Consider the following 60,948-nt stretch of genomic DNA (forward strand, 5'->3'; position numbering starts at 1 on the left):
CATAGCTGACACAAATGCACCAAGAGGATCCTGGATGCTGGCTAGAGTCCTGGAAGTAATGCCAGACTCAAGAGGACTTGTGAGAAGTGTGCGTCTTCAGACAAGAACCAGCGTACTTGAAAGGCCGATCAGCAAGATTTGCCTGCTGGTGCCGAAGTCAATCTAAAGTACTGAAGATAGACGGGCTTCTACACCATGCCTGTCCCCACCTCACAAGTTTTTATTTAGATTTTTTTTGAACACTTTTGTATGGCTCCAGTTTTTGTTTTGATTTTGTATTGTTATTAGAGCATGCCCATAACAATAGGGGCCGGTTATGTTGGAGCCATTCTCAGTTCAGTTGTTTTTTTTGTGACTAAATGTCGCCCCCTCTCGGTAGCCTTAAGCAATGGCACCATAGGTCCCTTTAATTAGTCCACAGCTGCGTGAAGGAAGACGCCAGTAGTAGAGAAACAGATTTTCAACCGCTCGGTGGACGCTGTGCTCTCCACGCATGCACACAACACAAAGCGCGTATTTTGAACGAAAGACTTTGAACTTTGTATCGAATCATTTTGAGATTATTAGAAACTTTGTTTAAGCGCTTGTTTGTTTGAAACCCTTTTAGTTTAGTTTAGTCTGTCTGGAGCCTGTTTTGTTTCACTCGTTTGCCCCCCGTTTTGGTTTGAAACTTTCACTCATTTGCAATAACAATACAACTCTTGCCATAAACTAACCTGCATGAATTCACCGTCAAGATTCACCACTCAACAAACACCAAACAGTGAGTACAAGGACAGCCCAAGTCAACTTTATATGAGCGTGTTGAAACTATTAGTCTACTGGCCTAGACGGGGAAATTGGCCCTACAATATTAATATAGTGTGTACCAATTTGTGAATAACAGTCAAATATCTTAATTCTTTGATTGTGCTGTTTGCCACCCTGTGTTCCAAAACAAACCCTGTTGTTTTAACTTTGTTGTTCCTACAGCCTTGACACTGTACAAGGGCCTGATACAGTATGTAACTGGCGAACCATCTTTAATCAACAATTCTGTTGTGTTCTGACCACTGATAAAGGTCAGGTCAGCCGATGAGGTGACCACGGTCACCTATTACATCATACTGTTAAAGTAACTATATAAAGCCATGTCAACTGTCTATTAGAGGAAGAACCAACGATGGGTGTACTGTACTTGCTACAATTTGGACTCTGAACTATATTTTCAATACAACTAACAAAAAACGGAAGTACGCTGGTGTGGACTAATTTCTTGTGTGCAAGTACTTTATTATGGTCGGGGAAAACTGTTTATCCATATGGAATATAATAATCCTTCCATCAACAGTGAATCAACAGGTGGTTGGATGGATGAGAGAGTCGTATGTGATGTTCCAGAGGGAGGGTTGGTTGTTTGTGTCGTCTTCAAGTCTCCTGGGAAGTCAATGAATGTCTTTGTTATGTTCCGGACAGTCACCTGACATCTGACCTTCATCAGGTTGTTGTTGATGGTCAGAGTGGTGGAACATCCAGGCGTATTGTTTTTTATCAGTGTTCCATCCTTCTCCAGCCAGCTCAGCTTGGCACAGCTTACACCATGTTCAAACAGAGAACATGTTAACGTCCGTTCTGTCCCACTGTTTCCTCTGGTGACGTTCAGTACAGACAGATACAACCGTTTATCAAATCTTCCATTCTCAAATCGTCGATAGGTATAACGACCAGCATCTTCAGCTACGATGTCTTTAACAGTCAGAGAGCAGTTAGACTCCAAACTCATTCTTTTTGCTTTAGATTTGCTTAATTTACTGATTTGAACAGGAACGGAGGAATCTTTTTCTTCATAAAGCCACGTAGTTGATTTACAGCCAGGATAATCAGGTACATTGTTACATCTCAGATTGACAGCATCTCCAGATCTTCTGTAGAAGTCAACAGGATCCAGTAGGTAAGTGTTGTCGACTCCAAGCAAAAGAATGAAAAACAACTGAATCCATTTGATCCCGGACATTCTCTCTGATCTGTCGGTCTGTCTGTGTTTGGACCAGATACAGGTCTTCTTCCTAAGAAGAGAAGTGTGGCGTCTTTCTTAAAAAGTCTTCTGCACCGTGGTCAGCACCTCAGCTAGTTCCTCATTCATTATCTGCACAGTTTCCTGACGACACACGGCAGCTTTGACTACCCTGGCTCGACGTACAAACAGCGTGAGAGCATAAACTCCATTACGGTTAAAAGTCGAACTGACCCAGATAAAAAATTCAAAACAAGGACCTCTATGCCACTATCTCTCAGCCCAAGAGGATGTGTTGTACGTGCGAGCACAAGTGTGTGTCTGAGTTTGTGTGCGTCCTATCTCCAAAACTCAGCTGACAGCATAGTGGCTTCAAATCTGTGTTGGGCCCTGGCTGTGTGAGCGTACACCGTTTCCAGAACTGCGAAAGCAACTCTCACTCCACAACGAAGCAAAATCCAAAACTAACCATGGAACTTGTAACCTGGACATTAAAGGGGCACTCCACCACTTTTCAACCTATGTTCATATAATTGGTCCTCACTCAAAAATAGCTTTTTCTTTTTTTTTCTCAGAGGGGGGCTGTGGGCAGGTCAGAAACCCATCGTCTTGTGACATCATCGATTGCCAATCCAGCTTATAGAAACTGCAGGCTTTCTATTCCTGAAAAGTTGCAATTTTAAAGTGGAGGCCATTGTTCTCGCGATAATAAAAATCTTTTTTTTCCCCCAAAATATTGATTAAAACATTTTTTTTGAAAATGATGATGTCACAAGACGATGGATTCTGAACTTCCCACAGCTCTCCTAGGAGACTTGGACTGAGTAGAAAAGAATTGTGATATTTTATCATGAACATTAGTGAGGACCTATTATATGAAGACAGGTTGAAAAGTGGTGAACTACTCCTTTAAGTGCAATCGACTATCTATTCTCAACAAGGCAACCAGGACCGGCCACCAGCTGCAGGAACCAAGGCCGTCAACAACGCTATCTCTAGATAAAGAAACGAGTCAACCTGACCAAGAAACAAGCTCACAGCACAGGGGTGTCAATTGGGTATGGCAAGGGTATGCAGCTGCCATACCCTGGGTCCAGGGGGAAAATAAAAGTTACTTTTAAATATAAATCCACAAATGTCTCTTTGTCTATCTGTTCTGGTTATTATGTTATTAAATTATAGTAAAATAAATACTCATGCAAAATTCTCCCCAACTTGACAAGATGGTATATTCCCAGGTTCCGCAGGTCAGCTGCACAGGTGCAATGCATTATTGTTAATTGTGGTACGTTTACTAACATGCCAAGTTTAGCTGCCTGCACTTGAACAACCATTCCAGGCTGCCATATCCAGCCCAAGAAACCGTAGAAACGGAAGGGAAAAATAGAATGTACTTCTTAAAATAAATGTATCACGCCTGTTGCTAAGGTATGGCAACATGACTGGTGTCTTGCACGCGTGCAAGACACCAGTCATGTTGCCATACCTTAGCCTTTTCTGAACTGATGCCACTGTCACATCACATGGATTATCGTAACTGTGCACGCACACGCACCCTCCCCTGCTGCTTTCCTTTTTTCTCTCTTTTTCTTTTTATGATGGAAAAAAAAAATCTGAACACTCTTAAAACTAATCAATGTCTTAATTCATGAATACGTAGGATAGGCATTCGCAAGCTTTCAGCTTCTGTCTATTCCTTTTGATCACCTGTAACAATGATTATATTAATGTATGACCTGTATAAAAGTATGAGATGATCAAATAAACTAAACTAAACTAGTAAGGGTCCATTTTGGTTACTAAAAATATCAACTCTCCAGCATTTAGCTGGGGACCACCAGGAACTCCCTCAAAGAGCACAAGTGGTCACTGAACCATTGGTTGAAACCCACTGCTTAATGCCTCATTCACACTGTAAGCAGCAAAGCGAATGGTTTGCTTGGTAATTCAATGTAATCTCAATGGAAACCAGCTTTAAGATGCTGGAGATGCTGAGAACAAAGCTTGGAAAGCTTTAAAGCTGGTTTCCATTGAGATTACATTGAATTACCAAGCAAACCATTAGCTTTGCTGCTACAGTGTGAATGAGGCATAAGACTATTACAACAAAGTTCACACGCAAAGAAAAAGCATGGCAGGGTGGCCAAAAACACAAGCACTGTTCACGCACACATCATTGCACGGCGCGCAAAGAAGCACAGGAGACAGCTGCTCAAATAGACCTAGTCCTAGACCATACATGGGCAAAAGGCGGCCCGGGGGCCACATGCGGCCCCCACCCTCACTTAATGCGGCCTGCAGGTTAACATCAGAATACTGATATATTATTGATTTCAGCTGTTACCATTCCAAACACGCAAACATGACCCGTTTGAATTCCTTCAGTCTATCTTAGTAGCTTAATGACTAGATTAAAACTAGACTCAAATGTTGGTCTTTTTTAACCCACTGAGCACGCCGTCTAAAAGTGGTCTAATAGACATATAGATTTGAAAGTTTTTTAGTTGTCTAAACTTAGACTAGACGACTAATAGACTTCTAATAGTCGTCTAAATATAGACCGTCTACATTTAGACGACTATTAGAAGTCTATTAGTCGTCTAGTCTAAGTTTAGACAACTAAAAAAAACGTTCAAATCTATACGTCTATTAGACCTCTTTTAGACGGCGTGCTCAGTGGGAAATATCCAACATATTTGTATTTAAGTTCATAAAGTTAACATGAGTATGCATTTGAAATTAAATACAATTTGTACATTTCAGGATTCCAATTTAAAAATAACACATTATTCAGGATTCCAATTCAAAAGAAGCAAACATAGCAGATCTACAAGCTCAAAACGCGTCTTTTACTTATGTGGATCTTCTATTTTAGCTTTTGAATGAGATACTAGATTGACAAAGTAGGATGTAGCAATACTGTATGCATTGTGGCCCTCGGGAGTGAAGGTGGAAATATTGTGGCCCTCTCCATCATCAAAGTTGCCCACCCCTCTCCTAGACAGTCCTAGCCCCTGTGTCCTGATGAGTCACATTTCTTGTGCTTTATTACCTACTTTTCCAAAGCTGCTTGAGTTGGCTCCATCATCCACCTCCTCGGCAAGAATGACCCATACAAGAGGATATACACGTGTGTTATGCTTTTTTATTTTTTTTTCTGTCTTAAAATATTTGATTTTGCAAAATCTTTTGAAATAATTGTATGCAATTGTAGGAACCTCTAAAAGAAAAGTAATATTTACAACCCCATTGTTTGGAGGAACCACTCATCTATGACATGATTTATTACTCCAAATGTGGGCAATACTTCCATCCAATCAGTGACTGACTTATATTCTAAAAAAAAGAAAATACACCTGGTATCAAACAAGACACGCGCATATCTTCTTGTAAGGGCCATACACACAAAGTCAGATGTAGGAGCGATTGGCACCGCTCAAAAACACCCTCTCCAAGTGCTTTGCTGAATTGGCCCTGGTCAAACAAACCCACTAGAACAGGGGTCTTCGACGTTTTCAGTCCAAGGACCCCTTGGTTTAGAGATGAAGCAGGGCGCCCCACAACCTGTGCATAGATTCCATTTAGTTTCATTGTTTGACAGCACAATCATCAGTGTATTTTGGATTGATGTCAATTTGTTTTCAGATATTTAACCACTTGAACTGTCAGTACTTGACCTTTCACTCCGTACTTACTGTAGTCTGCTCTTTTTCCCCTCTACACTAAAGCTCTTTGCCAAAAATAGCCGATCTACAAGCTCACAACACCTCGCACTGCGAGGTGTTGTGAGCTTGTAGATCTGCTATTTTTGGGAAAACTTCTCAGAGTATGGACTCTATAGGGTTCGAGTGGTTAATATAAAAAAGGAGAAAAGAGTTTCTATCACTCAAAGATTTGGAGGACCCCTGTAGTAGTTCTGGGGACCCCCCATTGAAGACCCCTGCACTAGAACCACGCCGTAATGACAAAGGACACTGTTCTTCATCAGTCTGTCAAACTTTCAGCCTTAAAGTATTTCGTCGTATTAATTCACCTGAAATTAGACATTTTCTGTTTTTTTGTCAAAAGCAGAAAAATGTAGCCTACATCCACCCAGCATGAAGGTCCTCGATGCACGTCCCACTGGGAGGAGACCCCGTGGCAGACCTAAGACCAGGTGGAAGGATTACATCTCCAAACTGGCTTGGGAACGCCTCGGTATACTCCCTGAGGGAGTGGAGGAAGTTGCTTGGGAAAAGGAAATCTGGAAGTCTCAGTTGGAACTGTCAACCCCACGACCCGATTCCGGATAAGCGGCTGAAGATGGATGGATGGATGAAGGGATGTTTCACTATGAATAAAAGCACCAATGTGAATGAACAAGGCATCAGCTATACTGGTTTTGATGCTAAATATATTCTGCAGTGTTACAAGTTTATTTTATTTCATAATGCTTCCTAATATGCAAATCTGCCTTCTGTACCGTTTTGAAACCATTAACTCCCCCCCATTAACTACAAAATAATTAAAAAAAAAGTAGATCTTTATTATATTTCCAAAATGTTATCTTGCAACCATATACAAATCTCAGAAAAAAACTAAACAAACACATATATACACACAAAATAGTCCCAAGACACTTTACAAACGTAGAAGGCTTTACAAAAAATATAAATAATGGTGAAAAGTAGTTTTGGGCCAAGGCATCCATAGCAGGAATAAAATACACAAACCCGTTTTGTTGCAGTCAAAACATTAAATAAAAGTACAGTTGATTGAAAGAAGAGGAAGACTATCTGCTACTTTGGTGGAAGCTAATGGGGATCAGAACAAATAATAATAGAAAAAAATTAATCAGTGCAATATTTTAATTCCCTTTAAAAAGAGAACGACAATATGTACATGCATCTAAGGACACTTAAATCCCATGCCCCTGATACCTCTTCCGAGTTCAGAAAGAGGCCAGAATGAGTCCGTAAGAAAAATAAATAAAACTAGTGAAGGCCGCACCAGATCTTCTTGAGCTTTCAGCCGGTCAGGGAGAAAGATTCAAGTCTAAATGTGATTCTATAATGAGGCAGGTAGATCAAGTAGGTGCCAGCTTAGATCCTGCAGGTGTGTGTGTGTGCATTCAAGTTCTTTGCAGAGCAACAGTGTGTGTATGAACAAAGCTAATCATTACCTCACATACACACTCTTCATCTCGCCGCTGTACCTTTTTTTCTTCCGACAGATTGATGACAGGCCAGTAGAGTACACAGTAAAACCAAGTGTTCGTTTAAACTCAAGAGTGCACAAGTGGAACCAAAAGGACCCATAGGGTCCAATTTGTGCACGCTTTGTAGGTAAATGAACACAGAGGATTTTGGCGTGTAGATCAGTGGTTCTCAAAGTGGATTCCAGGGATTCCGTGGGTTCATTTAGGATGTAGTCTAGATGGACAGGGGGGTCCGCGCGCATAGGGTGGATTTCTTTTGCCACCTGTTTTTTCTTAATCCTTGAAGGGTATATTTTAAGATTCTGCCAGGTACCAAGCTGAAATATGTTCTCATGGGTTTCATTTTTAATGATTTCTTGCACCTGCCCATTCACTTACTATACAGGAAAATAATATCCCCCCAAAAAATCTTCTTTAACTAGCATGTGAGGGGTCTAACTAGGGGTTTTCATGATTCTGAATCCATTGCAAGCATTTGTTTTGCACGAAAAACATTCCATGGGCTAAAAACTGCCCCACAAAACTATGGTTTTTGTGATGAAAAGTGATGAGTCATCACTTTTCACAGTTTTGCGAGGTCCATTTTTCGCCCAAGGAATGTTTTTCGTGCAAAACAAATGCTTGCAATGGATTCAGAATCATGAAAACCCCTAGTTAGACCCCTCACATGCTACTTAAAGAAGATTTCTTTGGGGGGATATTTTTTTCCTGTATAGTAAGTGAATGGGCAGATTCAAGAAATCATTAAAAATGAACCCCATGAGAACATATTTCAGCTTGGTACCTGGCAGAATCTTAAAATATACCCTTCAAGGATTAAGGAAAAACAGGTGGCGAAAACAAATCCACCCTATGCGCGCGGACCCCCCTGTCCCCCTAGACTAATGGAACCATACAAGTATGTAACTCTGACAGTTGTCAGAGTATGTAACTCAGACTGGTTGTAGATCGTAGTGTGACGTGTGCTCAGTTGCTGCTGGGCTTGCCGTGCACCCGGAAACGGTACATGCACGTGTACTCCGGGTGGCCCCAGTTGGACAGCACCTGGACCTCCATGATCTGGAAGCTTCGCTCGTTCTGCTCCTGGTGAGATGCATGAGGATGAAGCAGGGCAGGGGCGTCACAAGGGGGGGACGGGGAACGGGACTGAGTTACTAGGGCCCAAAGTGGAAGGGCCTTAATCATTTTATACTTTAGCTATTGAAAAATAGCAGATATACAAGCTCATGCTGCGAGCTCGTAGATCTGCTATTTTTTTTAAAGTTACGAAAATGTGTGCACGTCTTTTTGAATATATGTATTTTTTAAGTTGTAACTCAGATTCTGCTTCCGGGGGGGTCCCTGGAACTAAATTATAATATAACAAAACTAAATATATAGCATATACTGTATGGATGGATTATTGCCACTATTATCACTATTGTTATCATAATTACTATTGTTGTCTACTTTTTATTTCATTGTGACAAAAAAGAAAAAAGAAAAAGAAGTGTCATAAAAAAATAAACAAATGTAAAAACATTACCAGGGGTAGGGCCCGACAAGCCTTGTGGCTTCTCTCTACCCCTTTTTCAGGGACTTGGACAAATACTGTGAAATGTATGTACAGACATTTTCGTATGCATATTTATACTGTTGATTATATTTTTCTATTTTTTTCAATAATAACTTGTATAATGCCCAAAGAACTGAAAATAAACTGAACTGAACTGAACTGAAATATTTTGAGATGGGGGTCGATTACTGTGACAAAGGAAATCGCGATTTATGATATTATCGCAATAATCAAAAGCCATTATCCTGGGGCGGAACATTTGCCAAAACATAGCAGATCTACAAGCTCACAACGCGTCGCATCGAGCTTGTAGATCGGCTATTTTTTGGCAAAGACATTTGATAGAGTGAAAAAAAGACTATCGAGTACTTACATTTTAAGTACCTTTGACCAATTATAGAGTGCATGACGGAGGACGATATAACGATAAATGAAATCTCCACGATACGATTATCGTGAGTGTTTTTTATCCCGGTAAACGATAATATCACATATTGTCCCATCAGTGCATCAGATACCCAATGTGCTAATTGTTTGTGCTCATCTTACAATAAATCTTACAATAAATGCGAGAAATCTCTGTGAGTATGTATGTATGTATATGTATGTGCCCCGCGTATCTCGAGAACCGTTCATCCCACCGGCTTCAGATTTGGCACGCGCGTTCCCCGCCGTGGCGCGGAGTGCAGTGCCGGGCCTCGGCCCGACCCGATGCGTGGTTTTCCCGAACCCGCGCGAAAAGTTCAGAATCTCCGTATGCGGAGATGATTGTTGACATCAGGCTGTTTCTGAGGAAACCGGCACAAGCGCTGACTCATTGTGACATCACATCATAAAAGGCTCTGACATCACGTATGCCACATGAGTCTACAAAACATGCCATGGTTACGTACGGCTCTTATGACAACATGTATAATGGGGTTTGCATTAAAGGGTAGGGATTCACAGAGATCTCCATATATGGGCATAAAATTGATGCCCGGTATGTTGAGCTGATGTCTGACATCAGAGTTTTCCGGAACCGGTACTGTGTCTGCAGAGATCTCCATTATTATATGGGCATAAGTGGACAAGAAACAGATGGTCAAAACGGGTCCTATGACAACAGGTATAATGGGGTTTTCATTAAAGGGTGGGGCATTCATTCCCTATTTCAAATTCGGCGCGCAGGTTCCCCGCCGCAGCAGGTAGTGCAGTGCCCGGCCTCGACCCGACCAGATACGCGAATTTCTGGAACCAGCACGAAAGGTTCGGATTCTGATGTCTGACATCAGGGTTTTCCAGAACCGGCACTGTGTCTGCATAGATCTCCATATATGGGCATAAAATGGATGCAGACAGACAATACAGATATCTCCATATATGGGCATAAATTGACACACGCAAACAGATGGTCAAGACCTATCTTATGACAACAGGTATAATGGGGTTTGCATTAAAGGGCGGGGCATTCATTCCCTATTTATATTGTTCCCGAGTTGGCCAGGTCGCCGACTAGACGCTCGGCCGCCCAAAGGGCGGCTGAGCTTCTAGTTTGATGTAATGGGCAGTTAATCCATTCAAATTAATGTAATTGATTGTGTGCCTTACTTATTAGCTACCTGGCATGAAAGCATCACTTGCTGCTGGTCATTCCAAATGAATGTTAAAACAAAACAAAAATGAATAGTTTTGCTTATAGTGGCTCATAGGAATAGACTATGTGACAACCAGGAATAGTTTGGTGACCACCGGAGACTCGGTTGACGGCCGGAATTTAGACGGCACCCGGGAGCAGGTTGGGTTAGCGCCCCAGCCTGTGTCTTCCGTGAGGAAGAAGCCCAACAAATCCACGGTGAGGCCTTTAGGAGGGCCATTCAATTGCAGCAGCTGAATGGAATGTTTGGATTGGGGTCTGGTGCAACGCACAGGTTCTGAACCTGGTGAGAGCAGGAGAGGACCTGGTAAGACGTAGGAGGAGCCCGGCCAGGAGTCAACCCATAGAGCCTAGTTCTTCCACGCGCCAGAATGGCTCCCCAATCCTGGCAGAGTAGTTCCGGTGCTGCACATTGAGTGACCCTGTCTTTCCCTAATAGGACTGATCGTGGATAGCTACTGGGACGTAAGTCGGGACTTGATCAACCCCGGCTGGGTCACCTGGGCGAGGGTGTATGATGTTGCGAGACCCGAAACACCCGTCGACCCCAGGCTACATCACTGATGATACGTCCCAGCTGCATCCTTGTGATGTTTTTTACACTATTAGTTCTATTTATAGTGGCTCATAGGAATAGACTATGTGACAACCAGGAATAGTTTGGTGACCACCGGAGACTCGGTTGACGGCCGGAATTTAGACGGCACCCGGGAGCAGGTTGGGTTAGCGCCCCAGCCTGTGTCTTCCGTGAGGAAGAAGCCCAACAAATCCACGGTGAGGCCTTTAGGAGGGCCATTCAATTGCAGCAGCTGAATGGAATGTTTGGATTGGGGTCTGGTGCAACGCACAGGTTCTGAACCTGGTGAGAGCAGGAGAGGACCTGGTAAGACGTAGGAGGAGCCCGGCCAGGAGTCAACCCATAGAGCCTAGTTCTTCCACGCGCCAGAATGGCTCCCCAATCCTGGCAGAGTAGTTCCGGTGCTGCACATTGAGTGACCCTGTCTTTCCCTAATAGGACTGATCGTGGATAGCTACTGGGACGTAAGTCGGGACTTGATCAACCCCGGCTGGGTCACCTGGGCGAGGGTGTATGATGTTGCGAGACCCGAAACACCCGTCGACCCCAGGCTACATCACTGATGATACGTCCCAGCTGCATCCTTGTGATGTTTTTTACACTGCTTGGAAGGCCCTCTAGTGGACAGAATTAACCACAAGCTATAGCCTGTAGTTATGTCAATAAGCATTGGTATAAGGTACATTATGGGCAAACTATAAGCATTACAAAAACATAAATTTAAAGAAATAAAGAAATGAATGGGATTATATAGGAACATAATTTGATATGATCAAATATCTGCCCAAGCTTAGTCGCTCCATTATGTGAGAATATATCGCTAGGCATTGTGAGCTTGTAGATTGGCTATTTTCAAATGTATTTTAAATGTATATATAGGGCTGAAGTGATTAGTGATTAATGTATCTTTTGTAATACTGTAATATTAAAAATCTACAAGGTAACTACAATTTCCAAATAACTGTAGTTGAGTAAAATACAATACCTAGTCCATGGGCCGTACGAGATGTCGCTCTCCGAAAGGTGGCAAAGGTTAGTATTCTTTTTTGAAAAGCTCTATATCCGTAGATTATATTTTGGTATGATAACCCTTTCTGAGACACAGCTAAATTGGTGTTATCAGCCGCTAAAGTCAGTATCCCATTAACTTAACTATACAGGGGGGGAAAAAATGCAACAAATGAGGGGTCAAACTAGGGGTTTTTCATGATTCTGAATCCATTGCAAGCATGTGTTTTGCACGAAAAACATTCCTTGGGCTAAAAACGTCTCCACAAAACTATGGTTTAGTGATGAAAAGTGATGAGAGCCCCACGATGTTAATGGGACACCAACTTAAGCAGCTGATAACACCAATTTAGCTGTGTCTCAGAAAGGGTTATCATACCAGAATATAATCTACAGATATAGCGCTTTTCAAAAATGCATAGTAACCTTTGCCACCTTTCGGAAAGCGACATCTCGTATGGCCCATGGACTAACTTGCCTCTGAGATGTAGTGGAGTAGAAGTGTACAGAAGATTCGTCAATGGAAATACTCCAGTAAAGTAAAACATAACCAGAAAGTGTACTTAAGCCCGGGGACCACCTCCAGGGACCCCCCGGGGCCACCAGGCCCACCGCTGGGCCCCGAGTACCCACCTTTAACACCTTGACGTCCGAAATAGAATGGTGGTTGGTAGATTAGCCATGACATTTCTATTATTGTATTGTGATCTGAGACATAATATTATGTTTATAAACATGACCCCGCAGCCCCTCCATCTTGAACAGCGCCGCTGTTTTTTCTTTCTTTTTTTTTCCCAGGCCAGTAACTCACCATGATTTTCTCGATTTCCGTTGGGATAGAATGGGGGTTTTGGCCGATCGTCGATGTCCCCGTGCGTTCCGCGTGCGCGATCCTTTCACGTAAATGTCCCCGCAAATAGTCCATGTGTGACTGAAGAACAGAACTGAAAAGTTTCGCTAGCATAGCCCCAAGCATGGCTGCTGTAGGAGCTCGAGTGTGCAGACAGCAAACGGATGGCTGGGAGTAGCCTTGGAGAAGGAGAGGCGCTGACGTCACCTCTGCTTCATGCACGGTCTGCATGAGCTATCAGTGCACGAGTGGTGACTAGGGAAGGTTAGACGATCGCCGATTTTCGGATCAAAAGCTTTTATTCCGGTTTTAAAGACAAAGTCCGGGAATGTACGACGTGGCTGAGAGTCCCTGGGGGGATGTGCGATATAGTACGGTTTTAACATTAAGGGGCTCCCCGTGGCTTAGAAGGTGTTAAGTACAGTACTTGAGTACATGACATGTACTTAGTTACTTGTGTAGGTCTGCACCCAGAGAGAACTTACAGTGACAGTGTAGGTCTGCAGGGCCTCTCCGTCCTCTTCATAAGTGTACCTGCCCAGGAACGTCCCGTTGGCCTGCTTCTCATCGTCCAGACCCTACCGGCACAACACACACACGTTCAACCATGAGGTCAAAACACACAGAGCCGCGTGAAAGACATAAAGATGCAGCCCCCTTGCTGTAATGTGTCGGTTCTCAACATTTTCAGGCCGCAACCCTCAAAACAATCATATATTAATGGGACCCCCCCCCCTATTATTCTATTTATTTATTCACAAAATGACTTCATTGAATTATTGAAATCATTGAATTCATTTTTTGATTCCTGAAAAAAATATATTTTTTGGGAATGTTTATGGAAAAGGTTTTGAAATAAATAATTAAAAAAAAAAAACATTTAGAAAATAAAAATAAATAAAGGGACCCATAAAAATGTGTCCGCGACCCAGTGTTTGGGAACCAGATATAAGTATACAGTGGTTAACTTGATCATAGTACATGAAGCCACCCCGCAGAGGACAGTCTGTGTGTGTGCGTGCGGGCGTGTGTGTGTCTTACATAGACAGCGAAGTCCTTGGGCGCGCTGTGCAGCCTCCCATTGGGAGCCAGGGCTTTGGGCATGTGTTCCAAGGAGAAGGCTGTGGGAAGGACCCTCGTGGACAGACGGATCACCAGGTAACCCTGGGAACCTTTGAACGCCCAGCAGTTCCCTGGCTGGATGTCAGGCTGGAGGGGGGAGAACATGCAACAAAGAATCTAGATCAGGGGTCTTATTTTTTTTTCTTATTTTTTTTCTTTTTTTTCAACGTTTTCAGAGAGAGATGAAGCAGGGACCCCACAACCTTTTCATAGATTCCATATAGTTTCATCGTTTGACAGCACGATCATCAGTGTATTTTGGATTCATGTCAATTTGTGTTTTCAGATATTTAACCACTTGAACTGACAATACTTAATAAACTTGAACTTTCACTCTGTACTTGGTCTGCTCTTTTTCCCCCTCTACACCAAACCTCTTTGCCGAGAATAGCCGATCTACAAGCTCACAACCCTGCTATTTTTGGCTAAAGTTCTCAGAATATGGTTATTAAGTGGTTAATATAAAAAAGGAGAAAATAACTTTCTATCACTCAAAGATTTGGAGGACCCCATGTAGTAACTCTGAGGACCCCCTGTTGAAGACCCATGATCTAGAGTTGTAAATGGTATATGGTGCATTTAAATAGCACATTTTAGCTAAAGAGTTTTACGTAGATTGTGCATTGCATTCACCCATTGACAAGCATTCATACACCGATGGGCGAAGGCAGAGGAAACAAAGCAAGGCACCATTAGGGGTACAGAGTCTTGCTCAAGGACACACCAAAAGAACCTTGGTTCAAGAACCAGTGCTGCTCCGACCCCAAGTTTGAGAACCACTGGTATAAAGGGTTTAAATGCTCTAATCCAGAGTGACATCAACTTCAGTTAGACACATAACTGAAAGAAGAGAGCTACGACACTCTTTGATCGTGCCACCACGCAGGGGTGTGGCACCAAATTCTGGGCCCTGGGTACAAGGATTCACAGCGATGTTCTTCATAGGGGGAGGGGCTTTAACCCATTTAGACTGGGAACACATTATTTTGTGCTTTAACTCTTGAAAAATAGCAGATATGCAAGCTCACAGCGAGCGTGTGGATCTGTTATTTTTGAAAAATCATGAAAATTTGGTCAAGTCTTTGAATATTTCAATGTCAGTGGTGCTCAAACCTTTTCATGTGAAGGACCCCCAAAATTATATGTATTTGGCCACAGACCCCCATCTCAAAATATGTTGTTCCAGGGACCCCCCAGAAGCAACATTTGAGTTTCAAATGTTCGCATTAAAAAATACATATATTCAAAGATTTGCACACATTTTCACGACTTCAAAAATAGCAGATCTACAAGCTCGCAGCGCGGCACTCGGTGCCGCGCTGTGAGCTTGTTGCGACCGTTAGGGAGCAGTTTACTACCAAAACCTCCACCGGCCGTCCGTCCGTCGGTCACACCTTTGTTTGTGTACGGTGTGATGTCATATATCTTCAGTATGACATCACACCACATGTGTACACAAACCTTTGTGTACGTTGCTGTGGCAACAGTCTGTTGTTGCTGGTCTGTTAGTGTACGTTAGCAACCACCTTAGCAACCATGGTTTTACCCTAGCAACCAACTGTTTACCCTAGCAACCAACTGTTTACCATAGCAACCATGTTTTTTTACCCTAGCAACCAACTGGGCATAAAAGGGATTCTGTTAGGGATCTCCATATATGGGCATAAAAGGGATTCTGTTAGGGATCTCCATATATGGGCATAAAAGGGATTCTGTTAGCTGTTAGTGATCTCCATATATGGGCATAAAAGGGATGCTGTTAGGGATCTCCATATATGGGCATAAAAGGGATTCTGTTAGGGATCTCCATATATGGGCATGAAAGGGATTCTGTTAGGGATCTCCTTATATGGGCATAAAAGGGATTGTATCCCAGATGATGCCCTGTTAGGAGATCCACACTAACAGAATCCATATATGGTCCTACCGACAGCTGCTATAAGCCAACCCTGGCGATAAGGTCTGAGTCGAAGAAATGCTTCTTTCCTGGCAAGAATTGCCCCTTTATACTGTAGGGCTCGTTTGTGTATTGTATGACATCACGCCACATCATCGGCTGAGGACTGTGTGATGTCATCATATCTCCATATATGGAGACATAAGTTGCTCATGCCCAAATATGGGCTGGTGAGGTCAGACTTAGTGTGATGCGAAGGTTATCTCCATATATGGAGATTCAACTTCAATGAGTAACCATGGCAAACTGTCAACTGCCCGTATGTCTTGATAATTGGTAAAACAAACTTTTGGCCTATTTGTGGAGATAAGCGACCAACGGTCGCTTATCTCCCGATTAGGGAGTCTTACTGGTATATCTGCTATTTCTCAATAGCTAAAGTATAAAATAATTAAGGCCCCTCCACCTTGGGCCCTAGTAACGTAGTCCCACTCCCCCCCCCCCCCCCTGTGACACCCCTGCCACCACCTAATCACAAGTGACAGGCTGTGAGGAGATGTGTGTTACCTGGATGACAACGCGAGGAGACTGTGTGAAGTACCACAGAGGAACACCAAACAGACTCAGCAGAGCCGTCTTTGTCTCATACGTCTCAGAGCACCGTGTGCTGAGGATGCTGCCCCCTGCAGGGAGACAGACACACACACACACACACACACACACACACACACACACACACACACACACACACACACACACACACACACACACACACACACACACACACACACACACACACACACACACACACACACACACACACACACACACACACACAAAACTACTGTCATAGGAAGCATTATCAACTTAATATGGGGATATAAAATATTAGATGCAAAAAGCACAGTGTAGTAATTAAAATGTGCAACCAATAATTGTTATTTTGATGATCAATGTTTGTTATATCCATGAGTTGAATACCAAGGACTTCCGACATAAAAGACCATAAACGGACTTATTTGGGATGTTCTTTTTAGGCAGGGTGTACTGTACTACATTCTTTTAATGTATTGACTATACTGGTTCTGTTCTTGACTTTTGTCTAATACAATAATCAGTGTTGATTTCGTCGACTAAAACTATGACGAAAAATGTTTGTCGACTAAGTTTTTTTTCACTGACGAAAACTAAATAAAAACTAAATAAAAACTAAGCTATGGTGACTAAAACTAAGACTAAATATATTGACAATTTCGTCAACAAAATAAAAACTAGACTAAAACGTTAGGGAGGGACTAGTGGAGAAGAGAGTCATTTTATGTTTGTTTGATCTCTGGTGTTGCGTGCTGAAAATAGCCGATCTACAAGCTCACAAGCGCGACGCGTTGTGAGCTTGTAGATCGGCTATTTTCAGCACGCAACCAAGTGTAAAATCATTGCGATGCCATCAAGGCCTGCCAAAATACATCTTATGATATTTAGTCGACTAAAGTTTTACCAAAACTAAAACCTTTCAGGAGACTAAATTATGACAAAAGACTATGACCAAAACTAAATCAAAATTTGCTCACACAGCCATATTTTGACAGCGTCATGACATCTCAACCATGAGCCACCAGAATGATCCTGATGACTGGGTTTTGATCCAGAGGAATAATTTGCATAGTTCTGACGAAGTCGGGATAGAGAACAATTGTGATGACGGGGTTTTTGATTAAGTCAGGTACAGCCTAGGCCATTCACGAACAGTGATTTTTAGTATTCTAATTAATCTACCTCAAAGATTTCGAATAGTCGAATATTCGACAGGACTGTCCAAACTGTCAAATATTAAGTAAGCAAGAGGCGAACATTGTGAAAATAGCCGATCTACATGCTCACAACGCCTCGCGTTGCGAGGTGTTGTGAGCATGTAGATCTGCTATTTTCACAATATTTATCTGCAGAACCGAGTCACATTAAACGTAATACCTACAATTGCTTGTCAGGGTTCTTAGGACTTCATATCTAGCCAAGCTTTATAAACCATGAAGAAATATATATATATACAGTATTTTTAAAGACAAAACAATAACAAAAATAAAAAATACGCGAATATTCGGTGAACAACGTCGAATAGTGACTTTTATATTCGAACATTCGAATATTTGGTGAACATCAGTCTCACCTCCAGACTCCAGGGCAAAGTCTGGCATGCTGGTCCTGTCCTCAGAGTACAGTCTGAGAGCATCCTTCACTATGAGCTTCACCTCCTGTGGGAGGACAGCAGAGAGGAGAGGAGAGTCATTTAATGTCTGAAAGACTGCACAATTTTTGAACATCTGCACTACCACTGATATGTAGCGACATTTTTAGAATCTGCCTCAGGTCTTAATGGGTTAAATAAAATTCAAGGGACCTTTTTTCTATAAATTACTCATCCCATGGAGACTTGAATTCATGGATATTTTACAGTTTTTGTCACATTCCTAAGCTAATAATTTAAGAGATAATGTCTCAAAAGCAGGCTCTTTGTGTCTCCATAAGGAACCACTGCTGGCCATCAAATTATTGGCTTAGGAATGTAACAACAAAAAAGCGTTATCCCTTGTGGCTCACAATTTATAGAAACGAAAAAACAAGGACGTTTAAACCTCGAGGACATTTTTATTTATTTCTTCTCTCAGCCAGCTTTGATGATGTCTTCCGTCCGTCTTACCTCCTCTGTCATGGAGGTGCAGAGTTCAGATTCTCTTCCCTGAGACTCCGGCCCTGCTTCTCTGCCCCGTGTCTCCATCTGAAGGTTCATCATATTCTCCTTGTCCTTTGTCTGAGGATGGGGCCATATGAAAATCACAGTTATTGTGACCAAAAACATAATAGCAATTTACGACATTATCACAATAATCAAAACATCCCCAACATCCATTATCCTGGGGCGGAACATTTGTCAAAAATAGCAGATCTACAAGCTCACAATGCGTTGCAATGTGAGATTTGGTAGAGAGTAAAAAAAAAAAAAAAAGACTGGATCAAGTACGTTATTTCCACGTCCGTTTTACCAGTTATAGAGGTTTTAGGTGGTACCGGATATGCAGCTCAGCAAATTAAAGGTGAATTGATACCAGTGCATGACGGAGGATAATTTCACGATAAATGCAGATCTCCTCGATACTATTATTGGGATTTTTTAATCACGATAAACCAGGGGTCTTCAACGTTTTCAGGCCAAACACCCCTTTAGCTGATAAAGTAGGGACCCCCACTACATATTGTATAAAATTGTGTAGCAGATTTTCACAGATTTCATAGATGGATTCACTTGTTACACAGCAATGTCATCAGTCTATGTTGGATTTGTGTTAATGTGTTTTTTTCAGACATTTAACCACTTAACTTTTACACCAAACCTATTTGCCGACAATAGCCGATCAACAAGCTCTCAACGCCTTGCGCTCGCACTGCGAGCTTATAGATCTGCTATTTTTGGCTAAAGTTCTCCTCAAAATAGGGATGCGAGGTTTCAAGTAGTTCATTTAAAATAATTATCCTATCACACAAAGATTTTGGCGGCCCCCCTGTAGTAACTCTGAACCAGTGAAACAAAGCAGATATACAAGTTCACAGCGCGGCACCGAGTGCCGCGATGTGAGCTTGTAGATCTGCTATTTTTGAAAAAAGTCGTGAAAATGTTTGCAAATCTTTGAATATATGTATTTTCAAAGCGAACGCTTCTAACTCAAATTTTGCTTCTGGGGGGTCCCTGGAACTAAATATTTTGAGATGTGGGTCCGTGGCCAAATACATATCATTTTGGGGGTCCTTCACATAAAAAGGTTTGAGCACCATTGACATAGTAGTCTCTCAAGAACAGACTAACTGAGCTCCAGTTAATTGAAAAGGACCTTTTCTTTGACGATGGCTGGCCAGATTGCTGACATAGAAACATAGGCTTGTCCAAAAAACCTTAGAAGGATTCAAAAGACACTTGTAGAATCGGTTCAAATTTTGTTCTAATTTTCGCGATTTTTCAAAAACAGCAGATCTACAAGCTCGCAGCGCGGCACTCGTGCCGCGCTGTGAGCTTGTATATCTGCTATTTTTCACTGGTTAAAGCATTCAATAATTCTAGGCCTAAATGGGATAAGGATCATGGTCCCATCCCTACCTGCGTCTCCGTCATCTTCAGGCTGATCTCCTCCAGGATGCTGAGCTCCAGGCGGTGCAGGTCGGCCTGCAGGTCCTCCCTGCTGACGTAGCGCTCCGTCAGCCACTGGAGGAGGGCCTGGCGGGGCAGCTGGGACTGGGCCGCGTCCCCCGTAGACGATGATGCCTCCCGTCCCGTGCTCAGCTGGTTGCCATAGAACAAGACGCGCAGCTCCTCGCGAACCTGCGCCTTGACCCGGGCTGAAATCTGTCACATAAAATAAATGTTTTTTTTTGTTTGTTATTTTTCAAATTAACTCTTTTACTGCTTCGAACGTTAACGCTCGTACCAATTCTGACGGGGGCGCAAAGCCAAAACGAACGCTTGTTCACTGTAAGCTGATGAGCGGTCGCGCGGGTGTGTACAGTAACAACATCTCCCGTAACGCTGCTCTCAAATTTCCACCACACGTAAACATCAGTGGAGTCCCAAATCACTTCCTGGCTGTATTCTGTGGACCTGATCTAGAACATGCATTTCTACGCTCTGAACAACGGAGAGAGGGGAGGGCCATTTCACATTCATTCCTTGCATAAGGCTTCCCCCTGCCGTCAGTTTGGCTACAGTACACATATATGTCTCCATTGAAAACGATTATGTTTGGAAATAATCCATAGATAACTTTCTATAACATCGCAAAGGTAAGCTACTTTTTGATGACACCAGCACAAATAAATACATAATAAATATGGCAGTAGAACTGTTAAATTTGTACCATGTAACTTTTTTTATAAAACAAATCTTAAAATTGTCCTAACTGTTAAATCGCTAAAGTTTTAGAACACCCACTCCGTTATTTTCAGCTTCTGAAGCCTTCTCTTTATATGTTTTCTATGATCCTGGCCGTGGACCGGATTTCGCGCCAAAATGACGTAATCTGCATCATCTGTATACGTTGTGTATACGTTGCCCAATCACATCGCCGATCATGGTACACTACCGGCCAATCACAGCGCATCTTGAAGTGGGGTCGCCATATTTGTAGTCGCCCGTGTGTCTCTTTACTCAAAAGGTAATCTCGCCTACCAGGCAGGGTGAAGTAGTCCGTTTCTCCGGAATGCCTGAACGCACAGGAACCAGGGACCCCTCTAAAGATAGCTCTCGGCGTTGTGGAGGCAGACGCGGGGGTGTGAAGGTACGAAAAACGGGCGAAAGACGCGAACGCGACCGCGGTTTGCTATAGGGCTACTGACCACTAGTTGAGCATCTTACACAGTATAGCTTTAATGTTTTTTTTTTTTTTTGTGGCAGGTACCTGCTCTATTTTTGTCTCATCTTTATTTCTCAAGTACCTTTAAAGGGCAATTCCAGGCTAAAACATATGCCCCTTTTATCAAGATTCTTCCTACCAGGTTTGGTTGGATTTCTGTTATTGTCGCCCCTCTTCAGAGATCAGAGCATTAGCTACAGTACGTAGCTACGTTACGTGGCTGCTAATGCTCATTCAACAGCACGAGACTGAATGTCAAGAAACCACGCTGAAACCAGTGACCTGTAGAATTATGTGACCATAGGTGTCTCACTCTTCCTCTCTCAAAGTAAACGCAGCCTGTTTCTCATCCGGGTCAATGTGGATGGATTAAATGCACTTCGGCTGGTCTCAGGGAACAATTCGTGAAGAAAAGAGTAGCTTTGAGACGGCCAAAATTAGCACTTTTGTCTGTGTATATTTCGACACATTTTCGCTGTGCAGAAATCCACCAAACCAGGTAGGAAGAATCATGCTAAAAGGCAAATTGCGTCAAACAGCTACACCAAGACACACACTACTAACAGAAGAAAGGCACACAGTTACACCAAGACACACACAGCACCAACTAGTAACACACACAGTCCAAGGGGTGGAGTGCACAGATATAAAAAGCTAGATACCGCATCCACCGCTGCAGTTCATTGGCGCGACTGGTAAAACAGGACTGGCGGAAGTGTGGAACTGTGGAAGGCACTCTGCCCCCTACAGTGGGAAAGAGGGAGTCCTGCATCTGGTTGGCCTACCGAGCATCCCATTCTGTGACGCACAAGGAAGCGTCCTTCAGAATTCCGGAAACTTACCAGAACTCTTTTACCAACGCCCCAGAGCCGGCGTCTACCTTTCTATAGGTGCCTCCACACCGAAAATACTACAGGAGACTTGTTCAAACTGTTCACAGACTGCAAAGAACTGCAAAAAACTAAGCACATTGAATTTTCCAGCCGACTGTATGCCGACTGTAATTACTGTACAGTTTTGCGCATGCGCACTGTGTTGCCATATTGGCTCGTTACAAGCGACTTTGATCCTGTTTTCCTATAATGTTGCTAGTTGTGGGTTACTTTTGTTTGGGCATGTTTCTGAATTGTAGTTGCTTATTTGGCCTTGCTTTCAACATTCTTTTAGAAAATAGCTAATGTAATAGAGCTCAATAGGTGAAACTGGACGCTCCTTTAGGCTTTGTTTTCATAGACCTGGTCGCTTGTTTAACTCACAGAATCTGGCAACCGAGGAGCAGAAGCGGAGATTCTTCCTGTCCGGTGATTTCTTCTCCTCACACCAAAACAACACACATCACTATTACTAGCGTTGCCTTGGAGTTGATTACTATAGGAAATTGAGAGTTGAGATTGTGAATATGCTATTTAGTTAAAATATGCAACGGGAAAATGTCTCTGGCTTATTTAGGCTTGGTTTTGCTGCAGCAGTAGCAAACTAATGGTCCATTACAACTCGCTACAATTCACCGACGTCCAGGGGCGACTCTACAAAACTGAGCAAGTCCAGTCTTCCAGTTTTCCGTCGATAACGTTCCCGACCCGCTGCCGAAAACCTACCGATGAGCTCCCGTTCGGCAACAGACGCTTTCCGCCGCCTTCCGCCGCCGATTCGGCCACGAATCTGTTTGGTTAAAAGTGGCCTTATGTCTATGGTGGAGTGTCTCTCACCGTCTCCTGTATGTCGTCCTGTTGTTCACAGCGCTCCTGGTATCCCATGAGCCCTTGCAGGTCCTGCCTGACGCCCTCTAGCGTCGACTTCAGCCCGTCGACTTCTACCAGCAAAGCATCGTGGGAATCGCGGTCCACACCCACCCTGAGAAAAAAAGAGAGAAACTAATTCAATCATGGGCTCTGTCTGGTAGACACCTCATATGCCCCAAATTATTACTTTTCAGGATTCAAATTCAAAATATAGCAAAAACGTAGAAGATCTACAAGCTTGAAAAAACATACCGCTTTGCGGCAAATTGTGACGCTGTAGTATGATTAGGCTTAGGATTATTGAATGCTTTAACTATTGAAAAATAGCAGATATACAAGCTCACAGTGCGGCACCGAGTGTCGCACTGCAAGCTTGTAGATCTGCTATTTTTTTTAAAGTTGTGAAAATGTGTGCAAATCTTTGAATATATGTAAAGCGAACGTTTATAACTCAAATTTTGCTTCTGGGTGGTCCCTGGAACTAAATATTTTGAGATGGGGGGTCCGTGGCCAAATACATATCATTTTGGGGGTCCTTCACATGAAAAGGTTTGAGAACCACCGACATAGAAACACAGCAGTACAAAAAACCTTAGAAGGATTCAAAAGACACTTATAAAAAGACAAATAATAATACGCAATAATGCGTACCCTGTCTAAATGGGTTAAGTAGGGCGTTCATTTACGAAAAAACTAAAACATTACATTCGTAGGCGAGAGGTTTCTGCTCGACAGCAACGATACGTGTATTTTATGAGAGACGGGCATCCGTGTTACTCAGTAAAATCATCAGTGCTAGACGATCTATTTGTCCCACCTGACTGGGACTGGGAGCGTTGAGGGAGACGCTGCCACCGTTGTAGGGATGGCCTCTTGTCTCCTCTGAAACTCCTGCAGACGGACCAACACAATGCGGGTTAAACTCCTTGACAATGAAGCAGGGTTCGTACACATTCTATATGATTAGAACAAATGAGTACCTGAGACGAATAACAGTCCAAGTCCATTTTTAAACCACAAACTAGTCATTTTTAATCTGTTAAATTGTTAATGCACTCGCCCCTCATTTTGTTAAATTGTCTGTTTTAATGTTATCTGCTCCCTTTGTCTGCTGAATATTGCTTGTACAGACTTATACCGTTGTTCCACAGACTGTTGGAGATACTGTTTTTCCACGTTCCATAAGTATTATGTCTTATAATTCCTAATATACATGAGTTAAACAGTAACTGTAAAAGTAAAAAAAATAAAAAATCAACAAAATGCGGGGGGAGTGCATAAATAATTTAACAGCTTAAAAACGTCTAGTTTGTGGTTTACAGTCTGGTAAATCAAAAAAATACATTCAACATTTTTTAATATGGACTTTTTCGTCTCAGGTACTCAAATGTACAGACGCAAAAAAGTAAAGTTGCAGCGATAATATCTTATAAAACAAATGAATGAATGAATGCATGAATGGCTAAATAGTGTGTACCTCTGTCTTCACTGCCAGGGACATTATAAGGACTTCCAGCTCAGCCAGATGAGAAGCCTGTTTCTCCTGTTGCAACACATACTGCTGCTGGCTCTACAGAAAGACACACAGACGCAGTTTCATGAAAGATGTTGACTCCCTACCCAAACAAAGACATTTTCGTGCCATAGTCGGAGAGCTCCGTCTATCCATCTTTAGATTAATCGCTGTTATGTACAGTCCGAGTGATCCACGGTTGCTATGAGACACAGCATACAGAAATAACCCAGAAAACAAAACAAGACTCCTCCGTCCGGTTCAATTCTTCATCTGCCGAAAACAACAAGCGTAACTCCTGTTCTAGCTCTCCACTAGGGATGGGACGATATGAAAATGTCATAACCCGGTTATTGTGACAAAAGAAATCGCGATTTACGATATCGCGATAATGAAAAGCCATTATCCTGAGGCGGAACATTTTTCAAAAAATAGCAGATCTACAAGCTCACAACGCGTCGCGTAGTTAGCTTACACTACACCCACGGTGTGCATCAGAACAAAGGAGGGTGCAAAGTTTAGGAAGTAGTGAAAATAGCAGATCTACAAGCTCACGACGCGGCGCCAAGCAAAGCATCGTGAGTTTGTAGGATCGGCAGACAGCTCAAGCTCAAACGTTTTGGGAAGGCACCGTCCTAACTAGGCCTGTGACGATTCACTTTTTCCCGATTCGATTCGATTTCGATTCATAGGGTGACGATTCGATTATATCACGATTATTGCGTTTTCCTGCGATTTGCGATTCGAATTACGATTATTGCGATTTTTCCCCAGAAATTATAGCTTTTTTATATTGAAACATTTTAAAACAATTCTAAACAATATAAAACATTAAAAGTTGAATCATATACTTCAAATCAATGCAGCCAAATAAAGTCAGTCAATCTTTCTGATATTTATTTCAGACAAAGTGCCACAACATTACAACAACATGTTCCTGGTCAAGATGCCAGAAAACATAGAAGTCATAAAGCCATAACATGACATCCTCATGACCTAAAACTGTTCCTTTAGGACCTGTACTTACTTGACTGAAAGTGGTTATTTCACCTTCAGGTTAATTTCGCCTTTAAAAAAAAAAAAAAAAAGGGGTTTCTTTTTTTTTATAAAAAAATAAAATCGGGAAAATCGTTTCTGAACTTTGAAAATCGATTAATTGAATCGCCAGCATTAACATCACGATAATATAGTAAATCGATTTTTTTGCACAGGCCTAGTCCTAACAGTACCTGCACCCTGCTCTGCCCCTCCTCTTCCAGCTGCCTGCGGAGTCCGTCCAGCCTGTCCTCCAGCAGGCCAGAGACCCAGGGCTCCAGGGCCTGTCTGCTGTGGGCCTGGACCTGCTGCTGGAGGTCCCTGAACAGCTGCACCACGTCCCCGTGCCTGTGCTCCACCTGCCGCCCGCCCGCCTCCACCTGCTGCCACAGCCGCGAGACGCTCCGCTCCAACCGCAGCAGGCGCTCCGGGGCGCCCGGCGTCGACGACAACCACGCCGCCTCGCCGGCGTCTTCTCCTTCCTGTGAAGGGGGATAGAGCAGTGGTTTTCGTGCCATGGACCCCATTTAACCCGTTTAGGCATAGACTCTTATTCGTCTCAGGTACTCAAATATTTCTAAGTCCATATAATGTTTTTTTTAATATAGATATTTTTTTGATTTACCAGACTGTAAACCACAAACTAGTCATTTTTAATCAGTTAAATTGTTAATGCACTCCCCCCTCATTTTGTTCAATTGTCTGTTTTATTGTTATCTGCTCCCTTTGTCTGCTGAATATTGCTTGTACGGACTGTTGTTCCACAAACTGTTGAATATATACCGTTTTTCCACTTTCCATTAGAATTATGTCTTATAATTCCTAATATATATAAGTTAAGTAAAAAAAATAATAATAATTCAACAAAATGAGGGGGGAGTGCATTAAGAATTTAACAGATTAAAAACTAATAGTTTGAGGTTTACAGTCTGGTAAATCAAAAAAAGACTAGACAGTTTTTCGTCTCAGGTACTCATTAAATGCTTTAACTATTGAAAAATTGCAGATCTACAAGCTTGTAGATCTGCTATTTTTGCAAAAAATATTTTTAAAAGCGAACATTTGTAACCCAAATATTTGCTTCTGGGGGGTCCCTGGAACAACATATTTTGAGATGGGCGTCTGCGGCCAAATACATGTAATTTTGGGGGTCCTTGACATGAAAAAGTTTGAGAACCACTGTTTTAGAAGAAGGATTTGGAAGACATTTATACTGTAGAATCATGTAAAAAATATTAAAAGACTTCACAAATGTTCACAAAGTAGGTCGGGAGTGGCTTATTGTCGGTATCAGCCGGTAACACGCGGGAGTCTGTCCCCGTTACAATGCGCTAGACCCCTGGGAGATGGACTGCTGAGGTGGAGCGCCACACCTACCATCAGCTCCCAGTACTTGCCGCACGACTTGCCAAGCCATGCTACTCATACGCTGAGTTCATGATTTTTCAAAAATAGCAGATCTACAAGCTTGCAGCGCGGCACCGCGCCGTGAGCTTGTAGATCTCCTATTTTTTAATAGTTAAAGCATAAAATAATGGTTAAAGCTGTTGAAATCTAAAGCAACAGAGATTTGCGTTAAGGCCTAAATGTGATCAGTGGTTTTCAACCCATTTTGTATCAAGGCCCAGTATTTATTCAGCATTTGAGCTACGGACCGCCATTTGATGAAATGTAGGCATTTAGCCTCTCAGACCTAAAACTGACCATAGGAGAGATAACAGGCAAACGTTGATCAAATGAACAATTCTTCTACATTCTCTAATTGTGTCGACTTCTGGTAAATTAAGTAATGCAGATGTTTATCAATAGAGGGTATGCACGTGACATCACTGTTGCTCGAAGTTATGTGGGAACGCCTACTGAGTGGCAAAAAACTAATTTCTGCCATTGACAGCCCATACATCCAAACGGATAAGTCCCATCTGATTGTATTAAACAAAGTTAAACTCTATAATTTAACTTGTCAGAGCCAAAATGAAACCAAACAGTATTACCAGTTGAGCTTCATGCAATGCCACTCATCAACCAGCAGGTGTCCTACTCAACCACAGGTTCTAAGTCTCCATAGAGGAGCAGGGAGACCACAATTCAATTAAATATTACAAAGTATAAAAGAAAATATAGTGGAACTAATTATTTGAACTACTGGCAATTTATACAAGAAATGTGCTGCTAATCTGTCCATTTAATTTGTGTGATAAGCTCTGGCCAGTCGCACAGACACAAACACCCTCTAATAGACAGCTAGCTTTTTCATTTTTTGGATACATTGCATACACAGGACCCCAATGGGCCCAAGAAACAAGCCATAGGCTTTCTTGGGGTATGCTTTTAGTATGGTTTAGTATGAAACTGTACCTCTGTGCTTTTTCTTTTGCTAACTGTTAATAAAAAGAACATGAGGAGAAGAGAACAGGTGCGCTTCCTATGATTGCTGCCGCTGATTTGGGCAGTGGGTGCTTAGCTCTAGGTACCTTAAAGGTGGGGTGACATGGCCAAAACAGCTAATTATTGCTATCAAATTAGCCATTTTTTTTAATGATGTCATGTACCCCCATGTTAAATTACCCAATCAAATTAATTTATTGTAGTTACTGTACTGAAAGTAGTACTTGGCAATGGCAAAGTAATGGCAATACATTAATTTGATTGGGCTAATATGGGGGGAGGGGCGGAGTCGAGCATCCATATCATTATCTTTTGAAACTGACCCAACAAAAGCTGTCCGAGGTGTGTTTCCAACTTTCTAAACCAACTTTAAAACTATCAGTTCTAGGGGTAAAAATGATATAGCATTCGCTATAAAATCAATGGTTAGACCGGTAAAAAAGTACATGTCTTCTTCAAAAAAGGTGTCAGAGATTAGTTACGAGGGTCAACACGCTTCTCCCCGTCTATGAGACAGTTTTGTCGGCCATACCCTGCTGTCTCTTCCCCTAAACCTGACTGGAGCACCAGACCGACCGGAGCAAGCCATATGTCCTGCTGTACGCCCGTCGGAGGACTGAGGTCCGTGGCTCATACACTCTGTGTGTGTAGCCTGTGTGTGTGCGCGTTCGTGCGTGTGTGTGTGTGTGTGTACACACACACACAATAGCTCTCGAACATAGTGCGGTGCGGCGCTAGCCGGGCTACACGCTAACAACAACGCATCACGTTGCGCGCGGCACCGCACGACGGACGAAGTATACATTGCGCGGCACCGCACGACGGACGAAGTATACATTCACTACTAACTGATACGGCCCGCCTCCTTTTCAGACTGTTTGGAGAAAGACCACGTGACCTACTGCAGCACAATGTTAAATTTCGGGGGGCGTCACCACTCCTGGTTCTCAACCTGTGGGTCGGGACCCCAAATTATTTTGGTGGGGTCCCCAGATGATTAACTTAATGTGAAACATTGTTTTCTCACTCAACAGTAAACAAACCAACATAAAGTGTAAGTGTATAGAGGGTATCTGCATATTTCTAAAGTGTCAATTTAAGGACTTTTTAATACCTCTAGAATGACAAATTAAACATTGGGCAAATTGTCAAGTATTAGAGGCAGAATGTGTGAAAATAGCAGATCTACATGCTGAAACGCCTTGCAACGCGAGGCGTTGTAAGCATGTAGATCTGCTATTTTCACAATAGAAAGTATTATTTTTTTTTTTCAACTTCGACTTTCTCTGGTGGGAGTCGACTTGTGTAATGAAGTCGACTGAGCCGACTTTTTCGTTAATGCCCTAGTATACTGCAGATCTGCTATTTTCACCATGAACCACCGTCGCACGATGAAGTAAAACATTAGGCGCAGGTCGTTACATTTCTTCACCTCAGGCTGTAGCATCATTACAGCAGCTAAATGGGTCAGTTCCAGGGTCTGTCCTGACCTGGGACATTTGGTTTGCAAATGGGAGGTTTGGTGGGGATGTTGTTGTAGCATCTAGAGTAGGCTGTCCTTATTTGCCTTGTAGGTCACCAGCAGCAGTGGTGGAAAAAGTACTCACATGCTTTACTAAATAAAAGTATCAATACTGCAACAAAGAAATACTCTGTTAGGGTGCCCTCACACCAAAATACCTAGAGTGGAAACCGCCAATGCATTTCAATGAGAATGGAGCGTTTTTTTGCAGAAATCTGGCAAAAAAACACTCCATTCTCATTGAAATGCATTGGCGGATTCCACTCTAGGTATTTTGGTGTGAGGGCACCCTTACAAGTAAAAGTCTGGAATTTAACATGTACTTGTAAAAGTACAAAAGTATTGGTATCAAAATGTGCATCTTGTAGATCTGCTATTTTCAAATGGGCAAAATAAACTGTATACTGTATAGAGCTGAAGTGGTTAATGCATGTTTTGTAATAATAATAATCAAAATCTACAAAGTTAAAGTTGTACTATGTAACTTTTTTTATAAAACAAATCTTAAAATTCTCCTAACTATTAAATCACAAAAGTTTTAGAAGATCCGCGCCGTGAATTTCAGCCTGTAAAGCCTTCTCTATATGTAAACTGAGATCCTTGCCGTGGACCGGATCTCGCGCGAAAATTGCGTCATCACACTACCGGCCAATCACAGCGAGGGTTATACAACTGCCGGCCAATCACAGCGCATCTTGAAGTGGGGTCGCTATGGCAGCCATATTTGTTGTCGCCCGTTTGTACCATCCCTTCTCTAGGTAATTTCGCCTACCAGGCAGGGTGAAGGAGTCCGTATCTCTGGAATTACTGAACGCACAGGAACAAGGGACCCCTTAAAAGATAGATCTCAGCGAGGTGGAGGCAGACGCGGGGGTCTGAAGGTACGAAAAACGGACGAAAGACGCGGACGCGACCGCGGTTTGCTATAGGGCTAATGACCACTAGTTGGGCAACTTACACAGTATGGCTTTAACTAAAGTTTTCAAATAATTGTAGTGGAGTACAAGTATAATATTCAAGAACTGAAAATTGGAAATACTCCAGCAAAGTAAAAACTTGAGTACATGTACTTAAATTGCATCACTGATCACTAAGGGGTGTAACGACACATTTTAACAGCAATACGATACGCATCACGATACATGGTTGACAATACGATACATGGACGATATTGGTTCATTCATGGCAATACGATACGATTCGATGATTTAAAATCAATAAAGTAAGTATACATTCACTACTAACATTCACTACTAACTGATACGGCCCGCCTCCTTTTCAGACTGTTTGGAGAAAGACCACGTGACCTACTGCAGCACAATGTTAAATTTCGGGGGGCGTCACCACTCCTGGTTCTCAACCTGTGGGTCGGGACCCCAAATTATTTTGGTGGGGTCCCCAGATGATTAACTTAATGTGAAACATTGTTTTCTCACTCAACAGTAAACAAACCAACATAAAGTGTAAGTGTATAGAGGGTATCTGCATATTTCTAAAGTGTCAATTTAAGGACTTTTTAATACCTCTAGAATGACAAATTAAACATTGGGCAAATTGTCAAGTATTAGAGGCAGAATGTGTGAAAATAGCAGATCTACATGCTGAAACGCCTTGCAACGCGAGGCGTTGTAAGCATGTAGATCTGCTATTTTCACAATAGAAAGTATTATTTTTTTTTTTCAACTTCGACTTTCTCTGGTGGGAGTCGACTTGTGTAATGAAGTCGACTGAGCCGACTTTTTCGTTAATGCCCTAGTATACTGCAGATCTGCTATTTTCACCATGAACCACCGTCGCACGATGAAGTAAAACATTAGGCGCAGGTCGTTACATTTCTTCACCTCAGGCTGTAGCATCATTACAGCAGCTAAATGGGTCAGTTCCAGGGTCTGTCCTGACCTGGGACATTTGGTTTGCAAATGGGAGGTTTGGTGGGGATGTTGTTGTAGCATCTAGAGTAGGCTGTCCTTATTTGCCTTGTAGGTCACCAGCAGCAGTGGTGGAAAAAGTACTCACATGCTTTACTAAATAAAAGTATCAATACTGCAACAAAGAAATACTCTGTTAGGGTGCCCTCACACCAAAATACCTAGAGTGGAAACCGCCAATGCATTTCAATGAGAATGGAGCGTTTTTTTGCAGAAATCTGGCAAAAAAACACTCCATTCTCATTGAAATGCATTGGCGGATTCCACTCTAGGTATTTTGGTGTGAGGGCACCCTTACAAGTAAAAGTCTGGAATTTAACATGTACTTGTAAAAGTACAAAAGTATTGGTATCAAAATGTGCATCTTGTAGATCTGCTATTTTCAAATGGGCAAAATAAACTGTATACTGTATAGAGCTGAAGTGGTTAATGCATGTTTTGTAATAATAATAATCAAAATCTACAAAGTTAAAGTTGTACTATGTAACTTTTTTTATAAAACAAATCTTAAAATTCTCCTAACTATTAAATCACAAAAGTTTTAGAAGATCCGCGCCGTGAATTTCAGCCTGTAAAGCCTTCTCTATATGTAAACTGAGATCCTTGCCGTGGACCGGATCTCGCGCGAAAATTGCGTCATCACACTACCGGCCAATCACAGCGAGGGTTATACAACTGCCGGCCAATCACAGCGCATCTTGAAGTGGGGTCGCTATGGCAGCCATATTTGTTGTCGCCCGTTTGTACCATCCCTTCTCTAGGTAATTTCGCCTACCAGGCAGGGTGAAGGAGTCCGTATCTCTGGAATTACTGAACGCACAGGAACAAGGGACCCCTTAAAAGATAGATCTCAGCGAGGTGGAGGCAGACGCGGGGGTCTGAAGGTACGAAAAACGGACGAAAGACGCGGACGCGACCGCGGTTTGCTATAGGGCTAATGACCACTAGTTGGGCAACTTACACAGTATGGCTTTAACTAAAGTTTTCAAATAATTGTAGTGGAGTACAAGTATAATATTCAAGAACTGAAAATTGGAAATACTCCAGCAAAGTAAAAACTTGAGTACATGTACTTAAATTGCATCACTGATCACTAAGGGGTGTAACGACACATTTTAACAGCAATACGATACGCATCACGATACATGGTTGACAATACGATACATGGACGATATTGGTTCATTCATGGCAATACGATACGATTCGATGATTTAAAATCAATAAAGTAACTATTTAGCAAAGAAATTAAAACTGTGTAAAACGTGTACAAAAATCTATTATGGAATTATACGCTGTGATTATCTAGCAAATACATGGACATTATAGTTCAACACATATGGACAAACCCACCTTGACATGAACACAGAGATTACACACATTTATCGATAGACCAAGAGTAGCTATATGGAATGGAAAGGTAATTAGACCCCCATTTCATTTTCCCTCTTAAAATTGCCAAATACAAGGCACAAATACTTAGTCTCCATACAATCAATTATTTGCATTGCATCCTACTGATCACCAGTGTTTTGAATTGGAATAAAAGCAGCAGGACAACATTAAGTCCAAACATGCAAATGCTTGAAACACACTCACACACACGCACCCACCTGTGAGTGAGCTGTGGGGAGGTGAGGCATCTCCACAGATGCCTCTACGTCTGTGGTGGTCTCCTCATGAGCAGGGCTGTCAGCAGAGCTGAAGGACCACAGGTAAGACAGAGACGTCCCCCATTGTGTCACGTTGACAGCAGGCAGGACGGACAGAAGACCACCTGGACCACACAGCCACCACACACCTGATGGACCAATGAGGAATGTATGTTAGTTTATCTAACCAGCAGAGTCACGTTTTATGCACTCTGGGTGGGAACCCATAGGCAAAAAAAGAAAAAAAAAACAGCGTCCTCTGCGCTTGTTTCCTTTGAATTTGCCATCAGGGTTCCCACACATTTTTACCAATTCATTTCCAAAACTCTTCCAGAATATTTAACCCAATTTCCAGGACTATATGACAATAATTCAGCTCAATAACGAGTCGTTTACTCCTATGCGCAATGCCCAAAGACAGGTAGTGTATGCCAGTGGTTCTCAACCTTTTCAGGCCGTGACCCCCGAAATAATCAAATTTTACTTGGGGACCCCCCTCACCCTGACGAGCACTAAGAGTTGAGGAATTTTGTATAACACGTTTCTATTGTGAAAATAGCAGATCTACATGCTCACAACGCCTCGCAACTATTTTCACAATTTCTGCCTCAATTTGGCCAATGTTTAATTTGTCATTTCAGAGGTATTTATTATCAAAATCAATAACCAAAGACAATGCATAGCTATTTTTTCCAGGACCTTTCAGGACCCTTGATCAATTCCAAAACTTTTCCAGTCCTGGAAAAATATTTTTCAAATTTCAAAATATTTCCAGGAATTTCATGACCGTGGGAACCCTGTGCCATAGAAATTGGATGACAGGATGTTGGTCCGCCCTCAGCCCTCCTGTCCACATGTCTTTGTTTACATACCTAACATTCTCATCCCAAACGATTTCTTCACCAACGTGTTCGTAAAAGGTGTCTAGTAACATCTCTAACAAAGTCTGAAAATTCAAAATCCATAGGAGAATCTTTGACAGCTAGGGTAACTTTGGGTCTCCTTTACTTACTAAAAATCTGCTTTGAGTGGGATGTGAGGGGTCTAACTAGGTGTTTTTAATTATTCCGAATCCATTGCAAGCATTTGTTTTGCACAAAAAAAAAACATTCCTTGGGCTAAACATGGACCCCACGGAACTGAAAAGTGATGACTCATCACTAAACATCGTTAACATTTAGCTAAACAACTGGGGACCCCCCACAATTATTTGGGGACCCCTCTGGGGGTCCCGACCCACAGGTTGAGAACCGTTGGTCTACAGCAACTTACCACACAGGAGTAGAGGGATGATAACCAGGAGGAGTGGCAGCAGCTTTGGAAGGCTCCTGGTAGAATATATGCACAAGATGTGACAGACAGACAGACAGACACAGACAGAAGAGTGAGTTGTGTGGATCAGCACTATACCACAGTGGTAGGGTATAATACCACTGCAGCAGTCCAATGGATCTAAAACAGGGGTTCCCAAACTTTTTTGTCTCAGGGCACCCCATAAATATTTATAGCATATCGTCGTTGTCGGGTGGAACCTTGTATGTCCAAAACCGTTTTGTATTTATCATCTATAAAATGTACAAAACTAGTGAAAACAGCAGATCTACAAGCACACAGTGCCCAGTCACCCACTTTGAAAAACCCCTGATCTAAAACACTCAACCACAGGAGCCCCTAACATCCTTATAGAGGGTATTCGCATGACATCATCATCATACCCGGAGGTTGTGCAGAAATGCCTACTGAGTGGCAAAAAACGACTTCCATCCAAACAGAAAAGTCCTATCTGACTGCATTAAACGACGTTAAACTCACTTTGCTACTCACTTTGCCATTTACTTTATTCATGCACATACCCTCTATTCTGAAGGCTAACATTTGGCAAAATTGGCCGATCTACAACCTCTGACCCATCGCGAGCTTGAGAAACGTCCATTTTTTGGTGGAGAGTATGACAAAGAGAACATAGCCAATATAATTTTTGTTGCTGTCGGACAAAAACCTTTGTTTGAGCTTGTAAATCTGCTACTTTTTCCATTTTTGAATCCCGAAAAGTAACAGTTTTTTGGACATGAGGTTTCCACCCGACAGAGACGACGTTTTCGCCTACATGGTCAAAATAGTGACGCCAGGTTGAGAGTGGTTAACAACTGTGTGACAATGTGTAAACAAGAACGTTTATTTGATTGTACTCAAATAAAGCCCTTTGCACACAGGACAGTTGCGTTTTTGTTTTTTCGTTTGCTGCATGAATAAAACGCATTGGATTTGGTGTGCAATGCTGTGCAGAATCAGCGCTGTGGATCCCAAAAGGAGTCATAAAAGGAGTGATACGTTTTTTACCGCATGCGACAAGACGCACAAATCGAACTGGGTTCGATCGAGAAAAAAAACGCACGGCCGCAGCCACTCGTCGCACGGCTAATTCGGATCCGGTGTGCATGAGGTCGTAGAGAATCATTGTTTTCTTTTTAAAAAAAAAATGAAATCGTCCGTTTTATCCGTGCGGATAAACGCGTCTGTGTGCAAAGGGATTTAGTGGGATCTTACCGCATCATGAGGACATCTTTGAGGAAGGCCGTCAAGGTGACGAGATGATGCCGGGCTTTCCCTGCAGACACACATAAACAGGTCAAGGACACGTTTAGTACGAGTTGCAGCAAAGCAGGGTTAGGAGGAGAGAGAGAGAGGTTTACTGCAACACATGTGGACGAGTGCAGCAGTAAAGACATGGAGCAGGCTGCAGGTGAGTAGACAAGTTATTTAAGGCATGTTAGTTCTGTACCAGTTCAGTGGTTCTCAACGTTATCAGACCACGACCCCCAAAATAATCATATTTTAACTGGGGACCTCCCCACCCTGACGAGCACTAAGAGTTGAGGCGTTACATTTTGTATAACACGCTTCTATTGTGAAAATAGCCGATCTACATGCTCACAACGCCTCGCGCTGCGAGGCGTTGTGAGCATGTAGATTGGCGAGGCGTTGTGAGCATGTAGATCGTCTATTTTCACAATTTCTGCCACAATTTCTGCCTCCAATGTTTAATTTGTCATTTTAGAGGTATTAAAAAGTCCTTAAATTGTCTCTTTAGAAATGAGCAGATACCCTCTATGCACTTAAACTTTATGTTGGTTCGTATACTGTTTAGTGAGAAAACAATGTTGCACTTTAAGCTAATCATCTGCGGACCCCTCAAAATTATTTGGCGACCCCCCCTGGGGGTCCCGACCCACAGGTTGAGAAACACTGTACTAGTTCACTACTTTGCACGCTCACTGCCTGAAAAAGACCTACTGTACATCTATGACAGACAGCAACAAGCAAGAAGATAACACAACAAGGGAATTATTCGCTGAGAAGATCCATAAGGCCCAGCCCAATGCAGCAGATCTACTAGAGGCAAAAGACTCTACTCCATGCATACACAGCACATACTGTACACACACACACACACACATGCTGAGCTAGAGAGACAAGGAGGCTGCGAAACTCAGGAGAGATCAGCAAAGTCAGTGTGGTAAGGGAAACCAATGCAAGCGACCAAACATGGGTCTGTGAACCACATGAACCCTAACACACCCCCCCCCCCCCCCCCCCCCCATTTAAATAGTTAAGTTGACACTTGACAGTCATGACAGCCCTAGATGTAGTCTTGCGTGGCCAGACTGTTGACTCCGACAATTTGCAAATGCTCCCGTCATTTTGGGAGATTTCTCATCATGAGTAGGATGTGACACACCCGACACACATTATGCTGGAAAAGTGTTGAAGCACCAACATTGAGGATGTGGCATCGGGAACTCATGAATTCCATCGGGCTGGAGAGGTTGACATATAAAGTGTGGGGTAGACAAGAGTGATTTTGAACAGCTGTGGGAGATGTATATGAATGCCATGGAAATAAATACCTAATGTAATATATATATATATATATATATATATATATATATATATATATATATATATATATATATATATATATATATGGTTAAAGAATATTTTTGTAAACAATGTATCGGAATTATGTATTATCAATATTACTTTAAATAGGCGTGTGCAGGTGGTATGTGTGTGAATGTGTGAATGTGAATGTCTTTGTCTTTATGTATTTTATGTAAAAAGAAAACGAATAAAAAAAAAAAAAAAAGGATGTGACACACCCGCTCCCTTGGTGCAGTAGCGAAAACAAGTCCTACTGGAAGCGTTATGTCTTCTTTGGCGTTATTTCCATGATGTTTTCAAATGTTTTCTTAAACTAATACACGTTTAACAAGAATATGCTGCTCAAAATGCTGTCTGTGGCTGTGCTAGTGTGTTCTGTTATGTTTCCAATGGGACTACAGTTCCGCACAGCAGTGACTACTTCCATTACTCAGCTTTCAGGAGCCGTAGTTCCAGACTCTATATAGCATTCGGAGAGAGTGTGGAATAGTTGCATGGCTACGCGAGACTACCCTAGATGCAATAAGCATGAAGTATGAAGCGGGACGTCTACAACAGCCACAGACTGACAGGTTACAGGTTGTTAACCTGGAGGCTGGCCAGAGCACCAGACAGAAGACATCAGCTTCTTGGATAAATCCCAGCCGGCAGACCCTGCCGTCTGAGCCAGCCACCACAGACACGTACCTGGTGAGAAGCAAGAGATCCACCCCAACCAATACGATGAAATATCCTTATTTGCATAGTATGTAAAACTTCTCTAATGATTTTCATATGATTCACATGTCTAATAGTCATTATTAGACATGTGCATGCACTAGGGGATTCACCGAATATTAGAATATCAAAGTCACTATTCGACGTTGTACACCGAAGTCAAATATTGGCTTATTTCTTTTATTCGAATACTTTGAGGTCGAATAATTCGAATACTAAAAATCAATATTCGTGAATGGTCTAGCACAGGGGTCTTCAACAGGGGGTCCGGGACCCCTAGGGGGTCCTCAGAGTTACTACAGGGGGTCCGCCAAATCTTTGTGTGATGATGTTTGATCACTTGAACCCTAGCATCCCTATTCTTAGTAGAACATTAGCCAAAAAATAGCCAATCTACAAGCTCACAACACCTCGCGCTGCGAGGCGTTGTGAGCTTATAGATCGGCTATTTTTCGGCACAGAGGTTTGGTGTAGACTAGAGGGAAAATAAGAGCAAACTAGTAGGTATTGAGAGTTCAAGTCGTTAAATATATGAAATAAAATACATATAAAATATGTATATATCAAAATAATAATTTATGTATATATGTGTGATATATACATTATGATATACTGTATGTATATATAAAAATTATAATATAACAAAATGATATATTAAAATACACATTAATCCAACCTATACAATATGTAGTGGGGGTCCCTGCTTCATCTCTCTCAGAGCCCAGCCTTGGCCTGAAAACGTTGAAGACCCCTGGTCTAGCATGCACTATAAGTGCATGTATCCAATTATGCATGCACATGCTGAAGCCAACCAGTCAATGCAAGGGTTCTGGTAGGTGGGGTAACCTGTATAGAGGGCAGCACTCCATAACAACCCCAACAAGTGGGAAGAAGACCATGGTGATGGTGATGAAGATGTGACAGTGTGATGTTTCTCCTTGCAGTCGTCACCTGTTGGTCACCGGTAGCCACTTAATAGTTAATACACTTGCATAAAATACTATCTGGACAAGAAAATGCAATAGAAATCACTACAGAGCATTTTATTTGTACAGGTTTAAAATGTAAGCACATTTCAAGCACATTCACCCCCTTAAAGATGCAATCTGTACGTTTCATTGCGAAGGTGATAAACAGTATCATTGCATTAAAGCACTATTTAACACATAGGATGCCACCATAGGGTTAATGGAACTCACCGGGGCGCGTGTGCGCGCGACGTGCATGCATACATCGGCTCGGGTGATGGTCCCGCAACGTTAACGTGGTCTTGTATAATCCAATTCATTGTGTAATCGAGTCTCTCGATCGAGCTATCATTGCGGGGCAGGCCCCGTTCACATAACATGGAGCTAGAATGAGCCTCTGTTAACCAGCGCGTCATCAGCGATTTGTTGGCAGATTGTGGAAGTAAAACAATGAAAATCTCGAGCGCATCGTTTCTGTCTGGGCAGAGGTGATCAGTTAGTTAAATAATATGTTTGTTTCGGCAGTTCTTGCACAATGCACATCCAACATGATTGGAAAACTAGCAGAAAAAAGACTCAGCTCTCTACATCAACCTTTAAGGAAGATCATGACCTGACGAAGATGTATCGCCATCGAAACGTTGTCACTCTTGCCTGCACCCTGTAAACAAAAAGGCTTAACTAGTCCGTGCTTGCTCCAGTGCCTTCCTTCCTTAGACAGAGACTAACTTTGCTCAAAGTGAAAAGAAGCAGCCAAACGTTTCGGTCATAAGACCTTCGTCTTGAGTATGCTGAAGGTATGCTGAAGGCTCGAGTCTCTGGGTCTGATTGCATGCATTGAAACCTTGGGTTGGATTGTACTTGGGGCTGTCACGATTATGACATTTTACATGACGATTGTCACTCAAATAATTGCGATTAACGATTTAATTGTGTTTTTTGTCGTTGACAATTACATTTCTGTTTGGCTTTTAGGCTTTGAAGTTGCACATGGCAATTATGACACATAACTTAAATATACAAAGAAATTACTGACAAATTTGACAACTTCATACTTGGAAATAGCCGATCTAGAAGCTCACAACTTGTAAGCTTGTAGATCTGCTATTTCCACTACTTTTTGTGTTTGTAACTATATTGACATTTCTCAACATGGAAACGATTATGAAGATTATGCACAATAATTGCGGTTACCTCCAATAATTGCGATTAGACGATCATGTAATAATTGTGACAGCCCTACCTGTACCTTCGTCAGTGCTGTAAGCACTTATTGGGGTGGATTGTACTCACACAGAGATCCGTTGCGGTCGAGTGGCTTCCCGTTGGTCCCCATCCCCTTAACGTTGACCACCCCACAGTATTGGGAGAACTCTGAGAGAGAGAGAGACAAAACACATGAATCAGTAATCACAGCATGGTCTCAGCACGGGATGACGGTATCCACCTGTACACTTCCCATACACCTGACGTGTAATGAACAGCAAAGAGGCTGCACATAGAAAGACTGAGAGAGAAAGAGGGAGGCACATTTGCCTTTCTCCAAGGCAACAGCCAAAGCAAAAAGGGGCGGTAATATATTTGTTTATTTGTTTGGAAGGCAAACGGCAGAAGGATGGAATAGGGTAAAGAAGGGGTCTTCAACAGGGGGTCCAGGGACCCCTAGGGGGTCCCCAGAGTTACTACAGGGGGTCCTCCAAATCTTTGTGTGATAGAAACCTTTTTTTCTCCTTTTTTATATTAACCACTTGAACCCGGGTGTCGATATTCTGAGAACTTTAGCCAAACATAGCTGATCTAGCGCGAGGCGTTCTGAGCTTGTAGATCAGCTATTTTCGGGCAAAGAGCTTTGGTTTAGAGGGGAAAAAGAGCAGACTAAGTACAGAGTGATAGGTCAAGTTTATTAAGTATTGACGGTTCAAGTGGTTAAACATCTGAAAACAAATTGACATGAATCCAAAATACACTGACAAATGTGCTGTCAAACAATGAAACTATATGGAATCTATGAAAAGGTTATGGGGGTCCCTGCTTCATCTCTCTCTCAACTAAGGGGTCCTGGGCCTGAAAATGTTGAAGACCCCTGGGGTAAAGGGTAGGGATGCACCGATACAGGTTTTTTCAATTTTGATCCGATATATACATTTGGATATTTCCTGATACTTTACCGATACCCGATACAGTAGGCTACATAGCAAGTATGAAAAAAGATAATTCACCTTTCAATTAAAGCCATTTATGAATTGTAGGATAGGCTTCAGTTCAAATAACAGAGTGCAGTCTCTGTTAAGTGGTAGAAGGATGAGTTGTTCAGTGCGTGAAGAGCACTGTGCAGTGTGCAGGGAGAAACCAGACAAGTTTAAAACCGATAAACATCTACACAAATGTAAAACTACTACGACCAGAATAATGAAAACAGACCCCCCCTGGTGGAAAGAGGACCCTGGGAAAGTGACAGAAATGAAGGCAGCATTAAAGTCAGGATGCACATTTTCTTTTCTACGGGTCAGAAAACGAAAACGGTGACGTTAATGGAGATCAGTTGGCGACTGAGTCTGCTTCACAAGAGAGACACAACAGTCGTGATTAAGCCCGTTAAAACAGACCAGGCACGACAAGGCAGGTGCCGTGAACAAAAACCAAACCAGAGTGCACTAAACCAGTGGTTCTCAACCTGTGGGTCGGACCCCCAAATTATTTTGCGGGTGTCCCCAGATGATTAACTTAATGTGCAACATTGTTTTCTCAATCAAAATGAAACAAACCAACATACAGTTTAAGTGTAACGAGGGTATCTGCACATTTCTAAAGTGACAATGTAAAGGACCACCTCACCTCTGGGACAACCAGATCTTCTTTTATTGTTACAAGTTATTTTTTGTGTTCAATCTGTGTTTTTAGATATTGTAGTATTTCAGCATGCTACAACTGGTCATATGATGCTTTGTTGCATGATCTTGCATCATCTATTGCATCATATGATGCAAAATGCATCATATGACTAGTTGTAGCATGCTGAAAATATCTAAAAACACAGATTGAACACTAAAAATAACTCAGGATTGTGTCCCAAACAACAATAAAATAAGATCTGGTTGTCAAAGAGGTGAGGTGGTCCTTTAAGGACTTTTTAATACCTCCAAAATGACAAGTGAAACATTGGCCAAATTGTCAAACATTAGAGGCAGAAATGGTGCCGATCTACATGCTCACAATGCCTCGCAGTGCGAGGCGTTGTGAGCATGTAGATCTGCTATTTTCACAATAGAACACAATATAATGCCTCAACTCTTAGTGCTCGTCTGGGTGGGGGGTCCCCAGTTCAAATATGATTATTTTGGGGGTCGCGGCCTGAAAAGGTTGAGAACCACTGCACTAAACACACTCAAAATATACAGGGTTTAACCTGTGGAGTCAGTGTCTCCATCGAGCCTCTGGCCGTTGCAGGAGTGAGCCTGCGGGTTGAACCTGTGCCTCCAGGGGCGCTGGGTGGCCTGCGAGGCGCGCTGAGCCAGGCCGCGGCAGGCCTGTGAGACTAGGGTTAGGAGCCAGACTATGGAGGTTAGGGCTCTGCTGTAATACTGCAGCCCGGACTCCCACAATGACCACATCATACCTGAGGGCACAACCAGTTACCATGTTTATAGAAACTAGTCCTTACCCGTTCAAAGATATGAGCTCTGAAATGATGTGCAGTGTGTGGGTTATGGGATGTGCACTGTGCACACAGTATATGAGGGATGGAAAGTAACTTTAACTGGTGCTTGCATGATAATATGTAGGAGCATCAATGTAAGAAATACCCGTTTCGTTTAATGGCTACAGAGATACTGTGTACCGATCTGCATGATTTTTGGACAAAATCTGTAACAGGGCCAGACAACAGACCTGCGCGCGCACACACACACACACACACACACACACACACACACACACACACACACACACACACACACACACACACACACACACACACACACACACACACACACACACACACACACACACACACACACACACACACACACACACACACACACACACACACACACACACACACACACACACACACACCTGGTTAAACATGTTGCCTCACGCTAGATGCAGAATAGATATGCCTCAAGCTAGATGCAGAATAGATATAGATACACCATAAAAATGCTAATATACAGCATATGATTTGTGAAAGTGACAAACGGGCTTCACAGTTATGTTAGGTGTGTTCATATGCTAATGGTGATGCGATTTCAGATCAATTGCTCCAGCCACTGAGGAGAAACGCTGTGACAGACACTCACTCAGACAGACAGACAGACAGACAGACAGACAGACAGACATTTGGAAAATTATATGTTTGATGATAGGATATAGACTAGGGCTGGGCAATTCACCAAAAGATATATCAAAAATACGACTCATCTTGCTCGGGTAGTTAATTGCTTAATCGATTAACCCACATATATATCGTCGTTGTCGGGTGGAAACCTTGTATCTCCAAGTCTCAAATGTGTACATTTTGTCGCACAAACAGCAGATCTAAAAGCACACAACGCCTTGCGGTGCGAGGCGTTGCGTGCTTGTAGATCGGCTGTTTTCACTAGTTTAAACGATTTTTAAAATGATAAATGCAAAACGAACGGTTTTGGACATACAAGGTTTCCACCCGACGACGACGATATATGCCTTGACTTATAGGCTACTGTATATCAAGGAATCAACAAGATTTTTTGCGTAATAATTTACTAACATTATTAGTCTGATTAACTTCTCTATTGTACAACAAAGTGTAATCCAAGGTCGTGTGCACAAATAGCCGATCTACAATGTCAAAACCCGCTGCGATGTGACGTGTTGTGAGCTTGTAGATCTGCTATTTTCATTTTAGGTATATAATCGAGGCAAAAGTTTGAAATACTCATGATATTGATCTCAAGTCATATCGCCCAGCCCTAGACGAGGCACAGATGGAAAGATACGGACATGTATAGATGGAGAGAGACTGATAGGACAGACAGAAAGAGAGATGGACAGATACATTGTGCCATAGTGGAAAATACACCGTTGACACAGCAAGTGATGATTTGCATATCACTGGCAGGCTGCACCAGCTGAAGTCCTTACAAAGTCTAGCTGTCATGCGAGCATTTATCGAGTAGAGATTTATGCATTCACCCAGTGCCAATTGCCTATGTAATCCTGGGCTCTGCTCTCCCTCTGCCACGCCTGGGGAGACAACGGACTGACCTCATGCTTCCTTCTATGCATGATGAGTAGTCCAAGTTGTTTCTTTTCACCTGACAGGGGGGATTTTCCCGGGATGGACGTAGCGCGTGGAAGGAACACGTTATTCCAACCAGTTCCTTTCCCCTCCATCAAGCGCCCCGGCTGGCCAGGGGGAGGCATTATTGAGACCAGGATTACAGCATGTTTTTTTGTGAGGGTATCAACCCTAGGAGACACGGGGAGAAAATACAAACTCCACACAGAAAGGCCCTATCGCCGACCCCACCTAGGGTGTGGGCGCTGATGATGCGGAGGGAGAAACCCGCTCCCAGCACCCACAGCGTCCCCCGGCGGGAATCGAACCCAGGACCTTCTAGCTGCGTCACCGTGCCCCCAGATTTATGCATTACTGAATCAAAACGGGTTGCACCACACACTTTACTCAGATAATTAGTTGTTACTCAATATTTACACCTATGTGGCAGGATCTTGGCTACTCACACAGAACAATATAAATTGGAGTTTCAACTCCTTGTCAGACCTATATAATAACAAACCTGCCGGTTCCTGTAATGCTGCATTCACTTCAGTTTTTGACTGAAGACACTTCATTGTTGATTTTGCTTCATGACTGGATGCATACATATAGATGATACTTAGTAACCATTTACAATCAATAAAAACACATTGCTAATGCTTTACTAGCCAAGATATTCATTACAGTAGAGCGCAGCATCATTCTCTAGTGTCACTACTGTATCTAGTAAATAACTTTGTACGGACTGTAGATGCAAACTTGTCGGTGCAACCTGCCCAGGCAGTGTACAAGAATAGGAAACAGTACAAGTTAATGCAGAGACTGTGATACAAGGTGAACAGTGTCAGTTACTGTACAGTGTAAAAAGTGGTTAGTGTTTAAAAAAAAAAAGGTTCCAATCACACCAAGATGTGGTTGAGCCCCTGTAGTAACTCTGAGGAGCCCCTGTTGAAGACCCCACATTATGAGTCAATGCAGACCAACCAGCCTGTGAGACCAGGTGAACAGTGTTAGTTAACCCATTAAGACCTGGAATTATTTTATACTTTAGTTATTGAAAAAAATTGCAAATATACAAGCTCACAGCTATTTTTGAAAAGTCATGAACATTTGTGCAAATCTTTGAAAATATATTTTTCAAAGCAAACTTTTGCAACTAAGATTTCTGCTTCTGGGGGTTCCTGAAACAAAAACAATTATAGAATCGGATTCTAGAACATGTATAGAATCGGGTCAACATATTCAAAGATTTGCACACATTTTCATGATTTTTCAAAAAATAGCAGATGTGCCGAGCTGTGAGCTTGTATATCTGCTATTTTTCAATAGTTAAAAGCATAATAATAATAATAATGGTTAAAGTGGTTCAAATCTAACGAGAAACGGGTTAATGCAGTGATGGAAGCCCAGGTGCACACAGCATGAGAACATGGGGACTCCGTCAGACTACCTGCTCCATCGTGTCGTATCTTCAGCAGCACGTTGATGTAAAACATGGTGAGGAGGCCAGACACGCAGCCTGCCCACCTCCTGATCACACTCACACCGGTGTCCCCCACAGACACCAGAACACCTGATGACACATTATGGTCACACAGTTGCAGAGTAGCGGTGAGTGGCCCAATTCGGTTCTGGATAGCGGCATAGAACTAGAATACTATAAATGACTAGCCTGTGTGTGAGGTTTCTGTACCAATGGCAGAATTTTGGAGCGACAAAGGAGGAGGTTGAAAACATGAAATTCCTTTGATTCCTTTAACCCAGCGAATGCCGGTACAACGCAATTAATAGTCAATCTGATGTGAATATCTCAGCCTCTAGTGGGGGTAACAATTTCAACTTTACCAAAATGTGAATATTTGTCTTCAATCTATATAATAATAATAATAATAATGAGAAGAAGATTAATGGTTTCATGGTTATGCTGGATGGATACATTTTTTTGTTGGGGTAATTAATCGTCATGTAAAATGTCATAATCGTGACAGCCCTAAGCAGCGATAAACAACAGCTTTAAACGCCAGAAAATCGTTTCACCTTTCCGGTTCTTGCGAATCTTATCCCGGCCGTAGATGGTAGTAGTCGGGTGGCTGGTCTGACGCTCGCGGTGGTCCGCCCCGGCAAGTCTGGACGAGGAGAAGAGGTCTGCGGTGGAGGTGGCGGTGAGCACCTCCTTCCTGTCCGGGCGGAGGACGCAGTCGGAGCAGTAGTGGTGCCCGTTGATGATGGAGGTCTGGGTCTGGCTGGGGTGTTTGGGACACAGCACGTCACAGCTGGACAGCACCGTGCTGTTGGCACTGGGGTCGGCCAGGAGGGTGCTTTCTACAACAAGAACACGTGCAGCCGTGGAACAAGTACTCGGATGCTTTACTTAAAGCTATACTATGTAACTTTTTTAATGAAATAAATCTTAAAATTGTCCTAATTATTAAATCGCTAAAGTTTTAGAACACCCACTCTGTTAATTTCAGCTCCCAAAGCCTTTTCTTTATATGTGTTCTACTGAGCCCTGGTGGCCGTGACCGGGGCTGTTTTTCCCGGCAAAATTACGTCATATGAAAGCAGACGCGACCGCAGACGCGACCGCGTCTATCAAAAGAGAACCACTGTAGTACATCTATAAAGCAGGAGAGCTAAGGCATTATATCACTTGTTATAAATGTTTATAATCACACGACAACTTATAACAACGTTTATGACGTATTATAAGTGCTGGTCATAATGCATTTTAAACTCAGCAGAACAGAACATTATAACTAATAATAATAACTAACTTAACTAATTAACTACCATAACTTAGTCAGTTATACTGTCCAAGTTAGAGTGCTTTTGTGTCGTTTTTTATAGATGATTTACTAAACAATGTTCCAGGTTCAACACAGACTCTTTGGCCCACAAATCAACGTGAAGACAGAATGGATGGTTACCTGTGGGATCAGCATCCTGGTCCAGCCCTGAGAGACAAGACAACGACACTACATCAGTTATCAACATAAAACAATGAGAATAGGGCAGTCACGATTATGACATTTTACATGACAATTAATTGTGACTCAAATAATTGCGATTAACAATTTAATTGTGTTTTTGTCGTTGACAATTACATTTCTGTTTGGCTTTTAGGCTTTGAAGTTTTACAACCCAAATATACAAACATTGATAGTGGAAATAGCCGATCTACAAGCTCACAACGCGCCGCGACGTTTCATTATTTTATTTTTTTTCTTGTTTCATACGTTTTTAAATGCATTAAATCAGGGGTCTTCAACAGGGTTTCCAGGACCCCTAGCGGGACCTCAGAGTTACTACAGGGGGTCCTCCAAATCTTTGTGTGATAGAAACATTTTTTTCTCCCTTTTTTATATTAACCACTTGAACCCTAGTGTGCATATTCTGAGAACAATAGCCAAAAAGAGCAGATCTACAAGCTCACAACGCCTCGCGCTGCGAGGCGTTGTGAGCTTGTAGATCGGCTATTTTCGGCAAAGAGCTTTGGTGTAGAGGGGGAAAAGTACAGAGTGAAATGTCAGGTTTATTATTACGTATTGACGGTTCAAGTGGTTAAATATCTGAAAACACAAATTGACATGAATCCAAAATACACTGATGATTGTGCTGTCAAACGATGAAACTACGGTATATGGAATCTATTAATAAAAGGTTGTGGGGGTCCCTGCTTCATCTCTCTCTCTCTCTCAACTAAGGGGTCCTTGGCCTGAAAACATTGAAGACCCCTGCATTAAATGAATAAAAACATCTTTTGGAAATGGACGATCTTCAAGCTCACAATTTGTGACCCTGTAGAACTGTATATAGGGCTGAAGTGATTCATGCATGTTTTGTGATAATAATCATGATTTTTTTTTTAATAATTGAAGTGGAGTAAAAGTACAAGTATTTGTCTCTGAGATGTAGTGTAGTTTCAAATACTCCAGTAAAGCAAAAACATAGCTCAAATCTGTACTTAGTAAATGTACTTAGTTGCTAAACACCACTGCATCCAAGGGAGTACAAAATGACGGTACAGCACTTGAGTGAATGCATTTGGGTTACTTTAGACCAGTGTTTCTCAAACCTTTTGGATTTCAGTACCCCCTTTTCCCGATTGCTGAATCCAAGTAACCCCTTTAATCGGCAACAACATTTTGATTCGAAAATACGGACAAAAACAGTCCAGTTTTTATGTCAATATGTTGAAAATAAAAGCCTGTTTTCTATTCGGTAACAGTTGTGCTAGTCAACATTCATACTTAATTTGGTTTAAAACCTTACAGAGCAGCATGTTCAAATACATTTGTCAATGTTTTATCATTAAAGGTCAACTTTGTTTTCTTACAACATGGGATCATATTTTAGATAGACATTAGAGAAAAGAAAAGATGAGTGTTAAAATGTTTTCATTTACTTCTATCGTTTTAGTGATTTAAAAGATTTTGATTTTGATGCATGCCCCCAGGTTGGGGGCATGCATGCAAGTGGCCAAATATGTATTTTTAGACACAATAAGCCCATTCCCAAGATGCATTGCAATCTTTCATGGGCAGATGTGACTTATGGGGGCTAGTGTAGACATATTTAGCCACTTGACTTGTAAACATGCCCGCACCCACTGAAATCAAAATACTAAATCGCTAAAAAAATAGAAAGCAGTAAATGAAAACATTTTAACACTCATCTTTTCTTTTCTCTAATTACAATCTAAAATATGAAAGTTGTCCTTTAAACATAAAAGTAAAATAAATGTTTCCATTTTCTCTGAAGTACGCCCTGTACCTCTGCGTATCCCTAGCCTAGGGGTACATGTACCCCCATTTGAGAACCACTGCTTTAGACCACTGTAAATCAAATGTATGATAGAACGGAAGAAAGTAGAGGAACCGAGTCACACACCCCAGAAGCTGTCCAGTACGGTCTTCTCCTCCATGGCGGACTCCTCCAGCATGGAGGAGAGCAGGGTGGCGTCGGAGGCGGCCACGCTGTGGAAGGACTGGCTGCCATGTTGTCTGTGTGAGGAGGAAGAGGGCGGGAGGAGGAGGGACTGGGAGCAGGAGACCGACATCTGCTGGGACCGGCGAGACTTCGGTCCCCTGGGGGGAGAGGATGGGAGAGATGACGGTAAATTACGTAGGAAGGCCACATACACACGCTGGTAGTGACAACCAAATGTATGAAGAGAGCAACACAGCATATAAATACTGTCGGGCAGAAAGTCCAGAAACCTTGTATCTTAAGTTTCAAATTTGTACGTCTTTTTCGTAACGCAAAGCCCATCATCATCATACTAGACTGTCGCACAAGACTAGTGAAAATAGTCATTGTGTGCTTGTAGATCATCCATTTTCACCATGTGAAAATATATGGTGTAGGGACTACACCATGAATTTCACATTGTTCGTTTTTTCATTTTTTGGTCTTCCCAGTGTCTCTTCCAAAAAACAATTTGTTAACTCTAAGCCTTTCCTTTCATTTCAGTGATTTTCTGAATGGGCGTGTCTGAACGGTACTCTTTTGAAATCTGCCCTCCGTGTAGGTCACCTTTGGGCGTGTAGATCGGCTATTTGGTAGGAAAAAAATACCAAATAGCCCCTTTTTCTTTTTTTCTGCCTTTGTATTTGATGTTATGCTTTTGAAACTGATATTATCCTAGATAAAGTACTATGTTCTATCCGTCTGTCTTTCAATGTTATGAGATACTTAAAGTGTGGTTCCTGTGGAAATAAGCCTCGGCTTTCTAGGATCTCCTTTTAGTTGACCTTGTACCATTGATTTGTACTGTCATGAAACTGTACTTTTTTCTATTGCAAACTTCTAATAAATTCTTCAATCAATCAATTCTTCAATCAAAAAAATAATAAAAAGACTCAGTTCTTTACAGGTCCGTTTTACAGTAAATGCCTGGTACCAGATATGCAGCTCGGCAAATAAAAGGTGAATCGATCCCAGTGCACGACTGAGTACAAATTTGAAATCTCTGCAATGCGATTCATTTAAGTGTTTTTGTCACGATAAACTATAATAACGATTATCGTCCATCCTTACCTGTGCTTAGGGCGGTCACGATTATGACATTTTACAAGACGATTAATTGTCAATCAAATAATTGCGATTAACGATTTAATTGTGTATTTGTCGTTGACAATTACATTTCTGTTTGGCTATAAGGCTTCGACGTTGCACATGGCAGATATGACGCATACCCTAAAAGAAACAACTGACATATCTGAGCCGGAAGGCAAAGCTCTCTGTCTACCGAGCAATCTTTGTTCCTACTCTCACCTATGGTCATGAAGTGTGAGTCATGACCGAAAGTATAAGGTCGCGGGTGCAAGCGGACGAAATGGATTTCCTCAGACGGGTGGCTGGTATCTCCCTTAGAGATAGGGTGAGAAGTTCAGTCACCCGAGAGAGACTTGGAGTAGAACCACTGCTCCTTCACTTGGAAAGGAGTCAGCTTAGGTGGTTTGGGCATCTAGTACGGATGCCCCCCCGAGCGCCTTCCTAGTCCCACTGGGAGGACACCCCGTGGCAGACCAAAGACCAGATGGAGGGATTATATCTCCAAACTGGCTTGGGAACGCCTTGGTATACTCCCTGAGGGAGTGGAGGAAATTGCTCGGGATAAGGAAATCTGGAAGTCTCAGTTGGAACTGTTACTCCCGCGACCCGATTCTGGATAAGCAGTTGAAGATGGATGGATGGATGGACATATTTGACAACTTCATACTTAAAAAAGAACAATGATAGTGGAAATAGCCGATCTACAAGCTCTGTGAGCTTGTAGATCGGCTCTGTGAGCTTGTAGATCGGCTATTTCCACTACTTTGTGAAAGTGTTTGAAACTATATTAACCTTTTTCAACATGGAAACGATTATGACGATTATGGAAAGTAATTGCGATTACCTCAAATAATTGCGATTAGACAATTATGTCAGTGTTTCTCAACCTTTTTTCTGCATGGGCACACTTTTCAGGTCCCAAGAATCCATGGGCACACCAACATAATACGGGGGTGTAAATATCGTCACTGTCGGGAAGAAACCTTGTATCTCCAAGTTTCAGATTTGTACGTTTCTTCGCAAAGTAAAGCCCTGCTTCATCATACGAGGCTGTCGCACAAGAGTAGTGAAAACAGCAGATCTACAAGCACACAACACCTTGCACCGCAAGGCGTTGTGTGCTTGTAGATCGGCTGTTTTCACTAGTTTAAAATCATTTTTAAAATGATAAATACAATACTGGCTTTCAAGCAGTTTCAAGGGGCACACTTGACCCTTCTCAGGGGCACACCAAAGGTCCCCAGGCACAATGGTTGAGAAACACTGGATTATGTAATGATAGTGCCAGGCCTACCTGTGCCCAGCAGAGCTTCCTTTGCCCAGACTGTGGGGCGTGCTGCTGTAAGGCTGCTGCGCGCTGCGCTCCAGGAAGCTGTCGTCGCCATAGCGCTCGCTGTTGGGCAGGCGCAGGCTGCGGCGGGACATGGCGGGAGGCTGGAAGACACCGCGCTGACGCTCCTTCTCACACTCCAACACACAGGAGGAATAACTGGAGCTGACGGGAGGAGTAAGAACGAGAGAGGGAGGGAGGGAACGAGAGGGGAAGGAGAGATGGAGAGTTAACACAGGATTATTCAACATATCATCGTTGTCGGGTGGAAACCTTGTATGTCCAAAACCGTTCGTTTTTATCATTGAAAAAAATTAACTAAACTATTGAAAACAGCCGATCTACGAGCACACAACGCCTCGCACCGCGAGGCGTTGTGTGCTCGTAGATCGGCTGTTTTCACTACTTTTGTGCGATGGCCTTGTATGATGAAGCAGGGCTTTACTTCGCGAAAAAAAAAAAACATACAAATTTGAAACTTGGAAATGCAAGGTTTCTGCCCGACAGTGACGATATAATCTGAGATTATATCGATTATTACGTTGTTTTTTTTGTTTTTTTTTCGCCACTAGGGGGGCGAGAAGAACTTCTGGGAAGAAACCATTATATCTCTGGGCCAGAAGTCAGCCCAGCACAGAATCTGAGTATGGGTATCTGGAAGCAAAGATTCTGTCCAAGGTTACCCATATCTAATAAAAAATAAAAAAAATCACAGTGGCAACGCTTCTGCAGCCCACATATCGAGGTGAATCCTCCAAGACTATAAAATAATGAATGCCCCTCCACCTTGGGCCCTAGTAAGTCAGTCCCACGTTTCCACCCCTTGTGACGCCCCTGGGTGTCCTGCTTGTGCGTGTAGTGTGTTCTATTCTCCAGACTGTCCTGTCCTCCTGAAAGCAGGGCAGGTTCCACAGGAAACAGCTGGTGGTGGTGATATTTTAAAACAGCACAGTGAAGACAGGAAGACACAGCGAGGGACAACATCAAGTCTAAACGTGGAAGCGACAATGACAACCAAATTGTACCAGCAAATAAGACACTGAGGCTGCCCGCTATCAAATGCGCGCGAACGCTCACACACCTGAAATACCGAAATCATCACTCTTTTCCACAATATTAAATCATCATCAAGTGGCTCATACTATAGAATAGAGATGCTCCGATTGTGACTTTTGGGGCCGATACCGATCAACTGGAATCAGGATCTGCCGATACCGATATTCCCGATCACAGCGTCCAATCCATAAATGTGTCTATTTATTGTGTTACTGTAGCAGCATTTATATGTTTAATGATTCTTCTTACAAAACATTGACATTGTATATTAAGTAAGCAATTTACCCCGAGTGAGAGGACATTATGCTCTCATAATGTCCGCAGTGAGGTTGTTATCGGACGAGGCGCAGCCGAGTCCGATAACAACCTCACTCAGGACATTATGAGAGCATAATGTCCGACCCCGAGTGGTAAATAGCTTTTCTACCACTTTTTCCCGTATACATGAAAGAAAACACATAGTTGTAACTTGCAAGGATCTTAAGTTACAATCATTATTGCCTATAAAACTTCCGCGAGACAGCAGATAGTTCCACAAACAACATCTTCTACTCACCAACAGATGGCGCCAACTCCATACTAATCCATGCGTCTAGCTTACAGCTAAGCTAACGTCAAGTTAGAAGTACCGTTCCGGCCGTAAATAGAGGCTGTTCGCTTCCAGAAAGGCATAGGTTCAGAGAAAAGGGGCTTTAAAGTTGGCGGATTGCATTGGATCCAAATAAATCGGCGACTATAGCATGCACGTTAGTAAACATAGGACCGTTGCCACCGTCATTTGTTGGTTGGGGGAAGTCCCCGGATGTACACTGAGGCGCATTGATCTCGGACACACAACTTTGCGGCAGTTGTCCTCTGATAACCTCCGGAATTTAGCCAATCAGAATCCAGTATTTGAACACGTGACTCGAAAAAGTGGTAGAAGTATAAACATTAGGAGATTGCAGGCTCAGGTCCTTTAGTATCCAATTCAACTTGTAGGAGTTGAAGCTGAGGTTACATTTCAGTCCCACAGATAAATATTGTGAAAATAGCTGATCTAGCTTGTAGATCGGCAAAGCCGATAGAGGCATTATCGGCCGACCGCGTCTCACTCACTGATCAATCGGCACATCTACTATAAAACATTGCATTTTAATTGGTTTAAATGAACCACTTTCAGGCCTAGATGACAGAGTGAGACAGAGGCAGGGCGGTAAGTGAGCCTGCCCTGGCATTAAAATCAACTCCATATGCCCTGCACCACATTCTAGGCAGCACAGCTGAGGTTGGACTGACAGATCTATCTGTGCCAGGGAGAAAATAGTCACAGTTGATATGAACAACTGTACTAGTCTAGCTCCCCCTGTTCACACAGTGACTCGTGAACTTTGGAATCAGCGCTGCCTGCCTGGCCTATGAAGTTAACACCCAAAGTTTTGCCTTAGCTGACCTGCCTTACAGCAGTGGTTCTCAACCTATGGGTCGGGACACCCAGGGGGGGTCCCCAAATTATTTTGGGGAGTCCCCAGATGATTAACTTAATTACTTCCATGTAATATATAGTGCACAGATCATGCACGCCCATGCACAGATCATGCACCATGTTTGTGCAGGCTGTTCACAGCTTTCAAACAAAAAAATCAGATTGGAAATCCGTTAAGGCATTCTTGAGAAAATAGCCATTATGTTTTACATGTTATGTAAGCAAAGATGGATGCCCTGTATGAAAGATGGGGTTGTATGGGGGGTGGAACATGCAAAATCGCGATTGAAATCATGTTTACTAGATTTAATGGGGTCCAAAAATAATTTTTCATATAAAAGTCAATTAAAGTCGCTTGGCAAGGAAGTCCATAGTGAGATGATCTGAAAGTCGTTTGGCACCAAGTGAGTTAAGAGGCAGTAATTGTGAAAATATCAGATCTGATATTTTCACAATAGAACCGTGTTATACAAAATGTAATTCCTCAACTCTTAGTGCTCGTCAGGGTGGGGGGGTCCCCAGTTAAAATATGATCATTTTGGGGGTCGCGGCCTGAAAAGGTTGAGAACCACTGCCTTACAGAGCGGTTTGTATAGGCCGGGCAACATTAACTGTCTGAGTTGAGTTCTGAAACTGAAGACACAGAACATTGAAAATTCATCTCAAGCCTCCAGTACGAGCTAAACTTAAAGTATTCCGGCGGGCATAGGAGTGATCGATATGCAGTAACAGATCATGGGATCTCACACAAACTAGCTATTGTTTGCCCATGTAGGGCAGTGGTTCTTAGGGCTGTCACAATTATTACATAATCGTCTAATCGTGATTATTTGACATTATCGCAATTATTTTGTCATAATCGTGAATGTTGAAAAATGTCCGAAATAGTGGAAATAGCAGATCTACAAGCTCACAACGCGTCGCATCGCGACGCGTTGTGAGCTTGTAGATCGGCTATTTCCACTATCAAAGTTATTTTTTAAGTAGTAAGTTGTCAAATATGTCAGTAATTTCTTTGTATATTTAGGTTGTGTGTCATATCTACCATGTACAACTTCAAAGCCTAAAAGCCTAAAAGAAATGTAATTATCAACGACAAAAACACAATTAAATCGTTAATCGCCAATTATTTGAGTGACAATTAATCGTCATGTAAAATGTCATATCGTGACAGCCCTAGTGGTTCTCAAACTTTATTTCATCCCCTATATATGAGAGTAGAAATGGAACGTAATTTGATTACATTTGCACCCTCTCAAGGGTTACACACCTGTATAGCCCCTATTATAGTAGGCACCGCGGTGATAAGCTATCTACCACGGTGTAGTCTTTTTAAGTCATAAAACTACAACATTACGTCATTACTCGCGGTGAAGAGCAATCCACCGCAAACCCCGACACATCTCTCTGTTTTTACTTTCAGACAGATAGGCTCTTCACCCCGTTCACTGATTGATCGTTCTAGACGAGTCAGTCACAGTGATAGGACTTCACCGTGACTATGATGGCATCCACTTGTTTTCTCACTTTAGGTGGATAGCTTATCACCTAACATTTGCGGTGATAGGCTCTTCACCCTGGACTCTGTTCGAGGCTTAAGGGTCCACTTGGTTGGAACCCCCTCAAGGAACGCAGCAGGTTCCAAACTTTTAGAACTTTAGCTGTAGGGCATCATAACTTCCAACCATGATTCATGATACAAGAAGCTAGGAAAAGCAAAAAAAAGGTTAGACCAAGGCACTCTTGGGGAAAGTTAAAACGCCTTCATTTCAGGTCTAATGCATAGCAAGATATATGATATTTTAATATTCTTGCAATGCATTAGCCCTGAAATAAAGGCATTTTAACTTTCCCCGAGAGTGCCTTGGCTTGGTCTAACCTTTTTTTATTTTTTGCATCTATTGTGTCACCTTTGCACACAAAAAAAAGCACCTTGTATGGGAGATTTTCAGTCTATAGCCAAACAGATGCACTCCTTGCTATTTTTTCTAAAGAAAAAGCAAGTCCAATCTCCAAAATGAAAAGCCGAATCACATCATTTGAAGTAACATTCTATCTATTTTACGGTGCACTGCTGGTTCTCCTATACGCAGCCTTGAAACTGAATCCGTGGCTATATCTTTTCTCACGCAGACAAACCCGGAGAAGCACACACAGACTGCACAGGTAAACATTGTAAAACGACCCAACAGACGTAAGGTTTTAAGCGATCTAAAACAGTCCAAGCTAAGCACAGAACAAAGGACAAGAAGATTAAGTTCACAGGTTAATCTCACTTACTGTAACTGAACCCGAGAACAAAACGTCTAACCACAGAACAACAGAACAAGGTTCAATGTGTATATCAGTGACACAGCAAAATAGAACAAGTGCACCGACCAAAGCACACAGATAAGAAGACCGTCACAACCCAGTTAACATCCCTGGCATTGTAGAAAGATCCTGTCGATAAGGGCAGAATATGGAAATTAAAACCGCAGTACTGTTACACACAGGTCTGTCCAGCCCCAACTCTCCAAGTCCACCTCTTCGTCAGAGACACACATCCCAGGGAGAAGAGCAGCAAACGGTCATCTTTAGCGCTACACGGCCAGCCAGTCACATGCATACAGTACACACACAGTTACTCCCAACGGTAGAGGAGAGCAAGCACCATAGCCCTTCTTAGCATAGTAACGTACCGTACAACTGCTGCAGTGATCACTTCCTGTTAGGGTGACAGTGTGAATGGAACAGCTGCTTAAGAGCGTGTGTGTGTGTGTGTGTGTGTGTGTGTGTGTGTGTGTGTGTGTGTGTGTGTGTGTGTGTGTGTGTGTGTGTGTGTCTGTCTCACACACACACATTCCTCTCTTCCCACTAGGGATGGGACGATATGAAAATGTCATCACGATTATTGTGACAAAAGCAAGCGCGATTTACAATATTATCGCGCTAATCCAAATCCATTATCCTGGGGCGGAACATTTGCCAAAAAATAGCCGATCTACAAGCTCACAATGCGTCGCGTTTGCGACGCGCTGCCTGTGAGCTTGAAAATCGGCTATTTTTTGTCAAAGACATTTGATAGAGAGTGAAAAAATACTGTATTAAGTAGGTATATTATAAGTACCTTTTACCAATTATAGAGGGTTTAAGCGGATATGCAGCTCGGCAAATAAAAGCTGAATTGATCCCAGTGCATGACGGAGGACGATATCACGATATATTAAATCTCTGCGATACGATTATCGTGAGTGTTTTTTATCACGATAAACGATAATATCGCTTATCGTCCCATCTCTACTTCCCACCTGTTTCATCTTCTCTCATGATCAGCACCTTCTCATATCTCACTGATGCTCCCTTACAGGGGCGTCACAACAAGGGGGGACTGAGTTACTGGGGCCCATGGTGGAGGGGCCTTGTATGTCTACACTCATCCCATCAACATGAATCTGTCCCATATAGCGCCACCTTCAGGCCGATTTTTAAAAACAATTTTTTTGGACACTGCTCCTACAGATTTTGCCCTAAAATCACGAAAATCACTACACAGTATGTCTACACTGATGTCATCAACATGGATCAGGAGGATTTTGGAAAAACAAATTTTTGCCCTATTTGTGGAGATAAGCGACCTATGGTCGCTTATCTCCCGATTAGGGAGTCTTACTGGTTATTTTATATTTTAGCTATTGAAAAATAGCACATATAAAAGCTCACAGCGCGAGAGCTTGTAGATCTGCTATTTTTGAAAAGTCGTGAAAATGTGTGCAAATCTTGTTTTTTTTAAGCGAACATTTGTAATTCAAATTTTGCTTCTGGGGGGGTCCCAGGAACTTAATGTTTTGGGATGGAGGTCCGTGGCCAAATACATATCATTTTGGGGGTACTTCACCTGAACATGTTTGAGCACCACTGACGTAGAAAGAAACATAGGTTGAAAAAAACCTTCAACAACTTTTTTCACAATCTTTCAAAAATAGCAGATCTACAAGCTCGCAGCGTGGCACTCGGTGCTACGCTGTGAGCTTGTATATCTGCCATTTTTCAATAGTTAAAGCTATACTATGTAACTTTTTTTAATAAAACAAATCTTAAAATTGTCCTAATTATTAAATCTCTAAAGTTTTAGAACACCCACTCTGTTCATTTTAGCTCCCAAAGCCTTTTCTTTATATGTGTTCTACTGAGCCCTGGTGGCCGTGACCGGGGCTGTTTTTCCCGGCAAAATTACGTCATATGCATCATTCTGTACACGTGTCTCCCTACCGGCCAATCAAAGCCCAGATCATACACTGCCGAGCTCTTCAGGAAGTACACTGCAGTGTTTACAATGGGCTAGGAGTCTAGCATGTATCTCCCCAACCGAGGCTCGTAGAGGGACACGAAAGACCTCTATGGATAGGGCGAGGCAGACGCGGTGGTCTGAAGTCCCGGTCCGCGGCGAAAAACGGCCGAAAAAAGCAGACGCGACCGCGGTTTGCTATAACGCTACTGACCACTAGTTGAGCAACTTACACAGTATAGCTTTAAAGCACACAATAACGCAGTGAATCCTCCTTGTACCCAGGGCCCAGAATTTGGTGTGACACCCCTGCTCCCTTACACCCAGACACATACTGTACACCAGGGGTGGGCAACTTTAATGATGGAGAGGGCCATTATATTTCCACACTCACTGCAGAGGGCCGCATTGCATATTGCTGCATATGTCGTACTTTGTCATTCTATTATGTCATACTAAAGAGTAAAGACACAACAATAGCAGAACAAAACGCAGCGCGACACGTTTTGAGCTTGTAGATTCGCTATTTTTGCTTCTTTTGAATTGGAATCCTGAAATTTGATATTTTGATTTAATGTCAAATGTATTTAGTTATAGGCTACTCATGTTAACTTTATGAACTTAAATAGAAATACGTTGGACATAAAAAATAATAATAATAATACTACTATACTAGGCTACTATAGACTGAAGTAAAGCGGGTAATTTGTGCATGTTTGGAACAGCTGAAATCAATAATATATCAGTATTCTGATATTAAACTGTGGGCCGCATTAAGTGAAGGTGGGGGCCGCATGTGGCCCCCGGGCCGCCAGTTGCCCATGTATGCTGTACACACAGCCAAGCCAAGTGGGCAGAAGTTAACGGGAACTCTGTCAACTTTATTTACAGAAGGGGAAATATTCTACTCAAAACATGAACTCCTATTGTTATTCTGAATGCCCATTCTACTCAAAACACAAACTCCTATTGTTATTCTGAATGCCCATTGCCCGGTGACTGCAATCAATACAACACTTTTTTGTGTCATCTTGTCAGGGGGTAATTGGATATAAAGTGAGTTACCAAGGGGACAAAGGTTTCCTCCGAACTATTACTATAGTTTATTGTTTACATTCACAGCACAATATTTACCTGCATCAAGTATCTAAAACACTTTAGGGTTGTATGAAGCTGCTGCAAACAATACCAATGGATTTTGATATTTTACAATTATGACAGGCTGTGTCAGTTGCAACTCGCTCTGTCTCAAGCAGTATTAAAGGAGCTATAGTCAACTTTTACTTGAAAAACGGACACTAAAATAAAAATGTTTCTAAAATATTTTATAAAAGATTAAGCTTCATATGTGTTTCTATTCACAAATAGAAATCTTTTATAAAATATTTTCGAAACATTATTTTTATTTTAGCGTCCATTTTTCAATAAAAAAGTGTTAGTTGTTTAAGTTGGCCAAAATGTGGCCATATTTTCCCAAATATGGAGTGGACTGACGTCCGACGTCGTACATCATAGACCACATGAGACTGACCCACTATGTCCATTATACAGGCATTCCCAGATATGGGTTAATATTGATGACATCAAGAATCTCCAACAATACTGTCATGGCCATATATGGAGCTCAGGGACAATGACGGAATTCATTTGCAACATCATTGTGATGTCAGAACAGGTCAGCTATATATCATTCTGCCGAGCTGGGATGAGGTGTCACACACGCACAGGATCTGCAGATTCTTATAGTAAATGCCGGTGGCTACTGGCTATATACTGCAATATTGTCAGCTAGGGATGGTCCGATCAGGTTTTTTGGAAACGATCACTGAGCACCGATCACAAAAGTTTGATCACCCGATACCGATCAATCACCGATCCGATCAAGTTATTATTTATATATTATTTATATTTCCTAAATGTTAATGTTTTAACTTTAATTAATTCACTCATGAATTCATTTATATATTTGCCTTATAGTTATTTACCAGCATTGCATTACTATGTATTTATTATCATAGCAGTAACTAATTATTCCTTCAGCACTGTGGAAATCAATACCCCAAAATGGCCTCAAGTGGGCATACTGAACGGCTGGTTGATCGGATGCACCGATCGGATCGGATCGGTGAATTTACCTTTTGATCTAAACCACCGATTATCGCCGATCACGCTTTGATCGGCCCGATCCGATCCATTGCCGATTGATCGGTAACATGTCAGCATATCAGGACATTATGTTGAGAACTCCGACCAGCTTCTAACTGAACATGCTCAATCTCATATTACACACATGCAACTTATACAGTACATCTTCTGTATATAATACAACTGTAACTTCCTTTGTAGAGTGCACTGCTCCAGTTGACACAGATAAGATAATGTTCCCAAAGCTCACAAGTTGCAGATGATAAGAAAGCTTTGCATTTATCTCACTTCACTTTCACCAACAGTTCAACAGACCAGCACACTCATTCTGTTTAACCAATCCCAGTGGTTATCATTTAGGCCTGAGATTATTGAATGCTTTAACTATAGAAAAAATAGCAGATATACAAGCTCACAGCGCAGCACCGAGTGCCACGCTGCGAGCTTGTAGATCTGCTATTTTCGAAAAAGTCGTGAAAATGTGAGCAAATCTTTGACTTGTATGTATTTTTAAAGCGAACATTTGTAACTAAAATTTTGCTTCTGGGGGGTCCCTGCCTGGAACTAAATATTTTGAGATGCGGGTCCGTGGCCAAATAAATATCATTTTGGGGGTCCTTCACATGATAAGGTTTGAGAACCACTGACATAGTAGTCTCTCATGTTAAGGGAGGGGCGCTGTTGTTCAGGCCACACACACACACACACACACACACACACACACACACACACA

General features: G+C 42.3%; 1 protein-coding gene across 1 annotated transcript; it reads right to left on the minus strand.

The window, feature by feature from the left end:
* Positions 1-6,540: 6,540 nt before the first annotated feature.
* On the minus strand, positions 6,541-52,901 carry LOC308303576 (SUN domain-containing protein 1-like). Its single transcript, XM_080747977.1, has 23 exons — positions 52,895-52,901; positions 51,247-51,447; positions 48,786-48,982; positions 46,823-46,849; positions 45,933-46,217; positions 42,042-42,251; positions 39,929-40,009; positions 38,514-38,618; positions 37,539-37,637; positions 35,556-35,616; positions 34,281-34,336; positions 32,970-33,157; positions 25,716-26,003; positions 24,451-24,543; positions 23,791-23,864; positions 22,941-23,085; positions 19,983-20,228; positions 18,534-18,644; positions 18,003-18,087; positions 16,403-16,518; positions 13,858-14,025; positions 13,302-13,394; positions 6,541-8,273 (listed from the first exon to the last, which is right to left on the minus strand). Exons 2-23 carry the CDS (start codon positions 51,375-51,377, stop codon positions 8,157-8,159), a joined length of 2,976 nt encoding a protein of 991 aa, XP_080604103.1. The 5' UTR covers positions 51,378-51,447; positions 52,895-52,901; the 3' UTR covers positions 6,541-8,156.
* Between the last annotated feature and the right edge of the window lie 8,047 nt (positions 52,902-60,948).

This window comes from Nannobrachium achirus, assembly GCF_963921795.1.
Source record: "Nannobrachium achirus genome assembly, chromosome: 18".
NCBI lineage: Eukaryota > Metazoa > Chordata > Actinopteri > Myctophiformes > Myctophidae > Nannobrachium > Nannobrachium achirus.

Bases quoted from the DNA above. Each gene is read 5' to 3' on its own strand.
- LOC308303576 (XM_080747977.1), bottom strand. From the start codon at position 51,377: ATGTCCCGCCGCAGCCTGCGCCTGCCCAACAGCGAGCGCTATGGCGAC. The intron at 26,004-32,969 runs GTGGGTGCGTGT...CCCCCTTCACAG, and splicing joins TCCCCACAGCTCACTCACAG to GAAGGAGAAGACGCCGGCGA. The intron at 20,229-22,940 runs GTGAGAGACACT...TTTATGTGACAG, and splicing joins AGGACGACATACAGGAGACG to ATTTCAGCCCGGGTCAAGGC.